We start from the raw sequence: 72089 nt of genomic DNA, 5'->3' as shown, positions 1-72089 counted from the left end.
AACACAGCAAGCCAGGCAGCATCAGGAGGGACAGGCAGGAGGCTGGGGGAACACAGCAAGGCAGGCAGTATCAGGAGGGACAGGCAGGAGGCTGGGGGAACACAGCAAGGCAGGCAGTATCAGGAGGGACAGGCAGGAGGCTGGGGGAACACAGCAAGGCAGGCAGCATCAGGAGGCTGGGGGAACACAGCAAGGCAGGCAGCATCAGGAGGGAGAGGCAGGAGGCTGGGGGAACACAGCAAGGCAGGCAGCATCAGGATCTAGTAACAGACCTTTGTGCAGTGAGCCTGGGAGATAATAGTGATCTCTCCCTGTTCACATTTCAGATGCCACCCCCCCGCCTCAGGGAACACTATTCTCGCTGTAGTTTATTTTTAAACCTCTTTGCTTCTTTAACAGGCGCTTTTCCTGCGTCGTTTCTCGAGTCCTAGTGGCACAGGTTCTGAACAAACTAACGGAGGGCAGGGCTCTGTGCAGCCAATATCGCTCTGAGGACACCGAAGTTGTATTTAACAGGTTGGGTTAAGCCTCCACTCGTTTGTAACTCGGAATAACGAGCTGTTTGTCAGGGTGCAGTGACTGGGGGGGGGGGGGGGGGGAGACCTGGTGGTGCGGTTAGCTCTTAGAGACATCAGCGACTGGGGTACACTACAGGACGGAAATCTCAGTTAGAAACTCAAATTAACAAAATAAAAAACACAGACACAACACACAGAGGGAGGGTGGGGGAAGTTTCCTGGCTGGAATTTCAGGGTCACTTGATCAATACTGGGTTTTTTCCTTGTGGGCTGTTACATAACTTCAGAAAAAGTTCGGCCCTAACTCCGGAGTTTGCAATTCCAACCCAATTTACAAACACTTGGGAGATTTAAACACACACACACACACAGGGAGACAATTAAATCCAGCTCATCTCCATTTCAACTGCCTCTTGTCCCTGACTCGTTTATTTCTTTTTTAACTTAAGGAATAGGTTCAGTCTTTGGGTTTAAAGTTGAGGCATCAGCGTGTAACGAGGGCGAGAGGGAGTTTTTTTTAAAATAAAAAAAAGTTATTGAGATTTCTTACCTGGAACTGCCAAGAGAGCGAGACTTGCAGCTAAAAGGAGGAGCCTCATTTTTATCCTGGGATTTTCTTTTTCCCGATTGGAGTTTTTCAGGAGAAAGATGTTGGGGTCTGCCGTGCACCGGGGCTGAAGACAGAGCTCTCTCTCAGATGGGCAAACAAGTAATTCTCCAAACACTCTGCTCAGTGAAACGTTGGCTTTTTATATATAGACAGGAACCTGAGCCCAGCCTCCCTCACCCCCCCACCCCACCCCCCTGGCCCACACCCAGCCCTCGACAGGGTACAGCTTTCAGACAGACCCAGTAAACATTCTGCCTTGGGTGTGTGTGAGAGAGAGAGATATACGCCAGGGCTAACAGCCTCCAGCACAGACTCCCTGCCCCCCTACACCCCACCTTCCCATTTCACACAGTCCTGAACCGGTCTGGCAACACATGGAGCTCACCACCCCCCACCTCCCCCCCCATCCTCTCAAGGGGCGACTAGGGACGGGGTCTGCAAAAGCCAGGTCAGAAACACAGCCTGAAACTGCTGGAAAGGCTCAGCAGGTCTGTGCAGAGAAAGCAGAGTTAATGTTTCAGGTCCAGTGACATTCCCCCCCCCCCCCTCTCACACAGTACACTCCAGACCCTAACCCCTCAAGTGACCCTCCCCCTCCCCCCACACTCTCAGACAGTGCACTCCAGACCCTAACCCCTCGAGTGAACCTCCCCTTCCCCCTCACTCTCAGACAGTATGTCCTAGACCCTAATCCCTCGAGTGAACCGCCCCTCCCCCACACTCTCAGACAGTACACTCCTGACCCTAACCCCTCAAGTGACCCTCCCTCCCCCACACTCTCAGACAACACACTCCAAACCCTAACCCCTCGAGTGAACCTCCCTCCCCCACACTCTCCGATATTACATCCTAGACCCTAACCCCTTGCTGCATTTCCCACAGTTCATTTCTGCTTCCCTGACCATTCACTGCAGTTTGCGGGCTCTCTTGTCCTCCAAGTCTCCCCCCTAACTGGAAGTTGTTATCTGCTGAGTGACCGCTTCCTGTCCTCCTTGCAATGCGTTCACAGCCCGGGATTGTGCACAGTGCTCCCTCTCTGACTGCCACCCTGTGATTAATACCCATTCAACACCACTCCTGCTCTCACACTGCTTGCCCTCATTAGAGCTGATTTGATCACACTCTGAGCTGCAGTGTTCACCTGCTCAGGTCCCTCCAGTGATCCTTCTGCTGAGACGGAGCGTCTCTGGCTGGGCCCAGCATTTACTGCCTGTCCCTGGTCGACTTGGTTTGATTTATTGTAGTCATGTGTGCCTAAGTACAGGGAAAGGTTGTGTTTTGCGAGGGGTACAGGCAGGTCATAGGAACGAGGCCGTACAGGTGATCGGGTGCTGGGACAGAGCCAGGGGGACAGGCAGGTCATAGAAACATGGCCGTACAGATGATCGGGTGCTGGGACAGAGCCAGGGATACAGGTTGGTCATAGAAACATGGCCGTACAGATGATCGGGTGCTGGGACAGAGCCAGGGATACAGGCAGGTCATAGAAACATGGCCGTACAGATGATCGGGTGCTGGGACAGAGCCAGGGATACAGGCAGATCATAGAAACGGGGCCGTACAGATGATCGGGTGCTGGGACAGAGCCAGGAGTACAGGCAGATCATAGAAACGTGGCCGTACAGATGATCGGGTGCTGGGACAGAGCCAGGGGGACAGGCAGATCATAGAAACGGGGCCGTACAGATGATCGGGTGCTGGAACAGAGCCAGGGGGACAGGCAGATCATAGAAACGGGGCCGTACAGATGATCGGGTGCTGGGACAGAGCCAGGAGTACAGGCAGATCATAGAAACGTGGCCGTACAGATGATCGGGTGCTGGGACAGAGCCAGGGGGACAGGCAGATCATAGAAACGGGGCCGTACAGATGATCGGGTGCTGGAACAGAGCCAGGGGGACAGGCAGGTCATAGAAACATGGCCGTACAGATGATCGGGTGCTGGGACAGAGCCAGGGATACAGGTTGGTCATAGAAACATGGCCGTACAGATGATCGGGTGCTGGGACAGAGCCAGGGATACAGGCAGGTCATAGAAACATGGCTGTACAGATGATCGGGTGCTGGGACAGAGCCAGGGGGACAGGCAGGTCATAGAAACATGGCCGTACAGATGATCGGGTGCTGGGACAGAGCCAGGGGGACAGGCAGGTCATAGAAACGGGGCCGTGCAGATGATCGGGTGCTGGGACAGAGCCAGGGGGACAGGCAGGTCATAGAAACATGGCCGTACAGATGATCGGGTGCTGGGACAGAGCCAGGGATACAGGCAGGTCATAGAAACATGGCCGTACAGATGATCGGGTGCTGGGACAGAGCCAGGGATACAGGCAGGTCATAGAAACATGGCCGTACAGATGATCGGGTGCTGGGACAGAGCCAGGGGTACAGGCAGGTCATAGAAACATGGCCGTACAGATGATCGGGTGCTGGGACAGAGCCGGGGGGACAGGCAGGTCATAGAAACATGGCCGTACAGATGATCGGGTGCTGGGACAGAGCCAGGGGGACAGGCAGGTCATAGAAACGCGGCCGTACAGATGATCGGGTGCTGGGACAGAGCCAGGGGGACAGGCAGGTCATAGAAACATGGCCGTACAGATGATCGGGTGCTGGGACAGAGCCAGGGGGACAGGCAGGTCATAGAAACGGGGCCGTACAGATGATCGGGTGCTGGGACAGAGCCAGGGGGACAGGCAGGTCATAGAAACATGGCCGTACAGATGATCGGGTGCTGGGACAGAGCCAGGGGGACAGGGTTACACCGCACGGGAGGTGCACTAAAGCAGGATCCACATTCTCTGAAGTTTGAGAGGTCCACTTGCCGTACCAGACTGTAACACACCCGGACAGTACCCTCCCAATGGGGCATCTGTCGGAGTTGGTGAGGGGCCGTATGGATCATGCTGAAGTCCCTGGGTCGTCCTGAGGAAGAAGAGGCGTTGTGCCTTCTTAACATCTACATGGGTAACCCAGGACAGGCTGTCAGTTATTGTCACTCGGAGGAAGTTGACACTGTCCACCCTCTCCACCTCTGCTCCTTTGATGTAGATGGGGGGGGGGGGGAGAGGGGGTATTCTCCTCCTGTCTCCCTGAAGTTAATGCTCAGTTCTTCAGACACTGGGAGAGAGATTGTTCTCATCACACCAGGTCACCAGGCCCTCCGTCTCCTTCCTGTATTCTGACTCATCGTTGGTATCGTTGTTTGATATCTGTCCTGTCATGGTGGTGTCATCACATCCTTTCAGAAGGTGGGGGTGAGCTGCCTTCTTGAACCGCTGCAGTCCATGTGCTGTGGGTAGACCCACAATGTCCCTTAGGGAGGGATTTCCAGGATTGGGACCCAGCCCCACTGAAGGAACGGCCGATATATTTCCAAGTCGGGATGGGGAGGGGCTCGGAGGGGAACTTGCAGGGGGTGGTGTTCCCATGGACCTGCTGCCCCTTGTCCTTCTGGATGGAAGTGGCCGTGGGTTTGGAAGGTGCTGCCTGAGGGTCTTTGGTGAATCTCTGCAGGGTTCCTGATAGATGGTACACACTGCTGTTACTGAGCGTCGGGGGGTGGAGGGAGGGGATGTTTGGGGAGTTTCTGCAGGGTATCTTGTAGATGGTACACACTGCTGTTACTGAGTGTCGGGGGGTGGAGGGAGGGGATGTTTGGGGAGTTTCTGCAGGGTATCTTGTAGATGGTACACACTGCTGTTACTGAGCATCGGGGGGTGGAGGGAGGGGATGTTTGGTGAGTTTCTGCAGGGTACCTTGTAGATGGTACACACTGCTGTTACTGAGTGTCGGGGGGTGGAGAGAGGGGATGTTTGGGGAGTTTCTGCAGGGTACCTTGTAGATAGTACACACTGCTGTTACTGAGCGTCGGGGGGTGGAGGGAGGGGATGTTTGGGGAGTTTCTGCAGGGTACCTTGTAGATGGTACACACTGCTGTTACTGAGCATCGGGGGGTGGAGGGAGGGGATGTTTGGGGAGTTTCTGCAGGGTACCTTGTAGCTGGTACACACTGCTGTTACTGAGGGTCGGGGGTGGAGGGAGGGGATGTTTGGGGAGTTTCTGCAGGGTATCTTGTAGATGGTACACACTGCTGTTACTGAGTGTCGGGGGGTGGAGGGAGGGGATGTTTGGTGAGTTTCTGCAGGGTACCTTGTAGATGGTACACACTGCTGTTACTGAGTGTCGGGGGGTGGAGGGAGGGGATGTTTGGTGAGTTTCTGCAGGGTACCTTGTAGATGGTACACACTGCTGTTACTGAGCGTCGGGGGGTTGGGGGAGGGGATGTTTGGTGAGTTTCTGCAGGGTACCTTGTAGATGGTACACACTGCTGTTACTGAGTGTCGGGGGGTGGAGGGAGGGGATGTTTGGGGAGTTTCTGCAGGGTATCTTGTAGATGGTACACACTGCTGTTACTGAGCGTCGGGGGGTGGAGGGAGGGGATGTTTGGGGAGTTTCTGCAGGGTATCTTGTAGATGGTACACACTGCTGTTCCTGAGCGTCGGTGGGTGGAGGGAGGGGATGTTTGTGGATGTGGTGCCAATCAAGTGGGGGCTGCTTTGTCCCTGGATGGTGTTGAGCTTCTGGAGATGATGCTGAGGAACCATGTGCTATGGAGGAATACAGGAATTCACGAGGGTCAGCCCTGAGTTTTCTGAAAACAAGACAATTCCAAAGGCTGGGGGAAAGATGCCCTTGCACCCAAACGGCTTACCTGAAGAAGGGCTAATGCCCGAAACGTCGATTCTCCTGTTCCCTGGATGCTGCCTGACCTGCTGCGCTTTTCCAGCAACACATTTCCATCATCGGCTTACCAATACAGTATGGGTAGAGAGACCTACATAGTAAGGCCTACAGACAGAGGCCTGTAGAGAGAGACCTACAGAGAGAGGCCTACAGAGTGACGCCTACAGAGTGAGGCCTGCAGAGAGAGGCCTGCAGAGAGAGACGCCAACAGAGTGGCGCCTAGAGAGTTGACGCCTACAGAGAGAGAGGCCTACAGAGTGAGACCTACAGAGAGAGGCCTGCAGAGAGAGGCCTGCAGAGAGAGACCTACAGAGAGAGGCCTCAGAGAGAGAGGCCTACAGAGTGAGTCCTGCAGAGTGAGACCTACAGAGAGAGGCCAACAGAGTGAGGCCAACAGAGTGAGGCCAACAGAGTGAGGCCAACAGAGTGAGGCCTACAGAGTGAGTCCTACAGAGAGAGGCCTACAGAGTGAGGCCTACAGAGTGAGGCCTACAGAGTGAGGCCTACAGAGAGAGGCCAACAGAGAGAGGCTTACAGAGAGAGGCCAACAGAGTGAGGCTTACAGAGAGAGGCCAACAGAGTGAGGCCTACAGAGTGACGCGTACAGAGTGATGCCTGCAGAGTGATGCCTGCAGAGAAAGAGGCCTACAGAGAGAGGCCTACAGAGTGAGGCCTACAGAGAGAGAGGCCTACAGAGTGAGGCCCACAGAGTGAGGCCCACAGAGTGAGGCTTACAGAGCCAGAGCTAAAGAGAAAGGCCTACAGAGTGAGGCTGACAGAAAGTGGCCTACAGAGAGAGGTCTACAGAGTGACATTTTCAGAATGACGTCTACAGAGACAGGCCTACAGAGTGAGGCTTACAAAGAGATGCCTACAGAGTGAGGTCTACAGAGTGAGGTCTACAGAGTGAGGTCTACAGAGTGAGGCCTACAGAGAGAGGCCTACAGAGAGAGGCTGACAGAGAGAGGCCTACAGAGAGAGGCCTAAATAGTGATGCCTACAGAGAGAGGCCTATAGAGTGAGGCCTACAGAGTGACACCTGCAAAGAGAGGCCCTCAGAGGCCTCTACAGAGAGAGGCCTACAGAGAGAGGCCTACAGAGAGAGGCCGACAGAGAGAGGCCTAAATAGTGATGCCTACAGAGAGAGGCCTATAGAGTGAGGCCTACAGAGTGACACCTGCAAAGAGAGGCCCTCAGAGAGAGGCCTACAGAGTGACACCTGCAGAGAGAGGCCTACAGAGTGAGACCTACAGAGTGCAGAAAGTGGGTACTGCAGATGCTGGAGATCAGAGTCAAGAGAGTGGTGCTGGAAAAGCACAGTAGGTCAAGCAGCATCCGAGGAGTAGGAGAGTCATCATTTCGAGCAAAAGCCCTTCATCAGGAATGAGGCTGGGAGGTGCTGAGAGATAAATGGGAGGGGGGTGGTGCTGGGCATGAGAATGCAATAGGTAGATGAAGATGGGGGGGGGGCAAAGGTGATAGGTCAGAAAGGGGGTGGAGCGGATAGATGGGAAAGGTGATGGACGGGTCAAGAGGGCGGTGCCGAGTTGGAAGGTTGGGACTGGGATAATGTGTGGGGGGGCGGGGGGAGGAATGGGATAACCCATGTTGATCCCGTGTGCTCGCAGGGTCCCAACAGAAGATGAGGTGTTCTTTTCCGAAACAATCCTCAGCTGCACCCCAGCCCTCAAGCCTCATTCCTGATGAAGGGTTCATGTCCATTCTCCTGCTGCTTGGATGTTTTGATAATAAATCCCAAAGGGATAATGATTGAGCGTTGAGATTGCAGTTTGAAATAAAATGGTAGGGAATGGGGTGGATAGTAGCAGTCAGCTGTCTGAATGCTTGCAAAGAAAGGAGCAAGTTATAAGGAATGGACAGACCTACTGGTTAAAAAGCCCCTTGGAACGTTAGTGTACGAAACACACATGAGAATACCATCTGGTGGCATTTCGAATGTAGTTACTACGACTATTAATTGATTTGTCTAAAAAGGAGAATTTAATCATCTCGTAATCTGAAGGAACAACTGAGACCCAACGGAGTGAGGGAACAGCTGATGGGTGGGACCTTATAGAGGTTTATAAAACCATGAGGAGCAGGGGTAGGGTAAATAGACAAGGTCTTTTCCTGGGGTGGGGGAGTCCAGAACTAGAGGGGCATAGGTTTAGGGTGAGAGGGGAAAGATATAAAAGAGACCCTAAGGGGCAACTTTTTCACACAGAGGGTGGTACGTGTATGGAATGAGCTGCCAGAGGATGTGGTGGAGGCTGGTACAATTACAGCATTTAAAAGGCATTTGGATGGGTATGTGAATAGGAAGGGTTTGGAGGGATATGGGCCAGGTGCTGGCAGGTGGGACTAGATTGGGCCAGCATGGGTGAGTTGGACCGAAGGGTCTGTTTCCATGCTGTACATCTTTAACTGGCGTCACAGGGTTAAAGTCTCAATGAGATTTTCCCTGCAAGTCATGATGTGGACGTGCCGGTGTTGGACTGGGGTGGACAAAGTTAGCACCAGGTTATAGTCCCAACAGGTTTAATTGGAAGCCGGTGCTCCCAAATGAACCTGTTGGGCTCTAACCTGGTGCTGTGGGATTGCTAACTTTGTCCACCCCTGCAAGTGTGCGTGGACACGGGCCGTGCTAACCAAAGGTGGTACATGGGGAGGGAGTCTGGGTCTAACGTCACGCTGCCAACACAGACTTGGCAGCCTGACAGGACAGTCCTGCTTGATGGTACCGTGTTCAGGAAGCAGGGTTAGAGATGGTGTGACTATCTCTGAAGGACAGTGTTTTGGCTTGGGCTGCAGCTGGAGCCCATTGGCTCAGCACACACACACATGCTGATGAATTTGCACGTGGGCACGCATTTAATGTTAGGTGGGACCCGAGCCAGATCATAAAATAGGGAATGAGGCACTAATCCCTCTCTGGCTGGCTGGTCCTGGTCTGCTTCCAAAACCCAGCACTGACACATTCCAGACTGTACAGAGCAAACAGCAATGTCACAAAGTCATCCTTCTCACCATCCAAGACGCAGTGAACAGGTTCGATTCAAGAACTCAACATCCCATGTCCTTTTAAACTGGGTTCTTTTGGAGTTATCAAATGAGCATCACGGTGGCTCAGTGGTTAGCACTGCTGTCTCACTGCACGAGAGACCTGGGGACGATCCCACCCTCAGGTGTCTGTGTGGGGTTGGCACATTCTCCCCGTGTCTGTGTGGGATTCCTCCGGGTGCTCCGGTTTCCTCCCACAGTTGAAAGATGTACAGGTTAGGGCGATTGGCTATGGGAAATTGTCCCATAGTGCCCAGGGATGTGCAGGTTAGGGTGGATTGGCCATGGGAAATTGTCCCATAGTGCCCAGGGATGTGCAGGTTAAGGTGGGTTGGCCATGGGAAATTGTCCCATAGTGCCCAGGGATGTGCAGGTTAGAGCGATTGGCCATGGGAAATTGTCCCATAGTGCCCAGGGATGTGCAGGTTAGGGTGGATTGGCCATGGGAAATTGTCCCATAGTGCCCAGGGATGTGCAGGTTAGGGTGGATTAGCCATGGGAAATTGTCCCATAGTGTCCAGGGATGTGCAGGTTAAGGTGGGTTGGCCATGGGAAATTGTCCCATAGTGTCCAGAGATGTGCAGGTTAGGGTGGATTGGCCATGGGAAATTGTTCCATAGTGCCCAGGGATGTGCAGGTTAGTGTGGATTGGCCATGGGAAATTGTCCCATAGTGTCCAGGGATGTGCAGGTTAGGGTGGATTGGCTGTGGGAAATTGTCCCATAGTGTCCAGGGATGTGCAGGTTAGGGTGGATTGGCCGTGGGAAATTGTCCCATAGTGTCCAGTGATGTGCAGGTTAGTGTGGATTGGTCATGGGAAATTGTCCCATAGTGTCCAGGGATGTGCAGGTTAGGGTGGATTAGCCATGGGAAATTGTCCCATAGTGCCCAGGGATGTGCAGGTTAGGGCGATTGGCCATGGGAAATTGTCCCATAGTGCCCAGGGATGTGCAGGTTAGTGTGGATTGGTCATGGGAAATTGTCCCATAGTGTCCAGGGATGTGCAGGTTAGGGTGGATTAGCCATGGGAAATTGTCCCATAGTGCCCAGGGATGTGCAGGTTAGGGTGGATTGGCTGTGGGAAATTGCCCCATAGTGTCCAGAGATGTGCAGGTTAGGGTGGATTGGCCATGGGAAATTGTCCCATAGTGTCCAGGGATGTGCAGGTTAGGGTGGATTGGCCATGGGAAATTGTCCCATAGTGCCCAGGGATGTGCAGGTTAGGGTGGATTAGCCATGGGAAATTGTCCCATAGTGTCCAGGGATGTGCAGGTTAAGGTGGGTTGGCCATGGGAAATTGTCCCATAGTGTCCAGGGATGTGCAGGTTAGGGTGGATTGGCCATGGGAAATTGTCCCATAGTGCCCAGGGATGTGCAGGTTAGTGTGGATTGGCCATGGGAAATTGTCCCATAGTGTCCAGGGATGTGCAGGTTAGGGTGGATTAGCCATGGGAAATTGTCCCATAGTGCCCAGGGATGTGCAGGTTAGGGTGGATTGGCTGTGGGAAATTGCCCCATAGTGTCCAGAGATGTGCAGGTTAGTGTGGATTGGCCATAGGAAATTGTCCCATAGTGCCCAGGGATGTGCAGGTTAGGGTGGATTGGCCATGGGAAATTGTCCCATAGTGTCCAGGGATGTGCAGGTTAGGGTGGATTGGCCATGGGAAATTGTCCCATAGTGCCCAGGGATGTGCAGGTTAGGGTGGATTAGCCATGGGAAATTGTCCCATAGTGTCCAGGGATGTGCAGGTTAAGGTGGGTTGGCCATGGGAAATTGTCCCATAGTGTCCAGGGATGTGCAGGTTAGGGTGGATTGGCCATGGGAAATTGTCCCATAGTGCCCAGGGATGTGCAGGTTAGAGTGGATTGGCCATGGGAAATTGTCCCATAGTGTCCAGGGATGTGCAGGTTAGGGTGGATTGGCCATGGGAAATTGTCCAATAGTGTCCATGGATGTGCAGGTTAGGGTGGATTGGCCATGGGAAATTGTCCCATAGTGCCCAGGGATGTGTAGGTTAGGGTGGATTGGCCACGGGAAATTGTCCCATAGTGCCCAGGGATGTGCAGGTTAGGGTGGATTGGCCGTGGGAAATTGTCCCATAGTGTCATGGGATGTGCAGGTTAGGGTGGATTGGCCATGGGAAATTGTCCCATAGTGCCCAGGGATGTGCAGGTTAGGGTGGATTGGCCGTGGGAAATTGTCCCATAGTGCCCAGGGATGTGCAGGTTAGGGTGGGTTGGCCATGGGAAATTGTCCCATAGTGCCCAGGGATGTGCAGGTTAGGGTGGATTGGCCATGGGATATTGACCCATAGTGTCCAGTGATGTGCAGGTTAGGGTGGATTGGCCATGGGAAATTGTCCCATAGTGCCCAGGGATGTACAGGTCAAGGTGGATTGGCCATGGGAAATTGTCCCATAGTGTCCAGTGATGTGCAGGTTAGGGTGGATTGGCCATGGGAAATTGTCCCATAGTGTCCAGGGATGTGCAGGTTAGTGTGGATTGGCCATGGGAGGGATAGGGTCACAGCGTTATAAAGTAAGGGGATGGGTCTGGGTGGGATACTCTTGAGAGGGCCGGTGTGGACTTGGGCCGAATGGTCTGCTTCCACACCGTGGGGACTCTACAGAAAAGAAAACTCGAACACCACTCGCTTCGATGAAGGTAGCCTCAATGATATGATGAAGCAGTGATGAACTGTTCCTGGTGTTTGTTTGGCATCTGTCACCCACCCCTCCCGATGTTAACTTTAAAGATCAGACTCGCCTGCTAAGCGTGCTTCTCCCTGTCCTCCCCTCCCCTCCCCTCCCCTCCTCACCCCCTGGGGCTGAACCTCCTTCTCTGACTCAGCAGTCAGTTTGTAAGTCAGACACAGGGGACCGGAGGGGGGAATATGCAGTGCAAGTGAAAGTCCGAGCCCAACTGGATTGGATTCAGGAGCAAGGACCACGTGTGCACTTACATCCCTAACCCCAGGGTCATGCTGTCATAACTGCACCCAGCTGTCAGGGTTAAATCATCTCCCGATTCCCTCCCGCAGATCCTCCTGCCTATCTTCCTTTCTCCGTGGGGACAGCCCCACCTCGCTGGGGCCTACAGGCAGTCCCGCAGCCTCACCCCATCTATCTCGGGCCTACAGGCACTCCCGCAGCCTCACCCCACCTCGCTGGGGCCTACAGGCACTCCCGCAGCCTCACCCCATCTATCTCGGGCCTACAGGCACTTCTGCAGCCTCTCCCCACCTCGCTGGGGCCTACAGGCACTCCCGCAGCCTCACCCCATCTATCTCGGGCCTACAGGCACTTCTGCAGCCTCTCCCCACCTTGCTGGGGGCTACAGGCACTCCCGCAGCCTCACCCCATCTATCTCGGGCCAACAGGCACTCCCGCAGCCTCTCCCCACCTCGCTGGGGGCTACAGACACTCCCGCAGCCTCTCCCCACCTTGCTGGGTGCTACAGGCACTCCCTCAGCCTCACCCCATCTATCTCGGGCCTACAGGCACTCCCGCAGCCTCACCCCACCTTGCTGGGGACTACAGGCAATGCTCCTTGGCTTTGTGCCCAGGTTTCCTGGGGCATGGACCACCAGAAATGGAGGGACGGTCTGATATGAGAGTTTGAATACATGCCCATTGGGATTTCGAGACAGTTGAGAGGATAACACAGACTCGATGGGCTGAATGGCCTTTTTCATTGAATCCCTACAGCGTAGAAACGGGCCATTCAATCCATCAAGTCCACACCGACCCTTCGGAGACCCCACAGTGCTGGGATTGGCTCTTCACGGCCCTAGGAAATCGCTCAGGGTGTCACACAGTTCAAGGGGCAAATAGGGATGGGTAACAAAAGCTGCCCAACACCCCATAGTTGGGCAGCGTGGATGGCAACTTGTGAAGTGCGGGTTTCTCCTGCCGATTCGAACACACCGTGGGACAGTGAGGACTGCACATGCTGGGACCCAGTGCCCACAGACTGGAAAAGGTCACCCCCGAATGTCAACGGTCCGGGCCAAAAGCTTCCAACTCTCGGCCCAAAACATTGACTTTTCTGCTCCTCGGATGCTGTCTGACCTGTGACACTTCACAAACCTGCTGTTTATAGATTCACATGTCAGTGCTTCCATGGAAATTAGATGAAGGAGGAGTGGAGACCTTGTTATTTTTTTAAGGAGATCGATGCAGGGATATTGGGACATGATGGTTGATAAAGATATGTTTGTGTGAGTTGCTTGCTTGCTGAGGAGTTCCCTGCCGAGGCTGCCCAGGTTAGAGTTCCCGCTCTGGGCACTGTTTGATTTTTTTTATGTAGGTGTGTGAGGCCAGGAAAGAGCTTCCCCACTCAGCTCGGCTGTTACTGTAAACCCTCAGATGATGGGGCCCAGTGTGGCACCAGGAGCAATTTTCCACTTTCAATCCAGGTACAGCTCATGGGCACCAGGGAGACAAATTCGGCACACTATCCTCACAGAACAGACTGGAACTGCAACCATCCCAGACACATCTGCCTATGTTTGGTGACATCTCAGTGTGCAGAACATCACACCTACAGCAGTGTGTACACCCCAATCCCCTGTGTACAGGACATCACACCTACAGCAGTGTGTACATCCCAATCCCCTGTGTACAGAACATCACACCTACAGCAGTGTGTACACCCCAATCCCCTGTGTACAGGACATCACACCTACAGCAGTGTGTACATCCCAATCCCCTGTGTACAGAACATCACACCTACAGCACTGTGTACACCCCAATCCCCTGTGTACGGGACCCCACACCTACAGCAGTGTGTACACCCCAATCCCCTGTGTACAGGACATCACACCTACAGCACTGTGTACACCCCAATCCCCTGTGTACGGGACCCCACACCTACAGCAGTGTGTACACCCCAATCCCCTGTGTACAGGACATCACACCTACAGCAGTGTGTACACCCCAATCCCTTGTGTACAGGACATCACACCTACAGCAGTGTGTACACCCCACTCCCCTGTGTACAGGACATCACACCTACAGCAGTGTGTACACCCCAATCCCCTGTGTACAGGACATCACACCTACAGCAGTGTGTACACCCCACTCCCCTGTGTACAGGACATCACACCTACAGCAGTGTGTACACCCCAATCCCCTGTGTACAGGACATCACACCTACAGCAGTGTGTACACCCCAATCCCCTGTGTGCAGAACATCACCCCTACAGCAGTGTATACACCCCAATCCCCTGTGTACAGGACATCACACCTACAGCAGTGTGTACACCCAATCCCCTGTGTACAGGACATCACACCGACAGCAGGGTGTACACCCCAATCCCCTGTGTACAGGACATCACACCTACAGCAGTGTGTACACCCCAATCCCCTGTGTACAGAACATCACACCTACAGCGGTGTGTACACCCCAATCCCCTGTGTACAGGACATCACACCTACAGCAGTGTGTACACCCCAATCCCCTGTGTACAGGACATCACACCGACAGCAGTGTGTACACCCCAATCCCCTGTGTACAGATCAGCACACCTACAGCAGTGTGTACACCCCAATCCCCTGTGTACAGATCATCACACCTACAGCAGTGTGTACACCCCAATCCCCTGTGTACAGAACATCACACCTACAGCAGTGTGTACATCCCAATCCCCTGTGTACAGGACATCACACCTACAGCAGTGTGTACACCCCAATCCCCTGTGTACAGGACATCACACCTACAGCAGTGTGTACACCCCAATCCCCTGTGTACAGGACATCACAGCTACAGCAGGGTGTACACCCCAATCCCCTGTGTACAGAACATCACACCGACAGCAGTGTGTACACCCCAATCCCCTGTGTACAGATCATCACACCTACAGCAGTGTGTACACCCCAATCCCCTGTGTACAGAACATCACACGTACAGCAGTGTGTACACCCCAATCCACTGTGTACAGGACATCACACCTACAGCAGTGTGTACACCCCAATCCCCTGTGTACAGAACATCACACCTACAGCAGGGTGTACACCCCAATCCCCTGTGTACAGAACATCACACCGACAGCAGTGTGTACACCCCAATCCCCTGTGTGCAGGACCCCACACCTACAGCAGTGTGTACATCCCAATCCCCTGTGTACAGGACATCACACCTACAGCAGTGTGTACACCCCAATCCCCTGTGCACAGGACATCACACCTACAGCAGTGTGTACACCCCAATCCCCTGTGTACAGGACATCACACCTACAGCAGTGTGTACACCCCAATCCCCTGTGTACAGGACATCACACCTACAGCAGTGTGTACACCCCAATCCCCTGTGTACAGATCATCACACCTACAGCAGTGTGTACACCCCAATCCCCTGTGTACAGAACATCACACCTACAGCAGTGTGTACACCCCAATCCCCTGTGTACAGGACATCACACCTACAGCAGGGTGTACACCCCAATCCCCTGTGTACAGAACATCACACCGACAGCAGTGTGTACACCAAAATCCCCTGTGTGCAGGACCCCACACCTACAGCAGTGTGTACATCCCACTCCCCTGTGTACAGGACATCACACCTACAGCAGTGTGTACACCCCAACCCTCTGTGTACAGGACATCACACCTACAGCAGTGTGTACACCCCAATCCCCTGTGTACAGGACATCACACCTACAGCAGTGTGTACACCCCAATCCCCTGTGTACAGGACATCACACCTACAGCAGTGTGTACACCCCATTCTCCTGTGTAGAGAACATCACACCGACAGCAGTGTGTACACCCCAATCCCCTGTGTGCAGAACATCACACCTACAGCAGGGTGTACACCCCAATCCCCTGTGTACAGGACATCACACCTACAGCAGTGTGTACACCCCAATCCCCTGTGTACAGGACATCACACCTACAGCAGTGGGTACACCCCACTCCCCTGTGTACAGAACATCACACCGACAGCAGTGTGTACACCCCAATCCCCTGTGTACAGGACATCACACCTACAGCAGTGTGTACACCCCACTCCCCTGTGTACAGAACATCACACCGACAGCAGTGTGTACACCCCAATCCCCTGTGTACAGAACATCACACCGACAGCAGTGTGTACATCCCAATGCCCTGTGTACAGAACATCACACCTACAGCAGTGTGTACACCCCAATCCCCTGTGTACAGGACATCCCACCTACAGCAGTGTGTACACCCCAATCCCCTGTGTACAGGACATCACACCTACAGCAGTGTGTACACCCCAATCGCCTGTGTGCAGAACATCACACCTACAGCAGTGTATACACCCCAATCCCCTGTGTACAGGACATCACACCTACAGCAGTGTGTACACCCAATCCCCTGTGTACAGGACATCACACCGACAGCAGGGTGTACACCCCAATCCCCTGTGTACAGGACATCACACCTACAGCAGTGTGTACACCCCAATCCCCTGTGAAGAGAACATCACACCTACAGCGGTGTGTACACCCCAATCCCCTGTGTACAGGACATCACACCTACAGCAGTGTGTACACCCCAATCCCCTGTGTACAGGACATCACACCGACAGCAGTGTGTACACCCCAATCCCCTGTGTACAGATCAGCACACCTACAGCAGTGTGTACACCCCAATCCCCTGTGTACAGATCATCACACCTACAGCAGTGTGTACACCCCAATCCCCTGTGTACAGAACATCACACCTACAGCAGTGTGTACATCCCAATCCCCTGTGTACAGGACATCACACCTACAGCAGTGTGTACACCCCAATCCCCTGTGTACAGGACATCACACCTACAGCAGTGTGTACACCCCAATCCCCTGTGTACAGGACATCACAGCTACAGCAGGGTGTACACCCCAATCCCCTGTGTACAGAACATCACACCGACAGCAGTGTGTACACCCCAATCCCCTGTGTACAGATCATCACACCTACAGCAGTGTGTACACCCCAATCCCCTGTGTACAGGACATCACACCTACAGCAGTGTGTACACCCCAATCCCCTGTGTGCAGAACATCACACCTACAGCAGTGTATACACCCCAATCCCCTGTGTACAGGACATCACACCTACAGCAGTGTGTACACCCAATCCCCTGTGTACAGGACATCACACCGACAGCAGGGTGTACACCCCAATCCCCTGTGTACAGGACATCACACCTACAGCAGTGTGTACACCCCAATCCCCTGTGTACAGAACATCACACCTACAGCGGTGTGTACACCCCAATCCCCTGTGTACAGGACATCACACCTACAGCAGTGTGTACACCCCAATCCCCTGTGTACAGGACATCACACCGACAGCAGTGTGTACACCCCAATCCCCTGTGTACAGATCAGCACACCTACAGCAGTGTGTACACCCCAATCCCCTGTGTACAGATCATCACACCTACAGCAGTGTGTACACCCCAATCCCCTGTGTACAGAACATCACACCTACAGCAGTGTGTACATCCCAATCCCCTGTGTACAGGACATCACACCTACAGCAGTGTGTACACCCCAATCCCCTGTGTACAGGACATCACACCTACAGCAGTGTGTACACCCCAATCCCCTGTGTACAGGACATCACAGCTACAGCAGGGTGTACACCCCAATCCCCTGTGTACAGAACATCACACCGACAGCAGTGTGTACACCCCAATCCCCTGTGTACAGATCATCACACCTACAGCAGTGTGTACACCCCAATCCCCTGTGTACAGAACATCACACGTACAGCAGTGTGTACACCCCAATCCACTGTGTACAGGACATCACACCTACAGCAGTGTGTACACCCCAATCCCCTGTGTACAGAACATCACACCTACAGCAGGGTGTACACCCCAATCCCCTGTGTACAGAACATCACACCGACAGCAGTGTGTACACCCCAATCCCCTGTGTGCAGGACCCCACACCTACAGCAGTGTGTACATCCCAATCCCCTGTGTACAGGACATCACACCTACAGCAGTGTGTACACCCCAATCCCCTGTGTACAGGACATCACACCTACAGCAGTGTGTACACCCCAATCCCCTGTGTACAGGACATCACACCTACAGCAGTGTGTACACCCCAATCCCCTGTGTACAGGACATCACACCTACAGCAGTGTGTACACCCCAATCCCCTGTGTACAGGACATCACACCTACAGCAGTGTGTACACCCCAATCCCCTGTGTACAGGACATCACACCTACAGCAGTGTGTACACCCCAATCCCCTGTGTACAGGACCCCACACCTACAGCAGTGTGTACACCCCAATCCCCTGTGTACAGGACATCACACCTACAGCAGTGTGTACACCCCAATCCCCTGTGTACAGGACATCACACCTACAGCAGTGTGTACACCCCAATCCCCTGTGTACAGAACATCACACCTACAGCAGTGTGTACACCCCAATCCCCTGTGTACAGATCATCACACCTACAGCAGTGTGTACACCCCAATCCCCTGTGTACAGAACATCACACCTACAGCAGTGTGTACACCCCAATCCCCTGTGTACAGGACATCACACCTACAGCAGGGTGTACACCCCAATCCCCTGTGTACAGAACATCACACCGACAGCAGTGTGTACACCCAAATCCCCTGTGTGCAGGACCCCACACCTACAGCAGTGTGTACATCCCACTCCCCTGTGTACAGGACATCACACCTACAGCAGTGTGTACACCCCAACCCTCTGTGTACAGGACATCACACCTACAGCAGTGTGTACACCCCAATCCCCTGTGTACAGGACATCACACCTACAGCAGTGTGTACACCCCAATCCCCTATGTACAGGACATCACACCTACAGCAGTGTGTACACCCCACTCTCCTGTGTACAGAACATCACACCGACAGCAGTGTGTACACCCCAATCCCCTGTGTGCAGAACATCACACCAACAGCAGTGTGTACACCCCAATCCCCTGTGTACAGGACATCACACCTACAGCAGTGTGTACACCCCAATCCCCTGTGTACAGGACATCACACCTACAGCAGTGGGTACACCCCACTCCCCTGTGTACAGAACATCACACCGACAGCAGTGTGTACACCCCAATCCCCTGTGTACAGGACATCACACCTACAGCAGTGTGTACACCCCACTCCCCTGTGTACAGAACATCACACCGACAGCAGTGTGTACACCCCAATCCCCTGTGTACAGAACATCACACCGACAGCAGTGTGTACATCCCAATGCCCTGTGTACAGAACATCACACCTACAGCAGTGTGTACACCCCAATCCCCTGTGTACAGGACATCCCACCTACAGCAGTGTGTACACCCCAATCCCCTGTGTGCAGAACATCACACCTACAGCAGTGTATACACCCCAATCCCCTGTGTACAGGACATCACACCTACAGCAGTGTGTACACCCAATCCCCTGTGTACAGGACATCACACCTACAGCAGTGTGTACACCCCAATCCCCTGTGTACAGAACATCACACCTACAGCAGTGTGTACACCCCAATCCCCTGTGTACAGATCATCACACCTACAGCAGTGTGTACACCCCAATCCCCTGTGTACAGAACATCACACCTACAGCAGTGTGTACACCCCAATCCCCTGTGTACAGGACATCACACCTACAGCAGGGTGTACACCCCAATCCCCTGTGTACAGAACATCACACCGACAGCAGTGTGTACACCCAAATCCCCTGTGTGCAGGACCCCACACCTACAGCAGTGTGTACATCCCACTCCCCTGTGTACAGGACATCACACCTACAGCAGTGTGTACACCCCAACCCTCTGTGTACAGGACATCACACCTACAGCAGTGTGTACACCCCAATCCCCTGTGTACAGGACATCACACCTACAGCAGTGTGTACACCCCAATCCCCTATGTACAGGACATCACACCTACAGCAGTGTGTACACCCCACTCTCCTGTGTACAGAACATCACACCGACAGCAGTGTGTACACCCCAATCCCCTGTGTGCAGAACATCACACCAACAGCAGTGTGTACACCCCAATCCCCTGTGTACAGGACATCACACCTACAGCAGTGTGTACACCCCAATCCCCTGTGTACAGGACATCACACCTACAGCAGTGGGTACACCCCACTCCCCTGTGTACAGAACATCACACCGACAGCAGTGTGTACACCCCAATCCCCTGTGTACAGGACATCACACCTACAGCAGTGTGTACACCCCACTCCCCTGTGTACAGAACATCACACCGACAGCAGTGTGTACACCCCAATCCCCTGTGTACAGAACATCACACCGACAGCAGTGTGTACATCCCAATGCCCTGTGTACAGAACATCACACCTACAGCAGTGTGTACACCCCAATCCCCTGTGTACAGGACATCCCACCTACAGCAGTGTGTACACCCCAATCCCCTGTGTGCAGAACATCACACCTACAGCAGTGTATACACCCCAATCCCCTGTGTACAGGACATCACACCTACAGCAGTGTGTACACCCAATCCCCTGTGTACAGGACATCACACCGACAGCAGGGTGTACACCCCAATCCCCTGTGTACAGGACATCACACCTACAGCAGTGTGTACACCCCAATCCCCTGTGTACAGAACATCACACCGACAGCAGTGTGTACACCCCAATCCCCTGTGTACAGATCATCACACCTACAGCAGTGTGTACACCCCACTCCCCTGTGTACAGGACATCACACCGACAGCAGTGTGTACACCCCAATCCCCTGTGTACAGATCAGCACACCTACAGCAGTGTGTACACCCCAATCCCCTGTGTACAGATCATCACACCTACAGCAGTGTGTACACCCCAATCCCCTGTGTACAGAACATCACACCTACAGCAGTGTGTACATCCCAATCCCCTGTGTACAGGACATCACACCTACAGCAGTGTGTACACCCCAATCCCCTGTGTACAGGACATCACACCTACAGCAGTGTGTACACCCCAATCCCCTGTGTACAGGACATCACAGCTACAGCAGGGTGTACACCCCAATCCCCTGTGTACAGAACATCACACCGACAGCAGTGTGTACACCCCAATCCCCTGTGTACAGATCATCACACCTACAGCAGTGTGTACACCCCAATCCCCTGTGTACAGGACATCACACCTACAGCAGTGTGTACACCCCAATCCCATTTGTACAGAACATCACACCTACAGCAGGGTGTACACCCCAATCCCCTGTGTACAGAACATCACACCGACAACAGTGTGTACACCCCAATCCCCTGTGTGCAGGACCCCACACCTACAGCAGTGTGTACATCCCAATCACCTGTGTACAGGACATCACACCTACAGCAGTGTGTACACCCCAATCCCCTGTGTACAGGACATCACACCTACAGCAGTGTGTACACCCCAATCCCCTGTGTACAGGACATCACCCCTACAGCAGTGTGTACACCCCAATCCCCTGTGTACAGGACATCACACCTACAGCAGTGTGTACACCCCAATCCCCTGTGTACAGGACATCACACCTACAGCAGTGTGTACACCCCAATCCCCTGTGTACAGGACCCCACACCTACAGCAGTGTGTACACCCCAATCCCCTGTGTACAGGACATCACACCTACAGCAGTGTGTACACCCCAATCCCCTGTGTACAGGACATCACACCTACAGCAGTGTGTACACCCCAATCCCCTGTGTACAGAACATCACACCTACAGCAGTGTGTACACCCCAATCCCCTGTGTACAGATCATCACACCTACAGCAGTGTGTACACCCCAATCCCCTGTGTACAGAACATCACACCTACAGCAGTGTGTACACCCCAATCCCCTGTGTACAGGACATCACACCTACAGCAGGGTGTACACCCCAATCCCCTGTGTACAGAACATCACACCGACAGCAGTGTGTACACCCCAATCCCCTGTGTGCAGGACCCCACACCTACAGCAGTGTGTACATCCCACTCCCCTGTGTACAGGACATCACACCTACAGCAGTGTGTACACCCCAATCCCCTGTGTACAGGACATCACACCTACAGCAGTGTGTACACCCCAATCCCCTGTGTACAGGACATCACACCTACAGCAGTGTGTACACCCCACTCTCCTGTGTACAGAACATCACACCGACAGCAGTGTGTACACCCCAATCCCCTGTGTACAGGACATCACACCTACAGCAGTGTGTACATCCCAATCCCCTGTATACAGGACATCACACCTACAGCAGTGTGTACACCCCAATCCCCTGTGTGCAGAACATCACAGCTACAGCAGTGTGTACACCCCAATCCCCTGTGTACAGGACATCACACCTACAGCAGTGTGTACACCCCACTCCCCTGTGTACAGAACATCACACCGACAGCAGTGTGTACATCCCAATGCCCTGTGTACAGAACAACACACCTACAGCAGTGTGTACACCCCAATCCCCTGTGTACAGGACATCACGCCTATAGGAGTGTGTACATCCCAATCCCCTGTGTACAGGACATCCCACCTACAGCAGTGTGTATACCCCAATCCCCTGTGTACAGGACATCCCACCTATCGCAGTGTGTACACCCCAATCCCCTGTGTACAGAACATCACACCTACAGCAGTGTGTACATCCCACTCCCCTGTGTACAGGACATCACACCTACAGCAGTGTGTACACCCCACTCCCCTGTGTACAGGACATCACACCTACAGCAGTGTGTATACCCCAATCCCCTGTGTACAGGACATCCCACCTATCGCAGTGTGTACACCCCAATCCCCTGTGTACAGGACATCACACCTACAGCGGTGTGTACACCCCAATCTCCTGTGTACAGGACATCACACCTACAGCAGTGTGTACACCCCAATCCCCTGTGTACACAACATCACACCTACAGCAGGGTGTACACCCCAATCCCCTGTGTACAGGACATCACACCTACAGCAGTGTGTACATCCCAAACCCCTGTGTACAGGACATCACACCTACAGCAGTGTGTACACCCCACTCCCCTGTGTGCAGGACATCACACCTACAGCAGTGTGTACACCCCAATCCCCTGTGTACAGGACATCACACCTACAGCAGTGTGTACACCCCACTCCCCTGTGTACAGGACATCACACCTACAGCAGTGTGTACACCCCAATCCCCTGTGTACAGGACATCACAGCTACAGCAGTGTGTACACCCCAATCCCCTGTGTGCAGAACATCACCCCTACAGCAGTGTGTACATCCCAATCCCCTGTGTACAGGACATCACACCTACAGCAGTGTGTACATCCCAGTCCCCTGTGTACAGGACATCACACCTACAACAGTGTGTACATCCCAATCCCCTGTGTACAGGACATCACACCTACAGCAGTGTGTACACCCCACTCCCCTGTGTACAGGACATCACACCTACAGCAGTGTGTACACCCCAATCCCCTGTGTGCAGAACATCACCCCTACAGCAGTGTGTACACCCCAATCCCCTGTGTACAGGACATCACACCTACAGCAGGGTGTACACCCCAATCCCCTGTGTACAGGACATCACACCTACAGCAGTGTGTACACCCCAATCCCCTGTGTACAGGACATCACACCTACAGCAGTGTGTACACCCCACTCCCCTGTGTACAGGACATCACACCTACAGCAGTGTGTACACCCCAATCCCCTGTGTACAGGACATCACACCTACAGCAGTGTGTACACCCCAATCCCCTGCGTACAGGACATCACACCTACAGCAGTGTGTACACCCCAATCCCCTGTGTACAGGACATCACACCTACAGCAGTGTGTACACCCCAATCCCCTGTGTACAGGACATCACACCTACAGCAGTGTGTACACCCCACTCCCCTGTGTACAGAACATCACACCGACAGCAGTGTGTACACCCCAATCCCCTGTGTACAGAACATCACACCGACAGCAGTGTGTACATCCCAATGCCCTGTGTACAGAACATCACAACTACAGCAGTGTGTACACCCCAATCCCCTGTGTACAGGACATCCCACCTACAGCAGTGTGTACACCCCAATCCCCTGTGTACAGGACATCACGCCTACAGCAGTGTGTACACCCCACTCCCCTGTGTACAGGACATCACACCTACAGCAGTGTGTATACCCCAATCCCCTGTGTACAGGACATCCCACCTATCGCAGTGTGTACACCCCAATCCCCTGTGTACAGAACATCACACCTACAGCAGTGTGTACACCCCAATCCCCTGTCTACAGGACATCACACCTACAGCGGTGTGTACACCCCAATCTCCTGTGTACAGGACATCACACCTACAGCAGTGTGTACACCCCAATCCCCTGTGTACACAACATCACACCTACAGCAGGGTGTACACCCCAATCCCCTGTGTACAGGACATCACACCTACAGCAGTGTGTACATCCCAAACCCCTGTGTACAGGACATCACACCTACAGCAGTGTGTACAGTCCAATCCCCTGTGTGCAGGACATCACACCTACAGCAGTGTGTACACCCCAATCCCCTGTGTACAGGACATCACACCTACAGCAGTGTGTACACCCCACTCCCCTGTGTACAGGACATCACACCTACAGCAGTGTGTACACCCCAATCCCCTGTGTACAGGACATCACAGCTACAGCAGTGTGTACACCCCAATCCCCTGTGTGCAGAACATCACCCCTACAGCAGTGTGTACATCCCAATCCCCTGTGTACAGGACATCACACCTACAGCAGTGTGTACATCCCAGTCCCCTGTGTACAGGACATCACACCTACAACAGTGTGTACATCCCAATCCCCTGTGTACAGGACATCACACCTACAGCAGTGTGTACACCCCACTCCCCTGTGTACAGGACATCACACCTACAGCAGTGTGTACACCCCAATCCCCTGTGTGCAGAACATCACCCCTACAGCAGTGTGTACACCCCAATCCCCTGTGTACAGGACATCACACCTACAGCAGGGTGTACACCCCAATCCCCTGTGTACAGGACATCACACCTACAGCAGTGTGTACACCCCAATCCCCTGTGTACAGGACATCACACCTACAGCAGTGTGTACACCCCACTCCCCTGTGTACAGGACATCACACCTACAGCAGTGTGTACACCCCAATCCCCTGTGTACAGGACATCACACCTACAGCAGTGTGTACACCCCAATCCCCTGCGTACAGGACATCACACCTACAGCAGTGTGTACACCCCAATCCCCTGTGTACAGGACATCACACCTACAGCAGTGTGTACACCCCAATCCCCTGTGTACAGGACATCACACCTACAGCAGGGTGTACACCCCAATCCCCTGTGTACAGGACATCACACCTACAGCAGTGTGTACATCCCAATCCCCTGTGTACAGGACATCACACCTACAGCAGTGTGTACATCCCAATCCCTGTGTACAGGACCCCACACCTACAGCAGTGTGTACACCCCAATCCCCTGTGTACAGGACATCACACCTACAGCAGTGTGTACATCCCAATCCCCTGTGTACAGGACATCACACCGACAGCAGTGTTTACACCCCAATCCCTTGTGTACAGAACATCACACCGACAGCAGTGTGTACACCCCAATCCCCTGTGTACAGGACATCACGCCTATAGGAGTGTGTACATCCCAATCCCCTGTGTACAGGACATCACACCTACAGCAGGGTGTACACCCCAATCCCCTGTGTACAGGACATCACACCTACAGCAGTGTGTACATCCCAATCCCCTGTGTACAGGACATCACACCTACAGCAGTGTGTACATCCCAATCCCTGTGTACAGGACCCCACACCTACAGCAGTGTGTACACCCCAATCCCCTGTGTACAGGACATCACACCTACAGCAGTGTGTACATCCCAATCCCCTGTGTACACAACATCACACCTACAGCAGTGTGTACATCCCAATCCCCTGTGTACAGGACATCTCACCTACAGCGGTGTGTACACCCCAATCCCCTGTGTACAGGACATCACACCTACAGCGGTGTGTACACCCCAATCCCCTGTGTACAGGACATCACACCTACAGCGGTGTGTACACCCCACTCCCCTGTGTACAGGACATCACACCTACAGCAGGGTGTACACCCCAATCCCCTGTGTACAGGACATCACACCTACAGCAGTGTGTACACCCCACTCCCCTGTGTACAGGACATCACAGCTACAGCAGTGTGTACACCCCAATCCCCTGTGTACAGAACATCACACCTACAGCAGTGTGTACACCCCAATCCCCTGTGTACAGGACATCACACCTACAGCAGTGTGTACACCCCAATCCCCTGTGTACAGGACATCACAGCTACAGCAGTGTGTACACCCCAATCCCCTGTGTACAGGACATCACACCTACAGCAGTGTGTACACCCCACTCCCCTGTGTACAGGACATCACACCTACAGCAGTGTGTACACCCCAATCCCCGGTATACAGAACATCACACCTACAGCAGTGTGTACACCCCAATCCCCTGTGTACAGGACATCACACCTACAGCAGTGTGTACACCCCAATCCCCTGTGTACAGGACCCCACACCTACAGCAGTGTGTACACCCCAATCCCCTGTGTACAGGACATCACACCTACAGCAGTGTGTACACCCCAATCCCCTGTGTACAGAACATCACACCTACAGCAGTGTGTACAGTCCAATCCCCTGTGTACAGGACATCACACCGATAGCAGTGTTTACATCCCATTCCCCTGTGTACAGGACATCACACCGACAGCAGTGTGTACACCCCAATCCCCGGTGTACAGGACATTACACCTACAGCAGTGTGTACACCCCAATCCCCTGTGTACAGGACATCACACCTACAGCAGTGTGTACATCCCAATCCCCTGTGTACAGAACATCACACCTACAGCAGTGTGTACACCCCAATCCCCGGTATACAGGACATCACACCTACAGCAGTGTGTACATCCCAATCCCCTGTGTACAGAACATCACACCTACAGCAGTGTGTACACCCCAATCCCCTGTGTACAGGACATCACACCTACAGCAGTGTGTACACCCCAATCCCCTGTGTACAGAACATCACACCTACAGCAGTGTGTACATCCCAATCCCCTGTGTACAGGACATCACACCTACAGCAGTGTGTACACCCCACTCCCCTGTGTACAGAACATCACACCTATAGCAGTGTGTACATCCCACTCCCCTGTGTACAGGACATCACACCTACAGCAGTGTGTACACCCCAATCCCCTGTGTACAGGACATCACACCTACAGCAGTGTGTACACCCCAATCCCCTGTGTACAGGACATCACACCTACAGCAGTGTGTACAGTCCAATCCCCTGTGTACAGGACATCACACCTATAGCAGTGTGTACATCCCACTCCCCTGTGTACAGGACATCACACCGACAGCAGTGTGTACATCCCAATCCCCTGTGTACAGGACATCACACCTCCAGCAGTGTGTACATGCCAATCCCCTGTATACAGGACATCACACCTACAGCAGTGTGTACACCCCAATCCCCTGTGTACAGGACATCACACCTACAGCAGTGTGTACATCCCAATCCCCTGTGTACAGGACATCACAGCTACAGCAGGGTGTACACCCCAGTCCCCTGTGTACAGAACATCACACCTACAGCAGTGTGTACATCCCAATCCCCTGTGTACAGGGCATCCCACCTACAGCAGTGTGTACACCCCAATCCCCTGTGTACAGAACATCACACCTACAGCAGTGTGTACACCCCAATGCCCTGTGTACAGGACATCACACCTGCAGCAGTGTGTTCACCCCAATCCCCTGTGTACAGAACATCACACCTACAGCAGTGTGTACATCCCAATCCCCTGTGTACAGGACATCATACCTATAGCAATGTGTACATCCCAATCCCCTGTATACAGGATATCACACCTATAGCTGTGTGTACATCCCAATCCCCTGTGTACAGATCATCACACCTATAGCAGTGTGTACACCCCAATCCCCTGTGTACAGAACATCCCACCGATAGCAGTGTGTACACCCCAATCCCCTGTGTACAGGACATCACACCTACAGCAGTGTGTACACCCCAATCCCCTGTGTACAGAACATCCCACCTACAGCAGTGTGTACACCCCACTCCCCTGTGTACAGGACATCACACCTACAGCAGGGTGTACACCCCAATCCCCTGTGTACAGATCATCACACCTATAGCAGTGTGTACACCCCAATCCCCTGTGTACAGAACATCCCACCTTTGGCAGTGTGTACATCCCAATCCCCTGTGTACAGGACATCACACCTACAGCAGTGTGTACATCCCAATCCCCTGTGTACAGGACATCACACCTACAGCAGTGTGTACACCCCACTCCCCTGTGTACAGGACATCACTCCTACAGCAGGGTGTACACCCCAATCCCCTGTGTACAGATCATCACACCTATAGCAGTGTGTACACCCCAATCCCCTGTGTACAGGACATCACACCTACAGCAGGGTGTACACCCCAATCCCCTGTCTACAGGACATCACACCTACAGCAGTGTGTACACCCCAATCCCCTGTGTACAGGACATCACACCTACAGCAGTGTGTACACCCCAATCCCCTGTGTACAGGACCCCACACCTACAGCAGTGTGTACACCCCAATCCCCTGTGTACAGGACATCACACCTACAGCAGTGTGTACACCCCAATCCCCTGTGTACAGGACCCCACACCTACAGCAGTGTGTACACCCCAATCCCCTGTGTACAGAACATCACACCTACAGCAGTGTGTACAGTCCAATCCCCTGTATACAGGACATCACACCTACAGCAGTGTGTACACCCCAATCCCCTGTGTACAGGACATCACACCTACAGCAGTGTGTACATCCCAATCCCCTGTGTACAGGACATCACAGCTACAGCAGGGTGTACACCCCAATCCCCTGTGTACAGAACATCACACCTACAGCAGTGTGTACATCCCAATCCCCTGTGTACAGGACATCCCACCTACAGCAGTGTGTACACCCCAATCCCCTGTGTACAGAACATCACACCTACAGCAGTGTGTACATCCCAATCCCCTGTGTACAGGACATCACACCTACAGCAGTGTGTACACCCCACTCCCCTGTGTACAGAACATCACACCTATAGCAGTGTGTACATCCCACTCCCCTGTGTACAGGACATCACACCTACAGCAGTGTGTACACCCCAATCCCCTGTGTACAGGACATCACACCTACAGCAGTGTGTACACCCCAATCCCCTGTGTACAGGACATCACACCTACAGCAGTGTGTACACCCCAATCCCCTGTGTACAGGACATCACACCTACAGCAGTGTGTACAGTCCAATCCCCTGTGTACAGGACATCACACCTACAGCAGTGTGTACACCCCAATCCCCTGTGTACAGGACATCACACCTACAGCAGTGTGTACACCCCAATCCCCTGTGTACAGGACATCACACCGACAGCAGTGTGTACACCCCAATCCCCTGTGTGCAGGACATCACACCGACAGCAGTGTGTACAGTCCAATCCCCTGTGTACAGGACATCACACCTACAGCAGTGTGTACATCCCAATCCCCTGTGTACAGGACATCACAGCTACAGCAGGGTGTACACCCCAATCCCCTGTGTACAGAACATCACACTACAGCAGTGTGTACATCCCAATCCCCTGTGTACAGGACATCCCACCTACAGCAGTGTGTACACCCCAATCCCCTGTGTACAGAACATCACACCTACAGCAGTGTGTACATCCCAATCCCCTGTGTACAGGACATCACACCTACAGCAGTGTGTACACCCCACTCCCCTGTGTACAGAACATCACACCTATAGCAGTGTGTACATCCCACTCCCCTGTGTACAGGACATCACACCTACAGCAGTGTGTACACCCCAATCCCCTGTGTACAGGACATCACACCTACAGCAGTGTGTACACCCCAATCCCCTGTGTACAGGACATCACACCTACAGCAGTGTGTACACCCCAATCCCCTGTGTACAGGACATCACACCTACAGCAGTGTGTACAGTCCAATCCCCTGTGTACAGGACATCACACCTACAGCAGTGTGTACACCCCAATCCCCTGTGTACAGGACATCACACCTACAGCAGTGTGTACACCCCAATCCCCTGTGTACAGGACATCACACCTACAGCAGTGTGTACACCCCAATCCCCTGTGTGCAGGACATCACACCGACAGCAGTGTGTACACCCCAATCCCCTGTGTACAGGACCCCACACCTACAGCAGTGTGTACACCCCAATCCCCTGTGTACAGGACATCACACCTACAGCAGTGTGTACACCCCAATCCTCTGTGTACAGGACATCACACCTACAGCAGTGTGTACACCCCAATCCCCTGTGTGCAGGACATCACACCGACAGCAGTGTGTACAGTCCAATCCCCTGTGTACAGGACATCACACCTACAGCAGTGTGTACACCCCAATCCCCTGTGTACAGGACATCACACCGACAGCAGTGTGTACACCCCACTCCCCTGTGTACAGGACATCACACCTACAGCAGTGTGTACAGTCCAATCCCCTGTGTACAGGACATCACACCGACAGCAGTGTGTACACCCCAATCCCCTGTATACAGGACATCACACCGACAGCAGTGTGTACATCCCAATCCCCTGTGTACAGGACATCACACCTACAGCAGTGTGTACATGCCAATCCCCTGTATACAGGACATCACACCTACAGCAGTGTGTACACCCCAATCCCCTGTGTACAGGACATCACACCTACAGCAGTGTGTACATCCCAATCCCCTGTGTACAGGACATCACAGCTACAGCAGGGTGTACACCCCAATCCCCTGTGTACAGAACATCACACCTACAGCAGTGTGTACATCCCAATCCCCTGTGTACAGGGCATCCCACCTACAGTAGTGTGTACACCCCAATCCCCTGTGTACAGAACATCACACCTACAGCAGTGTGTACACCCCAATCCCCTGTGTACAGAACATCACACCTACAGCAGTGTGTACATCCCAATCCCCTGTGTACGGGACATCATACCTATAGTAATGTGTACATCCCAATCCCCTGTATACAGGATATCACACCTATAGCTGTGTGTACATCCCAATCCCCTGTGTACAGATCATCACACCTATAGCAGTGTGTACACCCCAATCCCCTGTGTACAGAACATCCCACCGATAGCAGTGTGTACACCCCAATCCCCTGTGTACAGGACATCACACCTACAGCAGTGTGTACACCCCAATCCCCTGTGTACAGAACATCCCACCGACAGCAGTGTGTACACCCCACTCCCCTGTGTACAGGACATCACACCTACAGCAGGGTGTACACCCCAATCCCCTGTGTACAGATCATCACACCTATAGCAGTGTGTACACCCCAATCCCCTGTGTACAGAACATCCCACCTTTGGCAGTGTGTACATCCCAATCCCCTGTCTACAGGACATCACACCTACAGCAGTGTGTACACCCCAATCCCCTGTGTACAGGACATCACACCTACAGCAGTGTGTACATCCCAATCCCTGTGTACAGGACATCACACCTACAGCAGTGTGTACACCCCAATCCCCTGTATACAGCACATCACACCTACAGTAGTGTGTACACCCCAATCCCCTGTGTACAGGACATCACACCTACAGCAGTGTGTACACCCCAATCCCCTGTGTACAGGACATCACACCTACAGCAATGTGTACACCCCACTCCCCTGTGTACAGGACATCACAGCTACAGCAGTGTGTACACCCCAATCCCCTGTGTACAGGACATCACACCTACAGCAGTGTGTACACCCCAATCCCCTGTGTATAGGACATCACACCTACAGCAGTGTGTACATCCCAATCCCCTGTGTACAGAACATCACACCTACAGCAGTGTGTACACCCCAATCCCCTGTGTACAGAACATCACACCTACAGCAGTGTGTACACCCCAATCGCCTGTGTACAGATCATCACACCTACAGCAGTGTGTACACCCCAATCCCCTGTCTACAGGACCCCACACCTACAGCAGGGTGTACACCCCAATCCCCTGTGTACAGGACATCACACCTACAGCAGTGTGTACATCCCAATCCCCTGTGTACAGGACATCACACCTACAGCAGTGTGTACACCCCAATCCCCTGTGTACAGGACATCACACCTACAGCAGTGTGTACACCCCAATCCCCTGTGTACAGAACATCACACCTACAGCAGTGTGTACACCCCAATCCCCTGTGTACAGAACATCACACCTACAGCATTGTGTACACCCCAATCCCCTGTGTACAGGACATCACACCTACAGCAGTGTGTACACCCCAATCCCCTGTGTACAGGACATCACACCTACAGCAGTGTGTACACCCCAATCCCCTGTGTATAGGACATCACACCTACAGCAGTGTGTACATCCCAATCCCCTGTGTACAGAACATCACACCTACAGCAGTGTGTACACCCCAATCCCCTGTGTACAGAACATCACACCTACAGCAGTGTGTACACCCCAATCCCCTGTGTACAGAACATCACACCTACAGCAGTGTGTACACCCCAATCCCATGTGTACAGGACCCCACACCTACAGCAGTGTGTACACCCCAATCCCCTGTGTACAGGACATCACACCTACAGCAGTGTGTACACCCCAATCCCCTGTGTACAGAACATCACACCTACAGCAAGGTGTACACCCCCTCCCCTGTGTACAGAACATCACACCGACAGCAGTGTGTACACCCCAATCCCCTGTGTGCAGAACATCACACCTACAGCAGTGTGTACACCCCACTCCCCTGTGTACAGGACATCACACCGACAGCAGTGTGTACACCCCAATCCCCTGTGTACAGGACATCACACCTACAGCAGTGTGAACATCCCAATCCCCTGTGTCCAGGTCATCACACCTATAGCAGTGTGTACACCCCACTCCCCTGTGTACAGAACATCACACCGACAGCAGGGTGTACACCCCAATCCCCTGTGTCCGATCCGACATTCCTCACGTCTACCTTCCTCCCCCCCTCCCCCAACTCCCATTGCACGACTGCTGGAGAATCGCTGAATCTCAGCCTTCAATATACATGTGGTCTCTACCCCCACACCTCTCTCTCTGTGGCAAGGACGTGTAAAGACCCACCACCCCCCGAGAGAAGGAACTCCATCCCATCTCCCTCTGAATGGGTGCCCCTTTATTCTGCCCCATGACAGTGAGATGGGAGGGGAACATCCCCTCAGCACTGACCCTGTCAAGTGCCAATATGTTCCATTGAGATCACCTCTCATCCCTCTAATCTCCAGAGGGTAGAGTCCCAACTTGTTCAGCCTTTGCTCTTAAGACAATCTCTCCATCCCAGTGACCCCTCTGTGAAGGGTCTCCAATGAAATGAAACCTTTCCTGAAATAACAGAGAACCGAAGCTGCTCAGAGTACTCCAGATGTGGTCTCCGCAGCTCTGGATTAGTGGTGCTGGAAGAGCACAGCAATTCAGGCAGCATCCGAGGACAGGCAAAATCGACGTTTCGGGCAAAAGCCCTCTCCGCAGCTCCTTGTACAGCTGCAAGAAGACTTGCCTATTCTCATACTCCAACCACGTTCCCCCCCCCCCCACCAAGAACTAACACTTATTGGCCAAACACGTTTGGTTTTCAAAAAACTGAACCTCTGTAGACAGAAATCTACATTTCCTCTTGAGCTAGTCTCTGTTTGTGCATTTATTTGGTTTGTTTGGGAGGTTATATTTTCATGTCACAATCCAGTCCTTCAATACTTGACCAATAAATCGACAATTTAGCAATAGTTGATGAAACATGGGCCAATTGATTTTTAAAATGTATTTCAAGTCCAATGGAGAAAGAGAGTTATGATTGGCCATGTTGGGAACTGGGTAAGATAATTAAATTCATGTTTTGAATCATGTAGTGAGGAGGTGAGGGAAATAAAATATGCACCTCCCATTCGGAACGTAAGATAATGTAGAGCTGGGAAGCCTGTTAGATTGGAAGGTGAATGTGAGTTTGTTTGTAGGACCACTTGCACAGCTACACTGGAGACTCAGTGTTACATGATAAAGACCCAAACTCAGGCGAGTTAGACTTCAATGCAAGTTCGCTCATACCTTCCCAAAATTCAAGTCCGACTGTTTCAAATGTCCTGGAACTGAAAAGATTCACAGCGATAAAAAATCTGCAAGCTGTCAATCCGAACAGGAAGAGGCTCATCCCAGACACCAGCTTTGGTACTCGTCCCATTCATTCCCATCCTAGCCTCCCTGAAAGTGCCACCCAGTTAATCCCACTCTCCAGGTGTCGCTCTCTGGGCGGTCTGAAGCTGTTGATCTTCCAGCTAAAGGAGTTGACCCTGACTGAGTGTTGCAGACTGGCACATTCCAAGGTCCAGGACTACGTGTTGAGGGACGCGTTGAAGCTTGGGGCAGCTGCCGCCAAGGCGCGGTGGGGAAAGACCACTGTGTAAGGTCTGCCTGCCTAAGAAGAACAGGGGGCCCACACAGTCATTTGGGCTCTGCTGGCGCCTCAGCTAAATATATGAACATATGATTGATAAACCTTCAAGGAGGAGAAAGTGAGGACTGCAGATGCTGGAGATCAGAGTTGGAAATGTGTTGCTGGAAAAGCGCAGCAGGTCAGGCAGCATCCAAGGAGCAGGAGAAGAAGGGCTCATGTCCGAAACGTCGATTCTCCTGTTCCCTGGATGCTTCCTGACCTGCTGCGCTTTTCCAGCAACACATTTTCACCTCTGATAAACCTTCAGACCTGTATATACAAATGATAAATTCTGATCTCTGTATGTACATGTTTACATATGTATGGCATGACCAACCGTACAGACCATCAAATTATTTTATGAATAAAGTATATTTTTGAAATAGAAAAAAATCCCACTCTCCAGGTGTCAGTCGGCAATCTCCGAGCCAGACATTCGCAGGTTCAAATCCCACCTCAGGACATTCATTACCAGAACGGGAGACACAGGAGCAGGAGTGGGCCATTCAGCCCATCTAACCTGCTCCACCATTCGGTACAATCGTAGCCGATCTAAGGCTTCAAACGCATTTCCCTCACTCTCCTTTTCCTTTTGTAGATGGATCAATGGGAGGTTCCCGGGAGTGAAAACAAGGTGGGTTATTGTCTGAAATGGTGAGAGATTGGGAAAGGGGGGGGTGCAGTGAGACCTGGGTGTCCCTGTACACCAGTCGCTGAGAGTAAACATTGCAGGAACAGCAGGAGGTGAAGAAGATAATTGGGATGTTGGCCTCAATACTGAGAGGGTTGGAGTACAGGAGCAGGGATATCTCACTGTAACTGGGCAGGGCCTTGGTGAGACCACACCGGGAGGACTGTGGGGGCTGTTTGGGTCTCCTTATCCGGAGAAGGATGTTCCGGTGATGGAGGGAGAGCAGCAAAGGTTTCCCAGGCTGATCCCCGGGATGGCAGGACTGACGGATGCAGAGATACCGGATTGGGTTAGGATTATATTCACCGGAGTTCAGAAGAATGAGGGGGAAATCTCACAGAAAATTCCAACAGGGACTGGACAGGGTAAACACAGGAAGGATCTTCCCAATGACCAGCCTGGCTGTATCCAATCTGTGGAATTCTTTACCACAGAGGGCTGTGGAGGCTGGGTTGTGGCAGAGAGCTGTTTAATCAGGGAGGAGGGGAATTCGAGAGTTAGGCAGAGGAGGCAGGATAGTGGGGTTGGATGGTGGAGCAGGCTGGATGGGAAGGGATGAATGGCCTCTGTCTGCTCTCCCGTCCCATGCTGATTAACACAAACAGCCTATGGCTGTTGCTGCAGCAGGATGACTCCTCGGTTTTAGCTGTCGCTGATATACCCAGTCTCACTCTCAGCCAGAACTGCTGCCTGATACAAACCCTTCGGGGTATCAGGCTAACTTCAGCGCCAGCCCCTCTATATGCCGGCTGTTTCCAGCAGTGACCGGCTGGGTAACTAGAGAAACACACGTTAATAAAACAACTCCGGAGAAATCCAAATGCTACGTGTGGGAAGATTTAAGGATCCAATCGAACCTGCCATTAGGGACTGGGAACACAATTGTTTCTCTGGAAGCAAGGAAGGGAAACACTCAAAGGATGAAATTTGTGGGGAGAAAGCGAGGGAGTGTAAGGAAGGCAGATTTGCATCGATGCAGCGCCTCTTGCGACTGCAAACTTGGCCCTGAAGAGCTGCTGAAATGAAGGATTGTGGAGCTGTCCGACATGTAGTCATTGATCCGTTAACAATGGGACCAGGTCAGGAACATCTGTTTCAGTGATCTACTTCAGATCTTTCACAGCAAGTGTTCCCTGCTCTCCCCCAGCTCCCCAAACCCGGCCACAGCTGTCAGAGCAGGCCCGGGCCTGGGATTCACTGGGTCAGGTTCAATAAAACCTGAGGTGCCAGTCAGTTTGGATGGAGGTGAGGAGAGATTTCTTCTCTCTTAGAGTCGAGGGTCTTTGGGATTCTCTCTCTCTTTGCGAGGGCTGCTCCAGCATTGAACAGATTCCAAGCTGGGATCTACCGGGTATTGGTCTCACAGACAGTGATGGAAACATAGCAACTAGGAGCAGGAGTAGGCCGTTCGGCCCTTCCAGCCTGTTTCCCCACTCAATATGATCATGCCTGATCATCCAAGTCAGTCTCCCGTTCCCACTTTCTCCCACAAACCCTTTGATCTCTTTAGCCTCAAGAACTATATCTACCTCCTTCGTGAAAACATCCAATGTTCTGTCCCCAACCCCTCTGTGGCTGTGGATTCCACAGACTCGCCACTCTCTGGGGGAAAGTAAGGACCGCAGATGTTGGAGTTGAGTCAAGAGTGGGGTGCTGGAAAAGCACAGCAGGTCAGAAAGCATCCGAGGAGCAGAAGAATCGACGTTTCAGGCAAGAGCCCTTCATCAGGAATTCCTAATTGGGAATTTCAGCCTGGAACCTTTCCTGGGATCCCACGCACAGTCCTGCTTGGTTTAGCCTTGTTTCATAGTAATAGAAGCAGGAGTAGGCCATTTGGCCCATTGAATCTGCTTTATCATTCACTGAGATCATGGCTGATCTATCCATTGTCCCAGCTCCTCCTCCCTGTACTATCCCCATAACCCTTAATTCCCCTACCGTGGAATTCCATCCAACTGTGTCTTGAATATATTTAATGAAGCTGCTGTACTGCTTCTTTGGGCAGAGAATTCCATAAAATTCACCACGCTCTGGCAAAAGCAGTTCCTCCTCATCCCTGTCCTAAATCTACTCCCACTAATCTTGAGGCCGTGACCCCCAGTCCTAGTCTCACCCACCAGCAGAAACAACTTGCCTGCCTCTACCTATCTATCCCTTTCATAAGTTTATATGTTTCTATAAGATTGTTCTCTGGGATCCTGCACACCATCCCACTCAGTATAGCCTTGTTTCCTGGGATCCCGCGCACAGTCCCAGAGATTAGGAGACAGAATTCCTTCTCTCAGAGGATTTTCACTCTTGGGAATGCCTAGCCACAGAGAGCTTTGGGGGGGGCGGGGTGGCAGAGCCCCTGTGGATATTGAAGGCTGAGAGATTCTCAATAAGTCTGGGAGTCAAGGGAAAGTGGAAGAAGTGGACGTGAAGAATGTTGGGTCAACCATGCAGGTGTGATGGGAAAAATGGCCTACCCCCGTTCCTATTTCCTACAGGGCTTACTTGGTCTTTGAAGGGTCGGTGTTTCTGCACTTTGGGGATTCTATAGATTTCTATGGGACATGTGGGAGATAATGAGGGAAGAGGACAGAGAGAGACACATTATGTTCCCATTAGTGAAGGGGTTAATGACCAGGGGGTATAGATTGAAGGCAAAAGATAGAAGGCTAAGGGTGAGTGGTTGAGGAGATGTCTCCTTCTGAGGATGGTGAGAGTCTGGAACCTGCCAACACAAAGGGTGGCAGTGTCAGAAACTGTTTAGATCAAAGGAAAATCCTGCAGAGGCTGGAAATCTCAAGCCCAGGGAGAGAGAGAGAAAGCACTGGAGAAACTCAGCAGAACTAGCACAGTAGGAATTCTAATCTTGTAGATTCTAGTCTGTGGAGAGACAAATTGAGTTAATGTTTCGGGTCCTGTGACACTCCTTCAATCTTTAAATATTCGCCTGCACTGACATAACCTCCTGAGCCAAGGGCCAAAGATGTGGAAAGTGGGATTGGCATAGAGTCAGATTGATGTTGTTATGATGATGAGTCAAATGGCGTTCATCTTTCTGTAAAGATCAGAGACTCTTGGGGCAGGACAGAGAAAGAAAGAGAGAGATAGACAGGATAATTAGTTCTTTCTGTCTGCAAGACAGAACAAAACTGTGATGACACTGCTGCCATCTCAGCTTTCTGGGATACAATAAGCCTTTCATTGAGGTGGGTCCATGAATCTGCTGGTGAGTCTTTACTGAGACGGAGTTAGTGTCTGGTGATCTCAGCCCCAGTCAGTGACACCCATTTGGGATCTGGCCACACAACCCCCAACCTTCGGCCTGGCCTCGTTCCCATAGGGATCTCAGACACTCATCATTCTGACATCATGTCAAATCCCTCCCCACCCCCCTCCCCCACTGCCCTGCGGTGCAGGCTTTCAGCAGAGCTACAAACACAGCAGAACCTCTCCTCATCTTCCCTCCTTCCTTTCCCCACCTCCCTTGCCCTCCTCTTCCCCCCACTTCCTCCTCCCCTCCCTCTTCTCTTCCCTTCCCTCCTCTTCCCTTCCTCTCCACATCCTTTCCCCTCTCCCCTCCTCTCCTTCCCTCCATCCTCGTTCCTCCCCTCCTCTTCCCCTCCCTCCCCTTTCCTTCTCTCGCCTCCTCTCTCTCCACTCCCCTTCTCCTCCTTCCCTTCTAACTCCTCCACTTCCCTCCCCTGTCTTTCCCCTTCTCTTTTCCCCTTCCCTTCCATCCCTTTCCCTTCCCCTTCCCCATTTCCCTTCCACCCCCTCCATTTCCCTCCTGTGTTTCCCCTCCCCTCTCCTTCCCCACCCACTGCTTCTTCCCCTCTCTGTTCATCACATGATCCCATCTCCTAACCCCTCCAATCATTCCTTATTGGTCTGACCCCCACATCGGAATCACCTTCACTTCCACCAATAGGATGAGGGAGCGGCTCTTCATTACCCAGTAGTAGTAGGAGGGATCGACTCTTGTTACCCAATTGGATGAGGGGCCAGTTCTTTTTGACCTGATCCAGAAACTTCCTCCATGTGACACTAAAATAAAACACAGACTCTGGGATGGTAGACATCTGAACTAGAACCAGAGAGAGTGCTGGAGAAACTCAGTGGGTCAGGCAGTGCTGGGGGGGCAGGGTGCAAGCAACTAGGATGGTGGCTGACCGGATTGGAAACATTAACCCTTGTTTCTCTCTCTCTCTTCAGACTCACTGAGATTCTCCAGCATTTTGTGACCCTGTCACCCTGCGTGAGCCTTCTCCACTGAGATGGAGGGGGAATGGTCCCAAACAATCAACCTCCACTAGAGACACCCCACCCCTTCCCAAAGTCCCCATCTCTGCCCTGGCCTGAGATTCCTCCGAGATCTCTATGTTTTACAATAAGAATTATTTTGGGAATTTAGGCGTCACTGGCTGAGCCCAGCATTTACTGCTCCTGTCCCTAGTTGCCCCCTTGAGAAGGTGGGGGTGAGCTGCATTTACTGCCCTAAGTTGCCCCCCTTGAGAAGGTGGGGGTGAGCTGCATTTACTGCTCCTGTCCCTAGTTGCCCCCTTGAGAAGGTGGGGGTGAGCTGCATTTACTGCCCTAAGTTGCCCCCCTTGAGAAGGTGGGGGTGAGCTGCATTTACTGCTCCTGTCCCTAGTTGCCCCCTTGAGAAGGTGGGGGTGGGCTGCATTTACTGCCCCTGTCCCTAGTTGCCCCCCCTTGAGAAGGTGGGGGTGGGCTGTATTTACTGCTCCTGCCCCTAGTTGCCCCCTTGAGAAGGTGGGGGTGGGCTGCATTTACTGCCCTAAGTTGCCCCCCTTGAGAAGGTGGGGGTGAGCTGCATTTACTGCTCCTGTCCCTAGTTGCCCCCTTGAGAAGGTGGGGGTGGGCTGCATTTACTGCCCCTGTCCCTAGTTGCCCCCCCTTGAGAAGGTGAGGGTGAGCTGCATTTACTGCCCCTGTCCCTAGTTGCCCCCCTTGAGAAGGTGGGGGTGAGCTGCATTTACTGCCCCTGTCCCTAGTTGCCCCCCTTGAGAAGGTGGGGGTGAGTTGCATTTACTGCTCCTGTCCCTAGTTGCCCCCCTTGAGAAGGTGGGGGTGAGCTGCATTTACTGCCCCTGTCCCTAGTTGCCCCCCCCTTGAGAAGGTGGGGGTGAGCCTTACCTGAGGCCAGACCTGAGTAAGGACGACAGATCTCCCTCCCTGATTGACATTCGTGAACCAGATGGGTTTTTACATTGACAGTTTCATGGTCACCAGCACTGAGACTAGTTTACAATCCCAGATTTATTAAATTAATCCAAATTCCACTGCTGCTGTGTGGAATTTGAGCCTGTCAGTAGGGCATTAGTCCTGAGCCTCTGCATGAGGAGTTCAGTGACATAGAAAACAGGAGAAGGCCATTCAGCACTTTGAGCCTGCTCCACCATTCAATACAGTGGTGGTAGATCATCCAACTCAATCCCCTGTTTCCACTTCCTCTACAACCATTACACCCACTAACATTACCACCGCTACCCCTTAGCTATTGCTGAATTGTGGGTAAAAGTAGTTGCACTTGGAGGGGAAAAAAACAGGTTTTCCATCTGCACACAAGCCCCATCTTCAAAATACTGTGTGTATCAACGTTGATTTGATGCTGCTCCAGGGAGGATTGTGTTCCCATGATCAAAGCACTATATGAATGCAAACTATTGTTATTGGAAAAGCACAGCAGGTCAGGCAGCATCCAAGGAGCAGGAGAATCAATGTTTCGGGTATAAACCCTTCATCAGGGGCTTATGCCTGAAACGTCGATTCTCCTGTCTCTCGGATGCTGCCTGACCTGCTGTGCTTTTCCAGCACCACTCTCTCGACTCTGATCTCCAGCATCTGCAGTGTTCACTTACTCCAAACGATTGTTGTTGCCATCTTCAATGGATATTCAAGCTGGGCAGGGTAGTACATGCAAAACCAAGGTCACTTTAGTGGTTCCCCTCACTTTCACACCCTTCTGTGTTAGCTCCACACCCCATCTCCACTATCTGTCCCAAAATTCTCTTCCAGTGAGTAAAGCTCACAAATCTCCTCTGCCTCTGAGTTAAATTTAAATTGCTTCAGGCTGTGGTCAATCTGAAGCAGCCAATGGAGAGGGAAATAGCCAGGCTATCAGCTCCCAAATAAAGAAAGTGGTGTTTCTACACCACACCCCCGCCCCCCCCCCCCTTCCTCTCAAGATCAGTATGTTTTAAGTCAAGCTGCCAGTTGGGCCGCAGGACTAAATAAAACAGGCAAACATACCTTCCTCCTTAAATCATCAGACTCTGTCCCAGAAAACAGAAATTCCAATTGACTTTACAGCCCCACCTAGCGCCTGGGCCCCACGGAATATCACAGTCATCAAAACAATGTGTCGATAGGCTGTGAAATAATCTGCAAGATCAGCGCGGGACAGTGCTGCCTCGGGCTTTATAGCAAAGTGGACAATGGCCTATTTTCCATCTTCCCTAGCACAACGCCAACCGCTTTGCGTATTTCTGCCAAAGTCACCAGCAAAGACGTGAAAGGAAAACAAGACGAGGAGCAGGAAGGAGGATATTCAGCCCGTCCAGCTTGCTCTGCCAATTCAATACCGCCACTCCCTCCCCCATGATCTCATCTTGGCCTCAGCACCATTTTCCAGCCCTTCATCTGTTACCTGTTAAAAATCTAACTTCTTGTTAACAAAAGGAACTGCTGTCACACTTCCTGCTATTGCATAAACTTGCCATCACCTGGGAGTAAAGAGCACCAGCGAGTTTGCTTGTTTCCTGATTCACTGAGTAAATCAAACACAGACTGAGGACAGGGATATCTGAATGTCCCCTTGAACAGTGCAGGATTGGGGAGTGGGGAGCAAGAGGGAGGTAGAAACATAAGAGTTGGGCATTCGGCCCTTCGAGCCTGATCCACCATTGATTGAGAGCAAAATCCAGAATTCTGCTAACAACTGACACTGAGTTTAACTGCTGTGAGGCTCCCCATTTTCTCTCCGCCATCCCTTCCCCTTGAGGAGCTTGTGCATTGAAAATGTCAGCTTTCCAAGCATTTTGTATAAAGAATAACTGAGCTCGTTAATAAACCACCCAACTCTTTTTTTGTAAGGGGGGTGTGTGTGTGTGTGGAAAGGTGAGCAGCATAGCCCTCCACATTTAAAATTCAGCTGAAAGTATTCAACATCATTCACCACAATAATTTCTCTTCTCTCTGCCTCAAACAGACCGATAATTGTTTTAGTTACTCTCTCCCTTGTCTTATAATTGATCTTTTACAATGAGGTTACAAATTAATCTTGCCTCATTGCCCAACAAGATCCAAAACAGCTTCTTACTGAGTTGGTTCCACAACATCTTGCTCTTCCAAAAAGTCACAAAAGCGTTTTACAAACTTCATCTTCCACGATCACCCGTGCCTGCTTCTTTGGTCCAGTTTAGGTGAAGATTAAAGTCTCGCATGGCTATTACATTGCATTTTGTACAAACTTTAATATTTATTAGCTAATCCTCTGTTTAACAAGGTAACTCTTGGGGATTACAATAATTAGTTAAGTGGTTGCTTTTGATCAGTGCTGACTAAATGGACTGAATTGTAGTGGTTACTGTTAGTACTATAACTATCCCAATGTCACTCATTCACACTGATTCAACTCCCTGATCTACTGAGCCAAGATAATTTCTCATCACAGTGGATCACCTTTCATTGAAAGGAGGAGCACGAAATTATGTCTATGGGCAAGCAGTTAATCTTGAAATCCTGTAAAATGATGCAAAACCCAGAATCTTGTTCTACAGCTATCAATGTGAATGTGCTTTGTATAAAGTGGGTGCAAAGGAATGCTGAAATAAAGACACAGGTTATAATCCAACAGGTTTATTCAGAAGCACCAGCTTTTGGAGCCCTGCTCCTTCATCAGGTGGTTGAAGGAGCAGTGCTCCAAAAACTAGTGCTTCCAAGTAAACCTGTTGGACACTAATCTGGTGTTGCATGATTTTTAACTTTGTTCACCCTAGTCCAACATCGGCACCGCCAAATCAAAGACAAAATAGTGTGGGTGCTGGAAATCTGAAACACGCACAGAAACTGCTACAGAAACTCAGCAGGTCTGGCAGCATCTGTGGAGAAAGAGAGAGAGAGTTAACGTTTCAGGTCCAGTGACCCTTCTTCAAAACCTGCATATTAAGATATTAACTCTGGTCGTCCACATACACTATTAAACCGCCTGAGTTTCTTCTGTTTTTGTTTCAGATCTTCAGTATCTGCAGTTCTTTGTTTTATTTCACTTGAAATTGCTCACTTTCTCCACATAATAAGTCATTGAATAGTAGCAGTACATACCTCGACTTATATTGGTATTGCTAACAAAGAACCTGACTTCCATAGGATTCTTTGTCGTATGTTTGCTTTGGAATCTTTTTGGATTCCACAAAAGAGAGAAAAATTGGAGAAAAACCTTCCAGTTACATGCTATGGACACAAGCCCTTGTGTGAACTAACGTGAACATTAAGAATGAAAATTATGAACAGGAAGTTCTTTCTTTACAATGGTCTGCAACAGTGTAATTGTCAATTCCAAAAATGCACGCAAATAGGAAAACATCCACTGTAAATATTAAGGCAAAAAAAATGCTGTTGTCAGCTGAAAAGTTTTAAAATTCATATTAAAATGTCAACATGTAGAACAACACTGCTCAAAGGACAGCATTTCATATTTTTATTAAATGGATTTAAAATCATAACAAAAAGAATGTTGAAATTCCAACAGCAAAATTAACCTGTAAGATTGCAAGAAAATGTACAGCTTTTCAGTTGTCAGCTGGTAGCAGATTTCGCTATTTTAAACACAACTCTCATCAGCATGAAAATCGCCGATTCGATTCTTTGAACATCACACTGAGTTAGCTAACATGAGTCCATCTTGGGGGCTCCTAGTGATTCTCATATCCCTAGGCCAGGCAAAGTCCTGTCTAGATCCCTGTTCCTGATGACGACCAGTGACCTCCGCCAGAAACTGTTCTTAGATGAGACCAATAAAATAGGGCAGTGAGGGTGGATTTGGGAAGGGTTACAACCGTGTTAGTAGTGACAATCATCTCAGGATAATCAAAGTAGGAACTTTAATATAACACTCTAAACATGGGTGGAAGATGGCTTTACATGCAGTCAGAAAGAGAGGGTAAAGGCAGTGTGTAACACCAGTACTCCAACCTCCACATTTCTGCGGGGGGGCAGAAGGATTGAGGAGATTATCCTGTCAATTTGTTTCATCGAGTGGGTAAAACTGGTGAGGTGGACTGGAGCTTCGCTGTGAAAACAGGGTGGCTGTTTTCACTGTTGGAAAACCAGTAAGTTCGTTGGTAGCTAGCGAACATGAAAAAACTGAATGTTTGCAGAGCTTGGGATGTGACGATATCATGGTTACGATATGGCCCCGAGGCCATCCATCCAAACGCAACAGTGTGAGTCGGTAAATTGGAATCAATAGAAACCTCTGGGCTTTCTGGCAACTTTCCACCTGTAACCTATCCAATAGGGTTGGTTCTCAATGTTTTTGAAGCAACTGAGTCAACCACTCAATTGTACTAACAACTCACTTTGATCTTAGAACGTGCTGTTATCACCTGCACTAACAAGTTTCTTTATTTCGTTGGGTGACCTAGGGACCACAGTAATTGAAATATTATTTTAAAAGACTGCAATGGTGGAATTGCTGTATCCCTGTTTTGTTGGTCTACCTTGATTATTTTGTTTCCAATTCAGGAATACACCCGATCTTACTGCTGCCGCAAGTGAGGAAGGAAGGAGTACATTTGCATTGCAATCTGTCTGTTCAGCTCCAGCACTGCAGCAAGAATCCCAATCTTTACACGTGCAATAGACACCAGCCAAACATCAACATGAAGCCTGTCACAAGTGATGGTCCCATTTGCAAGCTTCCGTTGCACAAATCTGTGGCACAGCAAATCGTTCTGAAGGTCACGCTGTTTCCATTAATCATTTTTGTAAAGACCTGGCCGCACAAAGAGGAAGCTATGCACCCTTTAATATAAAAGGTGTACTTGGCTGAGAAGAGAGAAACAGAAAATTACAGAAGTTCACATGATAGTAGATTGTGGATTAGCACGATTTAGAAACATCCCTACACAGATGAGACAAATCTATTCACCGCCAGCTTCCACACATAGAACCCTTGGATCACCTCCATTTAGCAGGAAGGATATGCCCAGAATAAATAGTGCTCCTGACCTCCCCAACTTGTCTTGGGCAAACCAACAGCTCAGTGTTGGGTCAGAAATATTGGCCACTATCTGATGATCGTGACAGAAGAAAGTAGACTTTCCAATTGCTTTACTTAGCACATATTTGTGGATAAGGAAAACATGTTCAGAACACTGCCATTAACTTAGAATTAACAGCACAGTAAATAGGCCATTCAGCCCCAATGAGGCTGCTGGCTGAACTCAAACGAAGCAAGATTACAGCAGGGAACTAGGAGCACTCAATCAGGCATGTGCAAATGGGCTGACTCTTGCTTTGGGTGATGGGCAAATCAGGCTTCCTGTTTGTCCTATACCCACTGTAGCATCCTCCCAGACATGGCCACATGGGATCTCAGTATGCCATTTAACACCTCAAGATGCTAAGATTTACACTGTGGAGATTCTTAGGCCACTTTCTTGACAAATTTCTCTGCACATTTAATCAGTTTGATCTGGGTTTTGAGAAATTGGTCTGCACTCCCAGCTGCGTTGTTCCTACTTACGGAAGGAGCCAACTTGTTTGTAACACTGTTCAGTCTCATTGCATTTTATAGATTCCAAGGGGTCCACGGTAGACCGTAAGTATTTTTTGTAGCACATTAGGGCTGAAGCTGTTTAGTGAAAACACAAAAGACACATCAGTGAACTTTACTGCCAAGACAGTAAGGCCCAACTATTAAATCCTTGGTGATAAAATCTCAACAGAATTAATTTAGATTTAAATTACATTAGAGGAGTGAATGGTGTCTTGATTTTGTCACTGGACAAGTAAATCCAAAGTTCCAGGCTAATGCTCTTGGAACATGACTTTACATGACAGATGGTGCAATCTGGAATTTGAAGCTAGATTAAATGAATTCATTGATAGTTGTTGTAAAAGCCCACCTGGATCACTAGTGTTCTTTGGGGAAGGAAATCTGCTGTCCCTACTAGGTCTGGATTCCAGACTCACAGTAATGTGGCTGACTCTGAACTGCCCTTTGAAATGGCCGAGTTGTATCAAGTTGTTGAAAAGCCTATGGAGGGGAAGAAATCAATTGACCATTGGCATCGCCCTGGGCATTGTAAAGAAAAAGGTAAAGCCCTCCTCACTATTGTCTCGGAACTCGAAGTAATATTGGGAGAGCTATCTCACAGCCTAGTTAATCATCCTGCCTAACATAGTTATACACTCAGAAATATACCTTCCACACAATGTCCCAGACAACATCAACAATGGGTATGGACTGGTGGTACAGAGCCAACAGAGATAGGGGCAAAGTGCTATACTGTTTAACAACACTTGGGAGAAGCAAAGGGTGGCAAGGGCACAGCATTTACTCTGGATAGAGGATTTCCACATCCATCACCAAGAGTAATTCAGCAACACCACCACTGACCAAACTGGTCAAGTCTTAAAGATCCATATGCTGCTACCATATGGATCTGTGGCAGGTGGTGATGGAACCAAGAGGGAAAAACACATTTCATCTCATTGTCATCAATCCACTGGCTGCAGATGCATCTGTCCATGGTAGTATCAGTAGAAGTGACCACCACACAGTCCTCACGGAGATGAAGTCTCCCCTTCACATTGAGCATTGGGTTGTGTGACACTATCAAAGGCTGAATGGGATCAATTTTAATCATATCTAAAAACTCAAGACTTGGCATCCATGAGGCACTGTGTGTCATCAACAGCAGCAGAATCATACTCCAACAATCTGCAATCTCATAGTCTGGCATAGCCCTCACGCAGGGAGCCAGGAGATCATCTGTGATTCAATGGAGAGGGCAGCAGGATATGCAACAAGTAGCAGTAAGTTTGCAGATGACACCAAAATTGGAGGTACAGCGGACAGTGAAGAAAGTTACCTCAGAGTACACGGGATCTTGATCAGATGGGACAATGGGCCAAGGAATGGCAAATGGAGCTTAATTTAGATCAATGTGAGGTGCTGCATTTTGGAAAAGCAAATCAGGGAAGGATTTATACACTTAATGGTAAGGTCCTAGAAAGTGTTGCTAAACAAAGAGACCTTGGAGTGCAGGCTCAAAGGTCCTTGAAAGTGGAGTCGCAAGTAGATAGGATTGTTGAAGGAGGTGTTTGGTATGCTTTCCTTTATTGATCAGAGCACTGAGTATAGGATTTGGGAGGTCATGTTGCAGCTGTACAGGACATTGGTTCGGCCACTTTTGGAACATTGTGTGCAATTCTAGTCTCCTTCCTGAAGGAAAGGTGTTGTGAAACTTGAAAGGGTTCAGAAAAGATTCATAAGGATGTTGCCAAGGTGTAGGGTTGAGCTATAGGGAGAGCCTGAATAAACTGGGGCTGTTTTCCTGGAGCGTCAAAGTCTGAGGGGAGACCTTATAGAAGTTTATAAAATCATGAGTGGCATGGATCAGGTAAGTAGACAAGGATTTTCCCCTGGGGGAATCCAGAACTAGAGGTCATAGGTTTAGGGTAAGAGGGGAAAGATATAAAAGGGACCTAAGGTGCAACTTTTTCACGCAGAGGGTGGTGCATGTATAGAATGAGCTGCCAAAGGAAGTGGTACAATGACAACATTTAAAAGGCATCTGGATGGGTACATGAAGAGGAAGAGTTTAGAGGGATATGGCCAAGTGTTGGCAAATGGGACTAGATTAATTTAGGATATCTGGTTGGCATGGACGAACTGGACCAAAGGGTCGGTTTCTGTGCTGTACATCTCTATGACTCAATGATACCTGGCATAACTCAAATTGAGGTTTAACCTGGTGAAGCTACCAAACAAGACTACTTACATGACAAGTCCTGCAAGCATTGTGCCATTGTCAGAATTACTCAGCAATTCCATAATCAACAGCTTTGTAGTCCTGCTACATTCAGTTGTGGATGGTTCTGGACAATTAAACAACCTACTGCAGGAGGGGATCCATTCTCAATGTGACCATGGCTCATAACACCATTGCACAACCTCACAAACTGACACAAAACACAGGTTTAATGCTGTCCACGCTGACAGGGCACAGCAGAGTGCTGTTGAGGATGGGCTACCACTACTTGGACCAGGTTTGGGTGGGTGATGGTGTCACAGTCTAGTGATGACAGTCTAGTAAAGTTTGGACAGAGTGTGTCATACCATCATGGCATGCTGCACTCTGCACGATTGCAGCAATGAAGCGATGTGCTTGGTGCAGATGGAATGGGAACAGTCTTCAGAACAGGAAGAAGATGTCATTGTTTATGACACAGTTCAGTTACAATGGGTGCTACAAGCAAAAACTTTACTTATGCTCACTTACAAGAGATGAGACCTGGGTCCAGCAGACTGTAAAATTGTAGAGTGTAAAATACTCTGGTTATGACAGTGAAATCTTATTTGCATTTTCAAGGCCTCTATTAGTTTTGATTATGTTCCCTTTTGTTTGTTGTAAAGAAAGGCTCCTGTCTGTATTTGAGGAGAAAGTGAGGTCTGCAGATGCTGGAGATCAGAGATGGAAATGTGTTGCTGGAAAAGCGCAGCAGGTCAGGCAGCATCTAGGGAACAGGAGAATCGACGTTTCAGGCATTAGCCTGAAGAAGGGCTAATGCCTGAAACGTCGATTCTCCTGTTCCCTAGATGCTGCCTGACCTGCTGCGCTTTTCCAGCAACACATTTCCATCTCCTGTCTGTATTTGTCTAATTGTATGTAATGTTTCTCTGACTGGGCATTGGTAAGCTACAGTTATAAACTTAGCATTGGGAAAGGATAGCGCTTACTTAGAGGATGTTCAGGTTGGATGTGCCTATACACAGGTGGTGGGTCCACCCCAACTTATTTTTGTTTCTTGTTGGAATGCATCTATTCTGTGTACTTGAAATATCCCCTTAAATTTCCATTGACCTATCTCTTAACCTAATTTGCCAGCTCATTTTAGCTAGCCCTACTTTCTTGTCATAATTGTTGTCCTTATGTATGTTTAAAATATGAGTCGTAGACCCACTCTTCCCTCCATTGAATTGAATGTAATATTTAAATCATATTGTGATCACTGTTTCATAGAACAGACAACATAGAACAATACAGTGCAGAACAGGCCCTTCGGGCCTCAATGTTGCGCTGACCTGTGAACTATTCTCAGCTCGTCCCCCTACACTATCCCATCATCATCCATGTGCTTATTCAAGGATTGTTTAAATCTCCCTATGTGGCTGAGTTGACTACATTGGCAGGTATGGCATTCCACATCCTTACCACTCTCTGCGTAAAGAACCTGCCTCTGACATCTGTCTTAAATCTATCATCCCTCAATTTGTAGTTATGCCCCCTCGTACACACTGACGTCATCATCCTAGGAAAAAGACTTTCACTGTCTACCCTATCTAATCCTCTGATCATCTTGTATGTCTCTATCAAATCCCCCTTAGCCTTCTTCTTTCCAATGAGAACAGACCCAAGTCTCTCAGCCTTTCCTCAGAAGACCTTCCCTCCAGACCAGGCAGCATCCTGGTAAATCTCCTCTGCGCCATTTCCAATACTTCCACATCCTTCCCGAAATATGGCAACCAGAACTGTACACAACATTCCAAGTGTGGCCGCACTAGTGTTTTGTATAGTTGTAGCATGATATTGCGGCTCAGGAATTCAATCCCTCTACAAATGAAACCTAACACACCGTATGTCTTCTTAACAGCACTATCCACCTGGGTGGCAACTTTCAGGGATCTATGTACATGGACTCCAAGATCCCTCTGCACATCCACACTACCAAGAATCTTTCCATTGTCCTAATGCTCTGCCTTCCTGTTATTCTTCCTAAAGTACATCACCTCACATTTAGCTGCATTGAACTCCATTTGCCACCTCTCAGCCCAATTCTGCAGTTTATCTGCAACCCTGCAACCTGTAACCTTCTTCCAAACTGTCCACTATTCCACCGACTTTAGTGTCATCTGCAAATTTATTAACCCATTCACCTATGCCTGCGTCTAAGTCATTTATAAAAATGACAAACAGCAGTGGTCCCAAAACAGATCCTTGTGGCACACCACTAGTAACCGGACTCCAGGCTGAATATTTTCCATCAACCACAACTCGCTGCCTTCTTTCAGAAAGCCAGTTTCTAATCCAAACTACTAAATCACCCTCAATTACATGCCTCTGCATTTTCTCCATCAGCCTACCATGTGGAACCTTATCAAAGGCTTTACTGAAGTCCATGGATTCCTGAAGAAGGGCTTATGCCCGAAACGTCGATTCTCCTGCTCCTTGGATGCTGCCTGACCTGCTGCGCTTTTCCAGCAACACATTTTTCAGCTCTGATCTCCAGCATCTGCAGTCCTCACTTTCTCCATGTATACCACGTCAACTGTCCTACCCTCACCTACTTGCTTGGTCACCTTCTCAAAAAACTCAATGAGGTTTGTGAGGCACGACCTACCCTTGATGAAACCATGTTGACTATCTGAAATCAAATTGTTGCTTGCTAGATGATTATAAATCTTATCTCATATAATCCTTTCCAAAACTTTTCCTATTTGAACAAGGACCAACATTTGCAATCCTCCAGTCCTCTGGTACTAAACTTGTAGACAATGACGACTCAAATATCAAAGCCAAAGGCTCTGCTATCTCCTCTCTCGCTTCCCAGAGAATCCTCGGATAAATCCATCTGGCCCAGGGGACTTGTCTACTTTCACTCCTTCTAGAATTGCTAACACCTGTTCGTAACCTCCATTCTTTCTAGTCTAATATCGCGTGCCTCATTTTTCTCCTCTACAATATTCTCCTTTTCCTGAGTGAAAACCAATGAGAAATGTTCGTTTAGCACCTCTCCGATCTTCACAGGGTCCACACTCAACTTCCCACTTCTGTCTTTGACTGGTCCTATTCCTACCCTAGTCACCCTTTCATTCCTCACATACCTGTAGAAAGATTTAGGGTTCTCCTTTATTCTATTTGCTAAACACTGCTCGTGTCCTCTCTTTGCTCTTCTTAACTCTCTCTTTAAATCCTTCCTAGCTGATCTGTAACTCTCCAGCGCCTCATCTGAACCATCTTGCCTCATCAACACATAAGCCTCCTTCTTCTGCTTAACAAGAGATGCAATTTCTGTAGTAAACCACGGTTCCCTTACTTTATCACTTCCTCCCTGCCTAACAGGGACATACCTATCAAAGACACGTAATATTTATTCCTTTAACAAGCTCCACATTTCCATTGTCTAAGAAATAAGTAGGAAGGTAGGGGTGGAGCTGTGGGGCAGGTAGCTGGGAAGGCGATAGGTAGATGGAGGTGGGGGTGATATTGATAGGTTGGGGGGGTGTTTGGAGCAGATAGTTTGAAAGGAGGATGGACAGGTAGGACAGTTTAAAAGGGTGGTGCCGAATTGGAGGGTTGGATCTGGGATGAGGTGGGGGGGAGGAGAGATGAGGAAACTGGTGAAATCGACATTGATGCCTTGTGGTTGGAGGGTCCCAAGGTGGAAAATGAGGCATTCTTCCTCCAGGTGCCGAGTGGCTTGGATTTGGTGGTGGAGGCGCCACAGGACTTGCATGTCCTTGGTGGAGCTGGAAGGAGAGTTGAAGTGTTCGGCTGCAGGGCAGCGTGGTTGTTTGGTGCGTGAGTCCCAGAGATGTTCTCTGAAATGTTCTGCGAGTTGGCATCCTGTCTCCACAATGTAGACGAGAGCACATTGAGAGCAATGAACACAGTAGATGAGATATTTAGATGTGCAGGGAAATCCCTGCCAGATGTGAAAGAATCCTTTGGGGCCTTGGACAGGGGTGAGGGGGGCAGGTGTGGGCGCAGGTTTTACACCTCTTGCTGCAGCATGGGAAGGTGCCAAGAGTGGAGGGTGGGTTAGTGGGAAGTGCGGATTTAACGGGGGGGTGGGCTCTGTGGAACGCTGATCGGGGTGGAAGGGAAATACAGTACATCTCTGGTAATGGGGTCTGATTGTAGGTGGTGGAAATGGCAGAGGATAATGCATTGTATCTGGTGATTAGTGGGGTGGAAAGTGAGGACTCGGGGGGGGGGGTTCAATCCTTGTTGCAGTTGGAGGGGTGGGTTCAAGGGTGGAGGTGCAAGAAGTGGAGGAGATGCACTGGAGGGTGTTGTTGACTATGTGGGAGGGGAAATTGACGTGCTTGAAATAGGAGGCCGTCTGGGATGTCCTGGAGTGGAATTGTTCCTTCTGTGAGCAAAAATGGCAGAGGTGAAAGAATTGGGAGTAAGGGTCAGCGTTTTTACAGGAGTGGGGTGGGGCACGCGGTTGTTCCTCAGATGCTGCCTGACCTGCTGTGCTTTTCCAGCACCACACTTTTTGACAATACCAGATTAGTAAAGCTTGCTCTCTGGTCAGTTCCAAAATGTACCCTCTAAAACCTAGTCTGAAAACATTCTATGAAGTCCTAACCTAGACTAGTGTTGCTTATCTTTTTCACCTTACTGTGCTCACCCGATTTTTCCAGTCCCTGAGCACTTACATAGAGTTGTATAGCATGGAAACAGACCCTTTGGTACAACTCGTCCATGCAGACCACATATCCTCAATTTATCTCGACCCAATTACCAGCATTTGGGCCTGTTCACTCTAAATCCCTTCTATTCATGCTCAGTTTGAGTTGGTCAATGGTACAAAACAAATTCCTGGTAATGACCATCTCCAATAAGAGATCATCTAACCATCACCCCTTGATCTTCAATGACCATTGCTGAATCCTTCATTTTCAATGTCCTGGTGCTTACTATTGATTAGAAGCTGAACTAGTCTAGCCATATAAATACTGTGGTTACTGTGGTTAGTTGCTAGGAATTCAGCAGTAAATAATTCACCTCCAGACTCCACAAAGCCAGCTCAGCATCAACAAGCTACAAGTCAGGAGAAGGGTAGAATATTCCCTACTTGCAGTTTCAAAAATAGTTAAGAAACTCAAACCAATCCAGGACAAAGCATCCTGCTTGATTGACAAATCCATGCACCAACTTCAACGTTCATGAATGCCACCACCAATGCACAGCGTCATTTACAAGATGCTAGGAAAGTTCCTTCCAAACCCATGACCCAGAAGGACAAGGGCATCAGACACATGGGAATACCTGCAAGTTCCCCTCCAAGCCACTCCCATCCTGACTTGGAAATATATCACCGTTTCTTCAGTGTCACTGGGTCAAAATCCTGAAACTCCTTCCCTAACAACATTGTGGGTGTGCCTACATCTGGTAGTGGTTCAAGGAAGTGTCACCAGGGTACTTCTCCAGAGAATTAAGGATAGTCAATAAATATTAGTCTAACCAATGTCATGCACATCCTACAAATTCACAAAACAAAGTTTTAAGATTCCTAACCTGGTGCAGACATTCACTAGCAGTGAATCTGAATCAAAAGATATGTGAGTGGGATCTCTGGGACCCAAGCGGGTTTCTTAAAAGGAGAGAAACCAGAGTTAATGTTCTGAGTCTAAAATAACCTGTACAGTGTGGAAGCACAGTCATTCCAGACTTGAAATGGTTAACTCTGTTTCTCTGTCCACAGATGCTGCCAGAACTGCTACATTTTTCCAGCGCTGGGGTTTTAATTTCAGGACTCCAACATCTGTACTACTGTACATTTGTTCTGAAGGGCGGGATCAGTTTGAGTTCCTGCTCAGCAAAAGAATGTTTTTGTGTTTTTAATCATGACTTGTTCTAACGATGTTCTGGTTCTGCTGTGCAGTGTAACATTTTAGCAATTTCCTTGCCCTCTGCTAGCCTGACTGATTCTGGGAGTCATTTAAGTCTCCTTAGAGCAAAGTGGTCAGGAGTAGTGGATTGGATTCATTTGGCATTCTGTAAACACTATGATTTTGGCAAGAAAGAGGAGTTTGAGAAGATGTAGGCACATATGACTCAAGACATCTGATCCATCACTGGAGAACACAACTAGCCGAATTTGTCAGATTAGACCGAAATTTAAAGGCTCCACCTCACAAGAGCAGCTGTCCTCATGTACAAAGCACCTTTCACAGGTCTACAGTGACACTAGGCATCCCAGAGACAATAAATGACTTTTGAAATTGAGTCATTAATTGTACAAATATAGAGAGCTCGTAATCAGCAGGGTGAGCTATTATTGGAGTATGCTTAGCTGAAATAAAGCTCTCACTACAACTGTGCACTGAGACAGTTCAAAAACAGGTATTTTCTTGGATATGACAATTGTTGTTATGTAGCTCCCAATTTCAACATTTTAAAATCATAAAGAAACAAATGTAAATGATATAGCAATTTGAAGAAGGTTCTCAATTCTGAAGAAGGGTCATGAGACTCAAACTGTTGATTACAACAGGATCTTGACCAGGTGGGCCAATGGTCTGAGAAGTGGCAGATGGAGTTTAATTCAGATAAATCCGAGGTGCTGCATTTTGGGAAAGCAAATCTTAACAGGACTTATACACTTAATGGTAATGTCCTGGGGAGTGTTGCTGAACAAAGAGACCTTGGAGTGCAGGTTCATAGCTCGTTGAAAGTGGAGTCGCAGGTAGATAGGATAGTGAAGGAGGCGTTTGGTATGCTTTCCTTTATTGTTCAGAGTATTGAGTACAGGAGTTGGGAGGTCATGTTGCGGCTCTGCTCCCAGGAGGATCAGTTCCATCACAGAACTCACCAGATGGCCTCCTTCTTTAGAGACCGCAATTTCCCTTCCCACGTGGTTAAAGATGCCCTCCAACGCACCTCGTCCACATCTCGCACCTCTGCCCTCAGACCCCACCCCTCCAACCGTAACAAGGACAGAACACCCCTGGTGCTCACCTTCCACCCTACCAACCTTCGCATAAACCAAATTTAGATTACTTACAGTGTGGAAACAGGCCCTTCGGCCCAACAAGTCCACACCGACCCGCCGAAGCGTAACCCACCCATACCCCTACATTTACCCCTTTACCTAACACTACGGGCAATTTAGCATGGCCAATTCACCTGACTTGCACATCTTTGGAGTGTGGGAGGAAACCGGAGCACCCGGAGGAAACCCACGCAGACACGGGGAGAACGTGCAAACTCCACACAGTCAGTCGCCTGAGGCGGGAATTGAACCCGGGTCTCTGGCGCTGCGAGGCAGCAGTGCTAACCACTGTGCCACCGTGCCACCCACTAAATCATCCGCCGACATTTCTGCCACCTCCAAAAAGACCCCACCACCAGAGATATATTTCCCTCCCCACCCCTTTCCGCCTTCCGCAAAGACCGTTCCCTCCGTGACTACCTGGTCAGGTCCACACCCCCCTACAACCCACTCTCCCATCCTGGCACCTTCCCCTGCCACCGCAGGAACTGTAAAACCTGCGCCCACACCTCCTCCCTCACCTCCATCCAAGGCCCTAAAGGAGCCTTCCACATCCATCAAAGTTTTACCTGCACATCCACCAATATCATTTATTGTATCCGTCGCTCCTGATGCGGTCTCCTCTACATTGGGGAGACTGGGCGCCTCCTAGCAAAGCGCTTTAGGGAACATCTCTGGGACACCCGCACCAATCAACCACACCGCCCCGTGGCCCAACATTTCAACCCCCCATCCCACTCTGCCGAGGACATGGAGGTCCTGGGCCTCCTTCACCCCCGCTGCCTCACCACCAGACGCCTGGAGGAAGAACGCCTCATCTTCCGCCTCGGAACACTTCAACCCCAGGGCATCAATGTGGACTTCAACAGTTTTCCTCATTTCCCCTTCCCCCACCTCACCCTAGTTCCACACTTCCAGCTCAGCACTGTCCCCATGACTTGTCCGGACTTGTCCTACCTGCCTATCTCCTTTTCCACCTATCCACTCCACCCTCTCCTCCCTGACTTATCACCTTCATCCCCTCCCCCACTCACCTATTGTACTCTATGCTACTTTATCCCCACCCCCACCCTCCTCTAGCTTATCTCTCCACGCTTCAGGCTCTCTGCCTTTATTCCTGATGAAAGGCTTTTGCCCGAAATGTCAATTTCGCTGCTCCTTAGATGCTGCCTGAACTGTTGTGCTCTTCTAGCACCACTAATCCAGAATCTGGTTTCCAGCATCTGCAGTCATTGTTTTTACCAGGTCATTGGTTAAGCCACTGTTGGAATATTGCATGCAATTCTGGTCTCCTTCCTATCGGAAAGATGATGTGAAACTTGAAAGGGTTCAGAAAAGATTTACAAGGATGTTGCCAGGGTTGGAGGATCTGAGCTACAGGGAGAGGCTGAACAGGTTGGGGCTGTTTTCCCTGGAGCGTCGGAGGCTGAGGGGTGACCTTATAGAGGTTTACAAAATTATGAGGGGCATGGATAGGATAAATAGGCAAAGTCTTTTCCCTGGAGTCCGGGAGTCCAGAACTAGTGAGCATAGGTTTAGGGTGAGAGGGGAAAGATATAAAAGAGACCTAAGGGGCAACTTTTTCACGCAGAGGGTGGTACGTGTATGGAATGAGCTGCCAGAAGATGTGGTGGAGGCTGGTAGAATTGCAACATTTGAGAGGGATTTGGATGGGTATATGAATAGGAAGGGTTTGGAGGGATATGGGCCAGGTGCTGGCAGGTGGGACTAGATTGGGTTGGGATATTTGGTTGGCATGGACAGGTTGGACTGAAGGGTCTGTTTCCATGCTGTACATCTCTGTGACTCTATGTTAACTCTGCCTTCTCTTCACAGATGCTGCCAGACTTGCTGAGTTTCTCCAGCAAATTCTGGTTTTGTAGCAATTTGAGTTCTTTTGCTTAAAACTGGCCTTGGTTCAGGGATAAATGGGAGAGCAGCCCAGCACCTTGACCATATATCTGAATCTATTCTGACTATATATTGCCGTTCCTTCACTGTTGCTGGGTCAAAATGCTCGAATTAACCTCCGCAAGAATACATTGGGTGTTTCTAATCTCCAGGCATTGCAGCATTTCAGGAAGGCAGCTCAGCGAAGCCAGTGATGCTCTAGTAACATGTGTATTTTTAAGAAATGACTGTTTTAGCTGCTTTTAAGGAAAACAAATAAAGTTATGCATTGATTTTTACAAAAAGAACATCTTAAATTGCTTTACAGTCAAAAAAGTACTGTCAAAGTGCAGTTATAATCATAATGTGGGAAACATATAGGTAACTGTGTCAAACTGGCGAAAGTGAGGACTGCAGATGCTGGAGATCACAGTCAACATTAGAGTGGTATTGGAAAAGCACAGCAAGTCAGACAGCTTCTCAGATGCTGCCTGACCTGCTGTGCTTTTCCAACTCCCTCAAACAACAGTGATAAATGCTTAGACAATCTGTTTCAATGATGATGGCTGAAGGAAATACATTTAGTCAGAGATAAAAAAACCTGCAGATTCTGGAATCCAAAGTAGTCAGTCAGGAGGCTGGAAAAAACACAGCAAGCCAGGCTGCATCAGGAGTGTAGAAGTTTCGGGTTACACCTTCTGATGCTGCCTGGCTTGCTGTGTTCTTTCAGCCTCCTGCCTGTCTAATTCAGCAGGTAGAAGCAGAGTTGAAAAACAGGTTGGACAAAAAGAGAAAACACATACACATATGTTTCACAGGAATAACAAAATGGTTTCTTTACTTAAACAAATTGCAATTATTTCTTACCTATAACAAAATAGGAACCTAAAGACGCAAATAATAGAAGATGCTTCATTTTTATGCTTGGTGATTGAAGTGATATAACACTTTGGCAAAAGAAGTCATAATTCAGTTCCAAATCAAACCTGTAAAATATTTTAAATATGAAGGACATAGAATTATTTCTTCCCTTTAATATTACTTTGACGTCCGAGAAGAAGCATTTCTGGTTACTGTTAATTCAGTTGGTTAATTCTTGTCTAAACTTTGCAATACAACAGCCTCCATTTGACTCACAATGGAAAATTGTTGGCATTTGACTGCCATTTATTGCTGACTCTGAGTTAGGTTTAACTCTGCAGCCTCTTAGACTGCTTCAGGAAGCAGTTGGTGATCATAGTGGAATGGGCTTGGAATTATGTTTAGGCATCACCCTGTTTAGGATGATGTTTCCTTCACTGAAAAACATCAGTTCTGGTTAGGTTTTTACAACAATCGTTTATAGTGCTTGTTATCATCATGTTACTTTAATTCACTCATGGGATGTGGGCATTACTAACTGGGCCAGCATTTACTGCCATTCCCTAGTTGCCCCTTGTGAAGGTGGTGGTGAGCTGCCTTTTTTGTAACACGGCAGTCCATGTACAAGGATATTGCCAGGGTTGGAGGATTTGAGCTATAGGGAGAGGTTGAATTGGCTGGGGTTGCTTTCCCTGAAGTGTCGGAGGCTGAGGGGTGACCTTGTAGAAGATTGTAAAATCATGAGGGGCATGGATAGGGTAAATAGATAAGGTCTTTTCCTGGGGTGGAGGAGTGCAGAACTAGAGGGCATAGGTTTAGGGTGAGAGGGAAAGATATAAAAGAGACCTAAGGGGCAACTTTTTCACGCAGAGGGTGGCATGTGTATGGAATGAGCTGCCAGAGGAAGTGGTGGAGGCTGGTACAATTACAACATTTAAAAGGCATTTGGATGGATATATGAATAGGAAAGGTTTGGAGGGATATGGGCCAGGTGCTGGCAGGTGGGACGAGATTGGGTTGGGATATCTGGTCGACATGGATGAGTTGGACCAAAGGGTCTGTTTCCGCTGTACATCTCTATGACTCTATGTGCTGTAGGTTGACCCATAATGCTCTTAGGGAGGGAAGTCCAGGATTTTGACGCAGTAACAGTGAAAGACTGGTGATATATTCCCAAGTCAGGATGGTGAGTGTCTTGGAGAGGAATTTGCAGGGGGTGGTGTTTCCATGTATCTGCTGCCCTTATCTTTTTATTTTTTGTCTGAAGGTTTGGAAGGTGCTGTCAGCACAACATCGTGGGCTGAAGGACCTGTTCTGTGCTGTACTGTTCTATTACTCTATTACTATTACTAAGGAGCCTTGGTGAATTCCTGCAGTGCATCCTATAGATGGTGTACACTACAGCTACTGAGCATCAGAGATGGGAGGGGATGTTTGTGGATGCGGTGATAATCAAGAGGGATGCTTTGGCTTGGATGGTGTCAATCTTCTTGAGTATTGTTGGAGTTGCACCCAGCCAGGCAAGTGGGGAGTAAATCCATCAAACCGACTGTGTCTTATAGACATTCAGGCTCCGAGTACCTGGGAGCTGAGTGTCTGCAGAATTCCTTACCTCTTATCTGCTCTTTAGCCACTATTTATATGGCGAATGTTGTTCAGTTTCTGGTGAATGGTAATCCCAAGTCATCAATAGTGGGGAACTTCAGTAATATCAATGAATGTCAAGGGACGTTCGTTAGATTCTCTCTCACTTCATAAAGGACATTAAGGATGGATTTTTGTGACAATCGTTTCATGGTTATCATTAGACTTTTAATGTCAGATTTTTATTGAAGTCAAATTTCACCACCTGCTGTGGTAGGATTCAAATCTAGATCCCCAGATTACTCCTTCATTAGACAATCACCTCAGGCGAGTAGATTATTTCCAAAAAACTGACTTCAAAAGATCAAAGACTTGAATTCATGGATTAGTTCTGGATTTACTAGTCCAGTTGTAACAAACCATATATTAAAATGGTATACTGTATACCATATCAATGCAGATTATGTCAAACATAAATGCATATATTTAGCTATGATAAACATCTCCCTATTACACTAACATATAAAAACTGACACCTAGCTACAGAGGCGAATATCCGAACGTAAAAGCTTAGTCCAAGAGATAGGTTTTAAGATGCATCCTGAAAGAGATTTGTCAGAGAGGCAAAGTTATTGAGAGAGCTTTAGATGGCTGGAGGCATAGTCACCAGTGATGGAACAGCAGAAATAAAGGACATGCATGGAAGCAATGTGCAGATACCTTATCGGGCAGCCAGTTGGAAGGAGATTATAGAGAGACAAGGGAGAAGTTGAAAAGTGGTGCTTGCGCTGGTTTTCCCACCAATAGATTGACTGCTTGCAGAAACTGCTGGATGTGCTCAGAAAGGTTAGGCAGGATCTTTGCAGAGCATTTGGGGGCCATGGGCTATCGAGATAGGATAAGAGGGAACACATTAAGAATAATTTGGCCTTTGCAAACGGGACTGGATGTGTTGGAGGGGAGGATGTAGTTGATAGCACCAGCCAAATTGCTCAGCACCACACATCTCTCAAAGATGAGAAATGATGGCATTGAAACGGCGATCTATTGTCAAACCCCACCAGTTTCATGTTATACAGGTAGCACTGCCCACAATGGACCAACTCATTTGCTTTGTGTTGCCTGTCCACCACTACTGTTGAAACTGAAGAGACTTGCTGGGTCACAACATTTGGCAGTTCAGAGTCAGCCACGTCACTTCAAGACATTACAGCAGCTGCTGGAATTTGAACTCAGTGAATCAAATCTGGGATTTAAAGCTGGTCTCCGTGATGGTAACCATGGAACTATCAGTTATTGCTGTGAAAACCCACGGTTTACTCACGGGAAGGAAATCTGCTGTCCTTACCCGGTCTTATCCACGTATAACTCCAGACTCACAGAAATGTGGCTGACTCTTTGGAAGGGCCTAGGCAAACAAAAAAATCAGGGCAATTCGAGAAGGTCCAGCCTGGCTGTATTTAAATCCCTCAAAGAAAAGGGGAGGGGGCTATGAGGGTAAATGTCACTCTCCCTAATGTAAAGTTGAAAATCATAATCCTTCCAGCAAATTTGTGTCGTGGTGATAGGAGGTTTACTGCTGGGTTAACCCTCATTCTTTGGAGTGGGGGAGGTGGAATGAGACATTGCTGGGTTTACATTGTCTCTCTCGACAGACGGGCGGAAAGGGACATTGCTTGCTTTACCTTTCCTCTCTGGACTGGGGTGGTGGGGGGGCAGGGGTTGGATGGGCCCATTGCTGGGTTTACATATTGTCTCTGGATCAGGAGGGGGACATTGCTAGGTTTACCTTCTCTCTCTCTGGACCCAAGGGGGGAAATGGGAATGGTTTACCTTCTCTCTGTCTCTCTCTGGACTGGGGGCACAATGGGGATGTTGTTAGGATAACCTTCTCCCTCTCTGAACTTGGGGGAGGATGGAGACAATGCTGTGTTTATCTCCTCTCTCTGGACTGGGGAGGGGGGGGCAAGGGAAGGGGACATTGCTGGGTTTACCTTTTCTCTCTCTGGACTGGGAGTGTAATGGGGACATTGCTGGGTTTATCGACATGAAAGATATAGAATGTAGGGAAATAGATGGTGACATCTTGAAAAATGTCCATATTATAGAAGAGGAAGTGCTTGTTGTCTTGAAACATATAAAAAGTGGATGGATCCCCAGGACCTGATCAAGTGTACCCTAGAACTTTGTGGGAAGCTAGGGAAGTGTTTGCTGGGCCCCTTGCAGTGATATTTTTATCATCGATAGTCACAGGTGAGGTGCCGGAAGAGTGGAGGTTGGCTAACATAGTGCCACTGTTTACGAAGAGTGGTAAGGACATGCCAGGGAACTATAGACCAGTGAGTCTGAAATGGTGGTGGGCAAGTTGTTGGAGGGAATCCTGAGGGACAGGATGTACAGGTATTTGGAAAGACAATGACTGATGAGTGATAGTCAACATGGCTTTGTGTGTGGAAAATCATGTCTTACAAACTTGATTGAGGTTTTTGAAGAAATAACAAAGAGGATTAATGAGGGCAGAGCGGTGGACAGGATCTATATGGACTTCAGTAAGGCGTTCGACAAGGTTCCCCACGGCAGACTGGTTAGCAAGGTTAGATCTCATGGAATATAGGGAAAACTAGCCATATGGATACAGAACTGGCTCAAAGGTAGAAGACAGAAGGTGGTGGTGGAGGGTTGTTTTTCAGACTGGAGGCCTGTGACCAGTGGAGTGCCACAAAGATCGGTGCTGGGTCCACTACTTTTTGTCATTTATATGAATGATTTGGATGTGAGAATAAGAAGTATAGTTAGTAAGTTTGCAGATGACACCAAAGTTGGAGATGTAGTGAGGGGGAAACTAGAGACTGTAAGAATCATGAAGTTAGTATTAATAAGGGGAAGAGTAGGCAGAGAGCAGATGAATGCAAAAGAACTGGTGGCCTGAAGTGCATATACTTTAATGCAAGGAGTATAGTGGGTGAGGCAGATGAACTTAGGGCTTGGATTGGTGCCTGGGAGTATGACGTTATTAAAATCACAGAGTTTTGGTTGAAGGAAGGATATGAGTGGCAACTAAATGTTCCAGGATATAGATGCTTCAGACAGGACAGGGAGGGAAGTAAAAGGGTGGGGAGGAGTTGCATTGCTGGTCAGGGATGCTATTACGGCTGTGCTAAAGGAGGACACTACGGAGGGCTTGAGTAGTGAGGCATTATGGGTGGAGCTGAGAAATAAGAAATAAGCAGTTATGTTGTTGGGGCTGAACTACAGGCCTCCCAACAGCGAGCATGAGGTAGAAGAACAAATAGGTAAACAGATTATGGAAAGATGTAGATGCAACAGGGTGGTGGTGATGGGAGATTTTAATTTTCCCAATATTGACTGGGACACACTTAGTGTCAGAGGTCTGGATCAGGCAAAATTTGTAAGAAGCGTCCAAGAGAGTTTTCTAGAGTAGTATGTCAATAGTCTGACGAGGGAAGGGGCCATACTGGATCTGGTGTTGAGGAATGAGCTCGGCCAGGTGGTAGAAGTTGCGGTGAGGATTTCTTTGGGAACAGTGACCACGGTTCTGTAAGTTTTAAAATACTCGTAGATAAAGATGAGAATGGTCCTAAGGGAAGAGTACTAAACTGGGCCAAGACCAATTATATCAACATTAGGCAGGAGCTGGGAAATGTGGATTGGGGCAGCTATTGGAAGGGAAGTCCACATTTAATATGTGGGATGTTTTCAAAGATAGGTTAAAGATGGTGCAGGATAGGCATATCCCGTTGAAGGCAAAGGATAGGAAAGGCAAGATGACAGGAGAAAACGTATGATTGGCAAGAGAAAAAGGGAAGCGTACATAAGAACAGAATGGGCCCTGGAGGAATATCAGGAGAGTAGGATCAGTCTTAAACGAGGAATCCAGCAGGCTAAAAGGGTTCATGAAATAGCTTTAGCGAGCAGAATTAAGGAGAATCCCAAAGCCTTTTATTCTTATGTAAGAAGCAAGTGGGTAACTAGAGAAAGGATTGGTCCACTAAAGGATAAGGAAGAAACGCTGTGTGTCAAACCTGAGAGAATGGGTGAGATTCTGAATGATTACCTTGCACCAGTGTTCACTGAGGAAAGGGACATGATGAATGTTGAGATTAGAGATAGACACTTGATTACTCTGGATCACGCTGATGTAAGCAGAGAAGATGTGTTGGGTAGGCTAGAATGTATTAAAGTGGACAACTCCCCAGGACCGGATGGGATCTACTCCAGGTTGCTGAGGGAGGCGAGAAAGAAAATAGCTGGGGCCCTGACAGATATCTTTGTGGCATCCTTAAACACAGGTGAGGTGCCAGAAGACTGGAGGGTTGCTCATGTTGTCCCCCATACAACAAGGGGTAGAAAGGATATTCCAGATAACTACAGACCAGTGAGCCTGACGTCAATGATGGATATCAAACCTACAGCGCAGCGAGCAAACCTACACCCGAAACCTCAACCTGAGCTACAAACCTTGAAATTACCTTCTCCCTCTCTGGACTGGGTGGTGGATGGGGTCATTGCTGCGTTTACCTTCTCTCGCTCGCGTATGGGGAGTGGATGGGGACATTTTTGGGTTTACCTTTTCTCTCTGGACTGGTGGATGGATGAGGACATTGCTGGGTTTACCTTCTCCCTCAGGATGGTGGGGGGGGGGGGGGGGGGGGGGGAATGGGTTGGATGGGAACATTGCTGGGTTTACCTTCTCTCTCTGGACTGGGGGGTGGATGGGGACATTGCTGGGTTTACCTTCTCTCTCTGGACTGGGAGGGTGGATGGGGACATTGCTGGGTTTACCTTCTCTCTCTCTGGACTGGGGGGTGGATGGGGACATTGCTGGGTTTACCTTCTCTCTCTGGACTGGGGAATGGATGGGGACATTGCTGGGTTTACCTTCTCTCTCTGGACTTGGGGGGGTGAATGGGGACATTGCTGGGTTTACCTTCTCTCTCTGGTCTGGGGAATGGATGGGGACATTGCTGGGTTTACCTTCTCTCTCTGGACTTGGGGGGGTGAATGGGGACATTGCTGGGTTTACCTACTCTCTCTGGACTGGGGGGGGTGGATGGGGACATTGCTGGGTTTACCTTCTCCCTCAGGACTGAGGGTTGGTTGGGGCCATTACTGGGTTTACCTTCTCTCTCTGGACTGGGGGAGGGGTGAATGGGGACATTTCTGGGTTTACCTTCTCTCTCTAGACTGGGGGAGGGGTGAATGGGGACATTTCTGGGTTTATCTTCTCTCTCTGGACTGGGGGGGTGACTGGGGACTTTGCTGGGTTGACTCACTCTCTCTGGACTGGGGGGGGGGGGGGGGTGAATGGGGACATTTCTGGGTTTACCTTCTCTCTCTCGACTGGGGGGTGGATGGGGCCATTGCTGGGTTTACCTTCTCTCTCTGGACTGGGGGGTGGATGGGGCCATTGCTGGGTTTACCTTCTCTCTCTGGACTGGGGGTTGGTTGGATCCATTGCTGGGTTTACCTTCTCTCTCTCTGGACTACGGGGGTGGATGGGGACATTGCTGGGTTTACCTTCTCTCTCTGGACTGGGGGGTGGATGGGGTCATTGCTGGGTTTACCTTCTCTCTCTGGACTGGGGGGTGGATGGGGTCATTGCTGGGTTTACCTTCTCTCTCTGGACTGGGAGGGTGAATGGAGACATTGCTGGGTTTACCTTCTCTCTCTCTGGACTACGGGGTGGATGGGGACGTTGCTGGGTTTACCTTCTCTCTCTGGACTGGGGGGTGGATGGGGTCATTGCTGGGTTTACCTTCTCTCTCTGGACTGGGGAATGGATGGGGACATTGCTGGGTTTACCTTCTCTCTCTGGACTTGGGGGGGTGAATGGGGACATTGCTGGGTTTACCTTCTCTCTCTGGTCTGGGGAATGGATGGGGACATTGCTGGGTTTACCTTCTCTCTCTGGACTTGGGGGGGTGAATGGGGACATTGCTGGGTTTACCTACTCTCTCTGGACTGGGGGGTGGATGGGAACATTGCTGGGTTTACCTTCTCTCTCTGGACTGGGAGGGTGAATGGAGACATTGCTGGGTTTACCTTCTCTCTCTCTGGACTACGGGGTGGATGGGGACATTGCTGGGTTTACCTTGTCTCTCTGGACTGGGGGGTGGATGGGGTCATTGCTGGGTTTACCTTCTCTCTCTGGACTGGGGAATGGATGGCGACATTGCTGGGTTTACCTTCTCTCTCTCTCTGAACTACGGGGTGGATGGGGACATTGCTGGGTTTACCTTCTCTCTCTGGACTGGGGGGTGGATGGGGACATTGCTGGGTTTACCTTCTCACTCTCTGGACTGGGGAATGGATGGGGACATTGCTGGGTTTACCTTCTCCCTCAGGACTGAGGGTTGGTTGGGGCCATTACTGGGTTTACCTTCTCTCTCTGGACTGGGGGAGGGGTGAAAGGGGACATTTTTGGGTTTACCTTCTCTCTCTGGACTGGGGGGGTGACTGGGGACTTTGCTGGGTTGACCTACTCTCTCTGGACGGGGGTGGGGGGGTGGGGGGGGAAAGAGGACTTTGCTGGGTTTACCTTCTCTCTCTGGACTAGGGAGGGGGTGAATGGGGACATTGCTGGGATTACCTTCTCTCTCTCTGGACTGGGGGGGGCGGATGGGGACATTGCTGGGTTTACCTTCTCTCTCTCTGGACTGGCAGGGTGGATGGGAACATTGATGGGTTTACCTTCTCTCTCTGGACTGGGGGGGGGGGGCGGATGGGGACATTGCTGGGTTTACCTTCTCTCTCTGGACTGGGGGGGGGGGGGCGGATGGGGACATTGCTGGGTTTACCTTCTCTCTCTGGACTGGGGGGGGGGGGTGGATGGGGACATGGCTGGGATTACCTTCTCTCTCTGGACTGGGGGGGGGGGAGGTGGATGTGGACATGGCTGGGATTACCTTCTCTCTCTGGACACGGGGGGGTTGGTGGATGGGGACTTTGCTGGGTTTACCTTCTCTCTCTGGACTGGGGGGGAGGTGGATGGGGACATTGCTGGGTTTACCATCTCTCTCTGGACTGGGGGGGGTGAATGGGGACATTGCTGGGTTTACCTTCTCTCTCTGGACTGGGGGGGTGAATGGGGACATTGCTGGGTTTACCTTCTCTCTCTGGACTGGGGGGGTGAATGGGGACATTGCTGGGTTTACCTTCTCTCTCTGGACTGGGGGGGGTGGATGGGGTCATTGCTGGGTTTACCTTCTCAATCTGGACTTGGGGGATGAATGGGGACATTGCTGTGTTTACCTTCTCTCTCTGGACTTGGGAGGGTGAATGGGGACATTGCTGGGTTTACCTTCTCTCTCTGGACTGGGAGGGTGAATGGGGACTTTGCTGGGTTTACCTTCTCTCTCTGGACTGGGTGGGGGGGGGGTGAATGGGGTCCTATCTGGGTTAACCTTCTCTCTCTGGACTGGGGGGGTGAATGGGGACATTGCTGGGTTTACCTTCTCTCTCTGGACTGGGGGGTGGATGGGGCCATTGCTGGGTTTACCTTCTCTCTCTGGACTGGGGGGTGGATGGGGACATTGCTGTGTTTACCTTCTCTCTCTGGACTGGGGGTGAGGGTGGATGGGGACATTGCTGGGTTTACCTTCTCTCTCTGGACTGGGAGGGTGAATGGGGACATTGCTGGGTTTACCTTCTCTCTCTCTGGACTGGGGGGGGGGGTGGATGGGGACTTTGCTGGGTTTACCTTCTCTCTCTGGACTGGGGGGTGGATGGGGACATTGCTGGGTGTACCTTCTCTCTCTGGACTGTGGGGGTGAATTGGGACATTGCTGGGATTACCTTCTCTCTCTGGACTGGGGGGGGGGGGAGTGGATGGGGACATTGCTGGGTTTACCTTCTCTCTCTGGACTGGGGGGGTGAATGGGGACATTGCTGGGTTTACCTTCTCTCTCTGGACTGGGAGGGTGAATGGGGACATTGCTGGGTTTACCTTCTCTCTCTCTGGACTGGGGGGTGGATGGGGACATTGCTGGGTTTACCTTCTCTCTCTGGACTGGGGGGTGGATGGGGACATTGCTGGGTTTACCTTCTCTCTCTGGACTGGGAGGGTGGATGGGGACATTGCTGGGTTTACCTTCTCTCTCTCTGGACTGGGGGGTGGATGGGGACATTGCTGGGTTTACCTTCTCTCTCTGGACTGGGGAATGGATGGGGACATTGCTGGGTTTACCTTCTCTCTCTGGACTTGGGGGGGTGAATGGGGACATTGCTGGGTTTACCTTCTCTCTCTGGTCTGGGGAATGGATGGGGACATTGCTGGGTTTACCTTCTCTCTCTGGACTTGGGGGGGTGAATGGGGACATTGCTGGGTTTACCTACTCTCTCTGGACTGGGGGGGGTGGATGGGGACATTGCTGGGTTTACCTTCTCCCTCAGGACTGAGGGTTGGTTGGGGCCATTACTGGGTTTACCTTCTCTCTCTGGACTGGGGGAGGGGTGAATGGGGACATTTCTGGGTTTACCTTCTCTCTCTAGACTGGGGGAGGGGTGAATGGGGACATTTCTGGGTTTATCTTCTCTCTCTGGACTGGGGGGGTGACTGGGGACTTTGCTGGGTTGACTCACTCTCTCTGGACTGGGGGGGGGGGGGTGAATGGGGACATTTCTGGGTTTACCTTCTCTCTCTCGACTGGGGGGTGGATGGGGCCATTGCTGGGTTTACCTTCTCTCTCTGGACTGGGGGGTGGATGGGGCCATTGCTGGGTTTACCTTCTCTCTCTGGACTGGGGGTTGGTTGGATCCATTGCTGGGTTTACCTTCTCTCTCTCTGGACTACGGGGGTGGATGGGGACATTGCTGGGTTTACCTTCTCTCTCTGGACTGGGGGGTGGATGGGGTCATTGCTGGGTTTACCTTCTCTCTTTGGACTGGGGGGTGGATGGGGTCATTGCTGGGTTTACCTTCTCTCTCTGGACTAGGAGGGTGAATGGAGACATTGCTGGGTTTACCTTCTCTCTCTCTGGACTACGGGGTGGATGGGGACATTGCTGGGTTTACCTTCTCTCTCTGGACTGGGGGGTGGATGGGGTCATTGCTGGGTTTACCTTCTCTCTCTGGACTGGGGGGTGGATGGGGTCATTGCTGGGTTTACCTTCTCTCTCTGGACTGGGAGGGTGAATGGAGACATTGCTGGTTTTACCTTCTCTCTCTCTGGACTACGGGGTGGATGGGGACATTGCTGGGTTTACCTTCTCTCTCTGGACTGGGGGGGGGGGGGGGTGGATGGGGACATTGCTGGGTTTACCTTGTCTCTCTGGACTGGGGGGTGGATGGGGTCATTGCTGGGTTTACCTTCTCTCTCTGGACTGGGGGGTGGATGGGGTCATTGCTGGGTTTACCTTCTCTCTCTGGACTGGGGGGTGGATGGGGTCATTGCTGGGTTTACCTTCTCTCTCTGGACTGGGAGGGTGAATGGAGACATTGCTGGGTTTACCTTCTCTCTCTCTGGACTACGGGGTGGATGGGGACATTGCTGGGTTTACCTTCTCTCTCTGGACTGGGGGGGGGGGTGGATGGGGACATTGCTGGGTTTACCTTGTCTCTCTGGACTGGGGGGTGGATGGGGTCATTGCTGGGTTTACCTTCTCTCTCTGGACTGGGGAATGGATGGCGACATTGCTGGGTTTACCTTCTCTCTCTCTCTGAACTACGGGGTGGATGGGGACATTGCTGGGTTTACCTTCTCTCTCTGGACTGGGGGGTGGATGGGGACATTGCTGGGTTTACCTTCTCACTCTCTGGACTGGGGAATGGATGGGGACATTGCTGGGTTTACCTTCTCCCTCAGGACTGAGGGTTGGTTGGGGCCATTACTGGGTTTACCTTCTCTCTCTGGACTGGGGGAGGGGTGAAAGGGGACATTTTTGGGTTTACCTTCTCTCTCTGGACTGGGGGGGTGACTGGGGACTTTGCTGGGTTGACCTACTCTCTCTGGACGGGGGTGGGGGGGTGGGGGGGGAAAGAGGACTTTGCTGGGTTTACCTTCTCTCTCTGGACTAGGGAGGGGGTGAATGGGGACATTGCTGGGATTACCTTCGCTCTCTCTGGACTGGGGAGGGCGGATGGGGACATTGCTGGGTTTACCTTCTCTCTCTCTGGACTGGCAGGGTGGATGGGAACATTGATGGGTTTACCTTCTCTCTCTGGACTGGGGGGGGGGCGGATGGGGACATTGCTGGGTTTACCTTCTCTCTCTGGACTGGGGGGGGGGGGGGCGGATGGGGACATTGCTGGGTTTACCTTCTCTCTCTGGACTGGGGGGGGGGTGGATGGGGACATGGCTGGGATTACCTTCTCTCTCTGGACTGGGGGGGGGGGGAGGTGGATGGGGACATGGCTGGGATTACCTTCTCTCTCTGGACACGGGGGGGGGGGTGGTGGATGGGGACTTTGCTGGGTTTACCTTCTCTCTCTGGACTGGGGGGGAGGTGGATGGGGACATTGCTGGGTTTACCATCTCTCTCTGGACTGGGGGGGGTGAATGGGGACATTGCTGGGTTTACCTTCTCTCTCTGGACTGGGGGGGTGAATGGGGACATTGCTGGGTTTACCTTCTCTCTCTGGACTGGGGGGGTGAATGGGGACATTGCTGGGTTTACCTTCTCTCTCTGGACTGGGGGGGGTGGATGGGGTCATTGCTGGGTTTACCTTCTCAATCTGGACTTGGGGGATGAATGGGGACATTGCTGTGTTTACCTTCTCTCTCTGGACTTGGGAGGGTGAATGGGGACATTGCTGGGTTTACCTTCTCTCTCTGGACTGGGAGGGTGAATGGGGACTTTGCTGGGTTTACCTTCTCTCTCTGGACTGGGTGGGGGGGGTGAATGGGGTCCTATCTGGGTTAACCTTCTCTCTCTGGACTGGGGGGGTGAATGGGGACATTGCTGGGTTTACCTTCTCTCTCTGGACTGGGGGGTGGATGGGGCCATTGCTGGGTTTACCTTCTCTCTCTGGACTGGGGGGTGGATGGGGACATTGCTGTGTTTACCTTCTCTCTCTGGACTGGGGGTGAGGGTGGATGGGGACATTGCTGGGTTTACCTTCTCTCTCTCTGGACTGGCGGGGGGGGGGTGGATGGGGACTTTGCTGGGTTTACCTTCTCTCTCTGGACTGGGAGGGTGAATGGGGACATTGCTGGGTTTACCTTCTCTCTCTCTGGACTGGGGGGGGGGGGTGGATGGGGACTTTGCTGGGTTTACTTTCTCTCTCTGGACTGGGGGGTGGATGGGGACATTGCTGGGTGTACCTTCTCTCTCTGGACTGTGGGGGTGAATTGGGACATTGCTGGGATTACCTTCTCTCTCTGGACTGGGGGGGGGGGAGTGGATGGGGACATTGCTGGGTTTACCTTCTCTCTCTGGACTGGGGGGGTGAATGGGGACATTGCTGGGTTTACCTTCTCTCTCTGGACTGGGAGGGTGAATGGGGACATTGCTGGGTTTACCTTCTCTCTCTCTGGACTGGGGGGTGGATGGGGACATTGCTGGGTTTACCTTCTCTCTCTGGACTGGGAGGGTGAATGGGGACATTGATGGGTTTACCTTCTCTCTCTCTGGACTGGGATGTGGATGGGGCCATTGCTGGGTTTACCTTCTCTCTCTGGACTGGGAGGGTGAATGGGGACATTGCTGGGTTTACCTTCTCTCTCTGGACTAGCGGGTGGATGGGGCCATTGCTGGGATTACCTTCTCTCTCTGGACTGGCGGGGGGGGTGAATGGGGACATTGCTGGGTTTACCTTCTCTCTCTGGACTGGGGGGGGGTGAATGGGGACATTGCTTGGTTTACCTTCTCTCTCTGGACTGGGGGGGGTGGATGGGACATTGCTGAGTTTACCTTCTCTCTCTGGACTGGGGGGGTGAATGGGGACATTGCTGGGTTTACCTTCTCTCTCTGGACTTGGGGGGGGGGAAGGGGACATTGCGGTGTTTACCTTCTCTCTCTGGACTGGGAGGGTGAATGGGGACATTGCTGGGTTTACCTTCTCTCTCTGGACTGGGGGGATGAATGGGGACATTGCTGGGTTTACCTTCTCTCTCTGGACTTGGGAGGGTGAATGGGGACATTGCTGGGTTTACCTTCTCTCTCTGGACTGGGAGGGTGAATGGGGACTTTGCTGGGTTTACCTTCTCTCTCTGGACTGTGTGGGGCGGGGTGAATGGGGACATTGCTGGGTTTACCTTCTCTCTCTGGACTGGGGGGTGGATGGGGCCATTGCTGGGTTTACCTTCTGTCTCTGGACTGGGGGGTGGATGGGGACATTGCTGTGTTTACCTTCTGTCTCTGGAATGGGGGGGGAGGGTGGATGGAGACATTGCTGGGTTTACCTTCTCTCTCTGGACTGGGAGGGTGAATGGAGACATTGCTGGGTTTATCTTCTCTCTCTCTGGACTGGGGGGGGGTGGATGGGGACTTTGCTGGGTTTACCTTCTCTCTCTGGACTGGGGGGGGGGTGGATGGGGACTTTGCTGGGTTTACCTTCTCTCTCTGGACTGGGGGGGGTGAATGAGGACAATGCTGTGTTTACTTTCTCTCTCTGGACTGGGGGGACGAATGGGGACATTGCTGTGTT

Source organism: Chiloscyllium plagiosum, unplaced genomic scaffold, assembly GCF_037043375.1.
Source record: "Chiloscyllium plagiosum isolate Xiang-an unplaced genomic scaffold, Cpla_swu_hap1 HiC_scaffold_35, whole genome shotgun sequence".
Classification (NCBI taxonomy): domain Eukaryota; kingdom Metazoa; phylum Chordata; class Chondrichthyes; order Orectolobiformes; family Hemiscylliidae; genus Chiloscyllium; species Chiloscyllium plagiosum.
The sequence above is the reverse complement of the archived record's forward strand: the minus strand, read 5'-3'. Positions refer to the sequence as shown.